The sequence below is a fragment of the Capsicum annuum genome, chromosome 8 (assembly GCF_002878395.1).
Source record: "Capsicum annuum cultivar UCD-10X-F1 chromosome 8, UCD10Xv1.1, whole genome shotgun sequence".
Lineage (NCBI taxonomy): Eukaryota > Viridiplantae > Streptophyta > Magnoliopsida > Solanales > Solanaceae > Capsicum > Capsicum annuum.
The window spans coordinates 82773432-82845520 of NC_061118.1; positions in this window are offsets into that span (position 1 = coordinate 82773432).

Sequence of the window (72089 nt, forward strand, 5' to 3'; positions counted from 1 at the left end):
GATTTAATATTGTATATAGAAGGGCACCTAAGGTCCCCTAAACCTAAATGGTTTGGCTATGGATATTGCTTGCAAGTAAGGGGTGGTATGACGATACCACCAATATTGGCCTTGGTTACTAAATGGTAAATGGGTTTTTGAACATTTTTTTAATTGGGCATTAATGGAGGGGAATTTACCTAATCCATAGAAGGTGGTGGTCCCAGGTGAAAAAAAATTGGAAACTCATATTAGCCAATATGAGGGGTCTTGATGACCATATGCGCGTGTTATATTTTATATTAGGGGATGTACAAGTCATCCAATGGTATATTACCTGGTGGTATGGGTATACACACTGGGGCCTTTTTAGCAGGGGGAGTTTAACCCATATGGCCCGTGGGTGTTTAGGACGTCAATGCTACACAACTCAGGTAAAGGATTAAAATGCATGCAAAACCCGATCCCTTTTACCGACACTTATATATGTATGGTTGTATGCACTTTGGATGGTTTTACTTGGTTTTGTGACTGGCATTATTTTATCCTTATCCTAATATTCATGCTAGCGGTCACTCCCTAACCCCGTCGACTAGCGGCTGTATACCCATGTGATGCAGTAACCGACCATTTTCTACTCCTATTTAGCATGTGAACTCGGCAGTAGCATTTAGAAAGACGTGGTGAGCTTCCATCCTTTTGGGAGACATCATTTCATGTTATGGATTTCCTTAGACACTTCTCTTTTATATTGGATATTGGTTTTTGCCATGGTTGGGGGCCTATCCCAACCAAATTTTATTACTGTTTTGGATAGAGGCTCTATGTAACACCCTGAGTCTGGTACCTCAGACGTTACACGGTGCTCATAATCCTGAAGGACAACAAGCTAACCCATGACTGATATCTGTAACTCAGCAATGGATAATAATACTAACATAAATGTGGAATCATAGATTGAAATGCCATAAGATTCAACACTGAAAATATGGTATGACAAAACCAAAACTAAACATAATTACCCAAAATACTGAAGTCTGAATATCTAGTCTGAAAGCCTTTAAACTCTTTGAATAAGGAGTTGATGAGACAATCCCCCAACTAACTCTATCTACTGAATACTGAATATGATGAATAAATGAAATAAGATAAAATCTTCGAATGATGAGGACTCACTTCTAGTCAGCATGCATAACGTCTGACCTGCTAAAGATGCTCTGGAGCTTGTATGTCTAAACCTATGGTATAAAACACCATAGCGCAAAAGAAAAGTATGGGTCAGTATGTGTTAATGTACTGGTACGAAAAGTGAGGTAAGGCTGAATGCAAGGGTTGATATGCAGGAACTAAAAACTAGCTGAGTAACATGAACATGACTGCATGAGAATACATGCATGAATACATAACTATAACTGAAATCATAAGGATTCTTAATACTAAGTTTTCTGATAACATGAATTACTGATGCTGATATAACTGAAACCTAAGTTGACTATTTCTGATAGCCCTAAAATTCTGATGGAACTAGCTGAGTTCCGTACAGAGCTGGGTGACTGTATCTGACAGTCCTAAAATCTGTAGAACTATTTAAGTTATATTCTAAAGACTGAGACTGAGAATGTGGGAGGTAGTCATCTAACTGACATGACCCAAATAAGATAATATAGATGATTTGGGGTCCGATTTGTAACCCCAATTTGAAGGGTGTCAATACCAAGCCACTGGTAAAGACAAGCTGTGAGTGACCCTCATTTGACAGTTTCCCCTAAGGAGAACGGTGTGACCCACATCTGACAATGTTAACCCAACTCATCAACCCTCAACTATCAGTGTTGATGTCTTAACCTATGTTGGCTATGTAGTTCTGGAATGCAAGAATTGCTTCAAAGGGTCACACCCTCTGCTGTCAGTGTGTGCCCTCATCCTTGGATTCATTTGGTAATGAATCCTACTCCCAACTGAATAGACACTGAACTAATTAAATTGAACTGAACTGGTCTGAGTTCACTGAGTTCCACTGATTGACAGAATACTACTGAGATTTGATAAATGGCTGAGATTACTGAGTACTGAGTAGGACTGAACAGATACTGAATTACTGAGTTTACTTGGGTAATGTGACGGACTGAATTCTACTGATCATGGCTTGATTGAGAGTATCTTGAATGCTGACACTGGATCTAGGAACCCAGCTAAATTGTCGGGTATTAAATACCCCCAGGACTCGATAGCATGAAACTGATAAGACATGATACTTCTTTGAACACATGACCATAGTCCATAATTCATAATACAATGATTGAGGGATCTTATGAAGCATTCAGAAGTCATAAGCTTACATATGAATAGGAATGCATACTAACATAACATAATTTACCAAATCCATACATATGAGCATTCTACCAAATCATTACAAGACATAGCTAAGGCATGGGAGTCATTTTGAACATGTAATTATAGCCTAAGTTCATCATTTAAATCAATAGAGGATCATAAAAGACAATTCTACTCACTTGGGCATTTTATCAAACACATGGGATGCATATACTTGGGCTTAGGCATGAACTTTAAACAATTACGTCATGGCTACATTAATCAACTCAATTTCATGAAATTCAATCCTCATGTTCAAATAAATTCATGACAATGATTAAAAATCTCAACTTGTAATTACACAAAAACATTTACATGGGTACATCCTTACCCACAACATTAAAATTATAATTCAACTTTTTAAAGAAGGATTCTTAAACTCCAAGGGTGGAAGGGACCCTTGGATGAAAGTTTCTTTCTTGAAGCTTAATGAACACTTTACATACCTTGAGTTCTTGATATGAAGTTAATCACCGAGGGTTTTTTTGTTCTTGAGAAATTGTGAAATAGTGAATGTATTTAGCCAAAAAGGGGCTAAATTTCATGTTATAAGGGCTGAAGGTCTGGTGAAAAAGACCTAATTACCCTTAAGGATGTGGTTATTTAATGAGTGAAAACTGGGCACTGATGCGTTGTCGATGTGGTGCGTCGATGGCATTGAGGCGATACTCGATGCATCGCACCGTGATCGCGCCGTGTCTAAACAATTTGATTCTGGCAACCAACAACAAACGAATGTGATAGGAGACCCAGCGTGCCAAGATCGTCCTGGTCCACTAATTTGGGATTCCAAACGTGGTATAAACTCAATCCTAAAAATCCAAAACTTGTCTGAAAATACCTATTGACCTTCCTGATCATAAATTAACAAAAGTATAGACCATTAAAGGACATTAATGTTCCGAAATTAGATTGCCAACTTTTGAAGGCTAAAAATAAAATAAGTCTGGAAACTTAGCTAGAATTTTTTATGCATGGGATCCCTTGACAAACTTAAAGGACTGAATTAAGCTAGGAATTTTGTGGGGTCTTATAATATCTCCCCCTTGGGAACATTCATCCTCAAATGATACTGATTGAGATAGGAGAAAAGATAAGTTGAAGTACATACTGAATCATGAACAACTGAAACATGATTACATGGCCGACATGACTGATAAGATGAATGTATCATATTTAACATACATATCTGATGCATGAGTAACTGATTCATAAATACATGACTGAGATTATTGATAAGATGAATATTATAGAAATACATATCTAATGCATGAATACATGACTGAATGTGAAATGGTATTTGATACCAAGTTTATAATAGGAATTTGAGCATAGAACTGAATATCAAGTTTGTAATTGAAATCTGAACATGAAACTAAATAAGCTTTAAGGAAAGCTATTTCCTTGAGCTGATTCTAATTTTCCAGAGAAGAAGTAAGGATACTTGGTCCGCATGTCTGCTTCTGCCTCCCAAGTAGATCCCTCAACACACTGATTCCGCCAAAGAACTTTGATTAGAGGGACTTCTTTGTTCCTCAGTCTACGGGTCTGATAGTCAAGGATTTCAACTGGAATTTCCTCGAAAGAGAGACTGTTCTGAATATCTATTCCCTCAACAGGGACTACAACTGTTGGGCCACCTATGCACTTCTTATGCAAGGAGACATGAAAGACTAGATGAACTGAAGCTAGATCTAAAGGTAACTCGAGCTCATAAGCTACTTTGCTGAAGCGACTGGGAATTTTAAAAGGACCGACATATCAGAGACTGAGCTTTTCCTTCTTTCTAAACCTCATCACTCCCTTGATGGGAGAGATTTTTAGATACACATAATCACCAATTTCTAACTCGAGATCCTTTCTATGCATATCTGCATATGATTTCTGTCAGCTCTGAGCTGTTTTGAGCCTTTCTCTGATCAATTGAACTTTCTCTAAGGCATCATATACCAAGTTAGGACCTACAATTGTGGCCTCACCAACTTCAAACCAACCAATTAGAGATCTATATCTCCTACCATAGAGAGCTTTAAATGGAGCCATCTGAATACTGGAATGATAGTTGTTGTTGTATAAAAACTCGATCATAGGCAAGTGATTATCCCCACAAGCCTAGAAATCAATTGCACATGCTCGCAGCATATCTTCTAAATTATGTATGGCACTTTCTTCTTGACCATCTATTTGAAGATGGAAGGTTGTACTGAGATGAACTTGAGTGCTAATTCCCTTTTGGAACACTTTCCAGAAATGAGAGGTAAACTGGGTACCTTTATCTTAGAAAATAGACCTTTATCTTAGAAACTAGACACTGGAAACCGTGCAATCTAACCAACTCCCTAATATAGAGTTTGGCATAATCCTCGGCTGAATATGAGGCATAGGCTGGAAGGGAATGAGCTAACTTGGTTATTTTAGCTACAATAACCTAAACTGAATCATGCTGACAACGAGTATGAGGTAAAACCATCACAAAGTCCATGTTCACTTCTTCCCACTTCTAGGTGGGAATACTGAACTCCTACATGGACCCACTAGGCTTATGATGCTCAGTCTTAACTTTCTAACATGTTGAGCACTTAGCCACAAACTCTGTAATCTCTCTTCATCCCACTCCACCAATAGATCTCCCACAAGTCATGATATATCTTAGTAGCCCCTGGATGAATCGAGTAACGTGTACCATGCGCTTCTATAAGAATTTTCTGTCTTAAGTCATCAATACTTGGTACACACAGACAACCCTGACAACCTAAAACACTATCTCCCCCTTGGGAGAAAACCGCTCCTTTCTGATCCCTGACTGACTCTTTCAACTTGATTAGACTGGGATCTCTATCATACTTTTCCTTAACTTCGAAAACTAGAGATGATTCAGAACTATTTTGAACCCATTTACTACCTTCTGCTGAATAGAATAAGTGGACACCTAGTTGGGCTAACTGGTGAAATTCCTGGTCTAATTTCTTATTACTGTCCTAAACGTGAGTAACACTACCCATAGGTAGTCTACTGAGAGCATCAGCCACTATATTATCCTTGCCCGAATAATAAAGGACACTCATGTCATAATTCTTTAAAAGATCTAACCACTTTCTCTGACGGAGGTTTAAATCTTTCTGAGAGAAGAATTAATGAAGACTTTTGTGATTTGTGAACACATCTACATGCACCCCGTATAAGTAGTGCCTCCAAATATTTAAGGCTAAAACTACTTCTGCTAACTCAAGATCATGAGTAGGATAGTTATTCTCATGGGGCTTAAGCTTTATGGAAGCATAGGCTGTGGACTTACCATGCTGTATAAGAACACAATCCAAACCTACTCTGGATGTGTCACAATACACGACATACCCATCTGGACCATCTGGAAGAGTCAAAACTGAAGCTGAGGTGAGTCGAGTCTTCAACTCTTGAAAAGTCTTCTCGCATGAATCTGACCATTGAAATTTGATTTTCTTCTGAGTCAATCAGGACATAAGGGATATAATAGAAGAAAATCCCTCAACAAACCATTTGTAATAGCCAGCCTAACCTAAGAAACTTTTGATATCTGATAGAGAGATGGGTCTGGGCCAGTTCTTACTACTTTGATTTTTTAAGGATCAACACTAATGCCATCATTGGAAATAATATAACCAAGGAATGCTACTGACCTAATCCAAAATTCCCACTTACTAAATTTGGTGAATAATAAATATTCCTGAGGGATGTAATACTATTCTGAGGTGGTCTACATGTTCACGTTCACTGTGGGTGTAGACAAGAATGTCATCTGTAAAGACTATGATGAATATGTCCAAGTACAACTTAAACAAACGATTCATCAAGCCCATGAAGGCTACTGGGGTGTTGGTACGACCAAAGGACATGACTAAGAATTTGATGTGACCATACCGAGTTTGGAAGTCTATTTTTGGAATGTCGCATTCTCTGACTCAGATCTGATGATAGCCTAATTTGAGGTCTATCTTAGAGAAATAGCCATCACCCTGAAGTTGATCAAACAAGTTATCGATTTTGGAAAGTGGATACTTTTTCTTGACTGTGACCTTATTGAGCTAATGGTAGTCTATGCACATTCTGAGAGAACCATCTTTCTTGCGCAAGAATAAGGCTGGTGCACCCCACAGGTACACATTGGGCCTAATGAAACCCTTATCTAGGAGATCCTTCAAATGTTATTTCAATTCTCTGAGTTTTACTGGTGCCATTCTATAGGACAGAATAAATATGGGCTGAGTATTAGGAAGAAGATCAATGCCGAAGTTTATTTCCCTTTCAGGAGGAATACCTAAAAGATCTTCGTAGAAGACATTAGAATATTCATTCACTACTGGGACTGATTTGATATTGGGAGTTTTGGAACTAGAGTCCTTAACTCAAACAAGATGATAGACACATCCCTTAGAAATTATTTTCCTCACCCTTGGGTAGGAAATAATCTGACCCTTGAAGGCTGAAGTACTGCCCTTCCATTCTAGGACAGGTTCATTCAGAAACTGAAAATGGACAACTCTATTTTTGTAGTCGACTATGGAATAGCAGGAATAAATCCAATTCATACCAAGAATAACATCAAAATCAGTCATCTCTAATTCGACTAAGTCTGCCAAAGTGACTTTTTGAGATACGATAATTGGATAGTTCCTGTATACCCATCATTCTATGATGGTTTTACCCATTGGGGTAGAGAATGAGAAGGGCTCTGCTAGAATTTTGAGACTGACTCCGAAATCAGCTGCTATATAAGGAGTAACAAAAGACAAAGTAGCTCCTAGATCTAGTAAAGCATAAACATATCTATGAATGATCTGTAACATAATAGTGACCACATCAGGAGAATTTTCCTAATCCTATCGGGACTAAAGAGCATATAGTATGTTTGAGCGTTGCCCACTTGTAGCACTGGAAGTGGCACCCTGCTGATTCGGGCGATTGGATTGAGCTGATAAAAAATTATGCTAACCTTGAAAAACTGAATGAGGCTGATCTTTGACTCTGTGGCCTGGCTTGCCATATTCAAAACAAATATCACTGCCAGCTCTGTAAATACCCTTGTGGTTCTTACCACAAGTTTTATAAAGAGGATGGGTGCAGGCACTACTAACACTGACCTGAGACTTAGAGCCTTGCGCCCTATCTTTTTTGCCATCTTTTAATTTTTGCACTGGAGCACTGGTTGATGAAAGAGCTGGAACAGATGACTTTGGGCGAAACTCAATATGATTTCCACCCTCTGACTTAGGCTGATTGAAATTGAAGGTACTTGTTCTAGCTCTCTTATTCTACTTTTCTCTCTCCTTAATCTTTTACTCTTCAATCGATTGAGCATGGATCATAAGCCTAGTTATGACCATCCTACTAATTAACATGTCGGTCCTGTACTCCTTGACTTTACTATCATTTAACCCAGAAACAAACTTACTCATCTTAGCCCTGCTATTTGCCACCATATAAGGAGCGTATCTAACTAGTTGAGTAAATATGAGAGAATACTGTTTCACTATCATGATGACCTTCCTGAGGTTGATAAACTCTAATACCTTAGCTTGTCTCAGCTCTAGGGGAAAGAATCTATTAAGGGGAGCAGTTTCAAACTCCTTCCACTCAATGGACCCTGCATCTATGGCCCTGATCGTTTTCCACTACTTGAACCATGTATGAGCCACATTCTGCAACTAATATACAGCTAGCTCAGCACTATCACTAGAAGTTACCCCCATGATATAAGTAACCTTCTACACCTAATCAAGGAATTCTTGAGGGTTTTCATCTGTCTTAGACCCAAAAAATAATGGAGAATTCATTTGGGTGAAGTCCTGAATCCTGGCTACAGTAGAATTTGCCATTGGATTGGATGGAATGGCTTCTAGATGTTTATTTTAAGAAGAAAATGAATTATCAAGATTAGTAAATTCATTTATAAACTTGGCATGAGAAATTTGTTCGTCTAGAGGATCTGGCTGGATGGGCTGACTGATTTTTGTTTCTCCTTTAGTTATTCCTTGTGGGAGGTATGTTCTCTAAATGAAAGGGACAAATAGATTAGACTGAGAGTTAAATTTGAGCTTATACTCACTGGAACGACATAAATACTGAAAGAAAGGAGACTGTTCCTAAAACATCTCATAGCCGCTTGTACATAAATGTGGTGCGCAACACACCCATGCACAAAACTCTACTAGATGTGGCTTATCAGAATTCCTAGGATACTTTTGAACGTTAGGCTCTAATACCAAGTTTATAACAGCCCAAGTATGGTACCTCAGATGCTACACGATACTTATAATCCCAAAGGAACACAAGCTAACCTATGACTGATATCTATAACTGAGCATTGAATAATAATACTAACATAAGTGCAAAAACATAGACTGAAAGGCCATAAGGTTCAATGCTAAAAATATGGAATGACAATACCAAAACCGAACATAAATACAGAAAATACTGAAGTTTGAATATCTAGTCTGAAAGCCTTAAACTTTCTGAATAAGGTGTTGATAGGACAATCCCTCATCTAACTCCATCCACTGAATACTCAATGTGATGAATAAATGAAACAAGATAACATCCTCGGATGATAAAGACTCACTACTAGTCTGTCTGTTGAACGTCTGACCTGCTAAGAATGCTCTGGAGCTTATACGTCTGAAACTATGGTATAAAACACCATAGCTCAAAAGAAAAGTATATATTAGTACGTATGAATGTACTGGTATGGACACTGAGGTAAAGCTTAATGCAAGGGTTCATATGCATGAACTAAAATCTGACTAAGTAACATGAACATGACTGCGTAAGAATACATGCATAAATACATAACTATAACTAAACTTATAAGGATTCTAAATACGGAGTTTTCTGAAAACATGAATTACGGATACTAATATAACTCAAAACTGAGTTGACTGTGTCTGACAGTCCTAATTCTGATGGAACTAGCTAAGTCCATACAGAGCTGGGTGACTGTATCTGAAAGTCCTAAATCTATAAAACTATCTGAATTTTATTTTAAAGACTGAGATTGTGAGTGTGGAAGGTAGCCATCTAACCAACATACCCCAAATAAGATAACATACTTGAGTTGGGGTCCAATCTATAACCCCAATTTAAAGGGTGTCAATACCGCACCACCGGTAAAGATAAGCTGTGAGTGACCGTCATCTGACAGTGTCCCCTAAGGAGAATGGTGAGACCCTCATCTGACAGTTTTAACCCACCTTATCAACCCTAAACTATCATTGTTGATGTATTAACCTATGCTGGCTACATAGTTCTAGAAAGCAAGGAGTGCTTCTAAAGGTCATACCCTTTGCTGTCAGTGTGTGCCCTCATCCTTGGATTCACTTGGTGCTTAATCTTACTCCCAACTAAATAGAAACTAAACTAAATTGGACTGAGTTCACTGAGTTCCGCTTATTGAAGGAATACTACTAAGATATGATAACTGACTGAGATTACTATATACTTAGTAGGACTGGACTGATACTGAATTTACTGAGTTTTCTTGAGTCACGCACCTGAATGAATTCTACTGATCATGGCTTGACCGAGAGTATCTTGAATACTAACACTGGCTCTAGGCACACATCTAAATTATCTAGTATTAAATACCCCCAGGACTAGATAGTATGAAACTGACAAGACATGACACTTCTTTGAACAAATGACCATAGTCCACAATTCAAAATACATTCTTTGAGAGATCTCATGAAGCATTCGCAAGTCATAAGCTTACACATGAACAGGAATTCATACTAACATAACATAATTTCACAAATCCATACTTATGAGCATTCCACCACATCATTACAATACATCGCTAAGGCATGGGAGTCATTTTGAACATGTAATTATAACCTAAATTCATCATTTGGATCAATAAAGGATCATAAAACACAATTCTACTCACTTGGGCATTTTATCAAACACATGGGATGTATATATTTGGGCTTAGACATGACAATTTTACAATTACATCATGGCTACATTAATCAACTCAATTTCATGAAATTCAACCCACATGTTCACATAAATTCATGACAATCATAAAAGATCTCAACTTGTAATCACACAAAAACATTAACATGGGTACATCCTAACCCACAACATGAAAATCATGACTAAAATTTTCAAAGGAGGATTCTTGAACTCCAAGGGCGGAAGGGACCCTTGGATGAACACTTTACATACCTTGGATGGAAATTTCTCGAAGCTTAATGGAGGTAAACTTGAGTTCTTGATTTGAAGCTAATCACCTAGGGTTTTATTGTTCTTGAGAAATTGTGAAATAGTGAATTAGCCAAAAAGGGACTAAATTTTGTCTTATGAGGGATGAAGGTTGGCGGATAAAGACCTAATTCCCTTTAAGGATGCAGTTGTTTAGTGAGTGAAAACTGGGTACTAATGCGGTTGTTGACGCGATGCATTAATGGCTCGATAAGATAGTCGACGCATCGTGCCATAATCATGCCGTGTCTAAGGAGTTTGACTCTGGCAACCTACAACAATATTAACCAATACGATAGGCAACGCAGCGCGCTAAGATCGCATTGGTCCACTGTTTTATGATTTTGAATGTTGCCTAAATGCAGTCCAAAAATTCTTAAACTTGTATGGAAATACCTATTGATGTTCCTTATCATGATTTAACAAAAGTATGTACCATTAAAGGACATTAAGGTTGCTAAATGAGATTGCCAACTTTTGAAGGATAAAAATAAACTAAGTCTGAAAACTTAGCTAGAATTTTCTATGCCTGGGGACTGAATTAAGTTAGGAATTTTGTAGGCTCTTACACTTTGTTGGACTTATGGGGGTTTGTATGGGTGGGATTGGTATTGGTGTCGGCCTTGGCATTGGAATAAGTCGGTGGGATGACATCATTGGATGATATTGTTGGTTGTTCCATCCTTCTACATTTTGGGATTGATTTTCATATTATATTTTGATATTCCCTTTGATTTATGGTTTATGGTTTATGGTTTGGTTTGGTATGGTTGAGTGGCTGATCCAATACGGTTGGAGTCACTTGGATTGGTCACAATTGTGACCCTATCACAGGATTTTAATGCGAACAATAACTCTATCTTGTTATATCTTCAAAATTTAGCCCTTCTAAGGCTGGACATAGGTGGTTGGGTTGGGTAATAGCGGGTGGTCCCTAGTCCTGGTTGGACATGGGATGCCTATTATGACAAAGCCCGGGGGCGGGTCGTGCCTCAACCTTTGCCCCCAATCCTCAAAACACCATACAAATCAAGAGAAGTTTCCTTATCCTAACAACTCAACACCTTATCTCGAATCAATATCAATCCCACTTCATTAAATTAATGAGATCTAATCAGCTCCCTCAAATAAGACCTAGACTCCACAAATGCCAATACATACCTATATGTTAAAATGTCAAGCCTAACAATTTGGTTATCTATAAAACAAACCTATAAGGCAAAAGGTCTCTCCTGTGTCAAAAGATGCGCCAAGCTACCCCTAATAGTTGACTTTTAGCTTTAGGAATCAACAAGCACATTAGCCTTGCTCGGATGATAAAGAATAGTCAAGTCATAATCCTTGAGTAACTCAAGACAATGGTGCTGTCTTAAATTAATATTGTGTTGGGTGAAGATGTATTGAAGGATACGATGATCCAAGAAAATCTAACAACAAATTTCATATAGATAGTGCCTCCTAACTTCAAAGCAAACACAACTGTGCATAACTCTAAATCATGTGTAGGGTAATTTCTCTCATATGGCTTCAACTAAGGATAAGCATAGGAAATCACCTTATCCTTCTACATCAACACAACACCCAAATAATCAGAAAACACGGTAAAACCCATGCCCTCCATAGGCAATGTCAAGATATGAGCTAAAGTTAATAAATCCTTGAGCTTTTGAAAGCTCTCCTCACAAGAATTGGTCCATTGAAAAGAAATTTTCTTCTGAGTCAACTTGGTAAATGGAGAAGTGATGGATGAAAAAACCTCAACAAAATACCGATAATAACCGGTAAAGTCAACAAAACTCCTAATCTTAATGGGTGAAGTAGGTCTATCCCAATCTCGAACCGTTGCAACCTTAGTTGGATACACCATAATATCTTCCTTAGTCACCATATTCCTAAGAATTAAATGGACTCCAACTAAAACACACACTTGGAGAACTTAGCATACAACCTCTCATCTGTTAATCTCTGAAGAACAATCCACAAATGAACCTCATGCTCAGCCTCACACTTTGAATATACCAAAATATCATCTACAAATATACTAACAAAGCAGTCAAGATATAATAGGAACACCCGATTCATTGATTCCATGAACGAGGATGGGGTACTGCTCTACCCAAAAGACATGACCGAGAAATCATAATTACAATATTGATTCTTCAAAGTTGTCTTTAGAATACCCAATGCTCTAATCCTCAACTGGTGGTTTCCAAACCTCAAATTAATCTTTAAAAACATTGTGACACCTTGACGTTGATCAAATAAATCATCAATATTAGGAAGGGGATACTTATTCTTAATTGTTAAATTATTCAATTGTTGATAGTCAATACCCATCTGCATAGACCCATCCTTTTTCTTCACAAACAAGATAGGTGTACCCCAAGGTGCTACACTAGGTCGGATAAATTCCTTTTATTATAATTCCTACACTTGATCCTTTAATTTATTTAACCCGGTTGGGGCCATCCTATAAAAAGGAATAGAAATAGGTTTCATGCTTATCTTAATATCAATAGAAAAATAAATATCACGATTTGAAGGTATAGCAAGAAAATTCGTATGGAATACATACAAAAACTCAGGGACAACATTAATTGAATCTAAGGATGGAGGTCAAGCAACACTATTATCTTGAATATAAGCCAAATAAGACAAACAACCCCTCTCAACCAATCTGCGATCCAAATAAATTGCACCCTTTAATGTTATACGTGGAATACCGACAAAGCTAAAGGCATGATCTTATGAATATAGTCTAGGATGCTATCTTAGGGATCAAACCAATCCATACCCAAAATAATATCGAAATAAACCATATGTAGCACAAATAAATCTACTCAAGTCTCACAGCTTAAGAGAGTCACAACACAAGATCGGTACACTTGATCAACCAGTAAGGAATCTTCTACTGGGTACATACGTGAATAGACATGGGAAGACGCTCATTAACAGAATCAAAACTCAAAGAATAATATACAGACAGATAGGAAAAGGTCATCCAGGATCAAATAAAATAGAAACGATCTAAAACAAACGGGGGTGATACCTATGATCATAATATCTAAAGCTTCTGTCTCAGGCCTGGTTGGTATATCATAACACTAACCATGACTACCCACTTGCTGAATAGCCCTACAAACACCATCGTAGGCTACACTACCTCTACCTATCGCACTTCTTATAGTATCCCTACCGCTCATAACTAAAATAAAAGTATCTATAATCATACGACAAGAATAGTCCTTAGCGAAATGGCCACCCTTGTGATACAAAAAACAAGCTCTATGGCCCGTCTCAATAAGAGAAGATACCACTTCTCTTAAATGGCAACCTTGAACATCAAAATCTGATAAACCACTACCTTAACACTATAAGGCCATTGTACTGGCCTACCCTAATATCCATGAAAACCTCTGTAGCTCTACCATGAGGGGTTTGACCTCTAAACTCACCAAAATGGCATACCTTCTTTATGCCTCCTTGAGATGCTCTTAGAGTTCCCTCGGTTATCTTAGCAAGATGCACTATACTCCAAAAATATTCTTAAAATACAACTATCTGAGATGTATCCAATAGAAGGTAAATATCCAAACCATTAAAAAACATTTGAATCTTCTAAGACTCGGTAGAAATAATACCATAAGAATATCTGGAGAAGGAATAAAAATGTGCCTCATACTCAACTATAGTCATGGTACCTTACACCAGGCACTCAAATATATCTAACATCCAATCCCTCAAACATTATGTCTTAAATCTCTTCAAAAAAGAATGATCAAATAGATCCCACATAATATCAGGAGAATAAAGAGGTTTACAACAAACAAACAATCTCCACCAATCTCTACCAGTATCTCTTGATTATTAAGTAGTATAAGAAACACCATGCAACTAAAGAGAATCCAATTTATGAAACTTATCATGGCAACCAATCAAGAACTCATTAGCATCCTCTTCCATAAATGACTAAATCTAGGAGGATCAAAATGAGTAAATCTCTTGAACCTATTTTGATTCTAAAAGAAATTACTGTACTTGCAATGAAAAGAGGCATAGTAAATCTTTTAGGCTAACATCCTATTTGAGGATGTAACATAGATAAAGGCTGGGCTCTCGATCCTAGGACTTCACACTCAAATATCAGTGTTGAATTAAGATAGGGCTTGGGGTTTGAGCAGTACCAAAAATATAAGTAGATGCAGCTGGAGGAACCACACTGTAAATTAGAGAATCACCTGGCATAACCATATAGAGAACACTCTAAGTGGGTCAACAACTACACCAACAACACAAAAAAGATTGGGGGAGATAAACTCTAAGGAACCAAAATTGAACCTTTACCCCCTACACGCTTAACTTGAGGCTTAAGGAGAGTCCCTTATGACTACTCCTAGATGGGGCTGATCCACGAGCCCATTCGCTTCCTTGAGTTTATCCATAACTCGAGGCTTGCCTCTGGGAAAAGGCTATACAACTCTACTCTCGGGGAACCTAGTCAACACTATTAGAGTGAAGGAGTGAAATATAACTTAGAACACAAGGTATGAAAGAAATTCATATGATAATAAAAAATAAAGAAAGTATCCTAAAGAGATCGTATAGCCTCTCAAAAATATATATAGATATCTGCATATTGATTTGTGAGACTCTATTAGACATCTCGTTCTAACACCATTGATACCAATGAAACTTTTTTCTCTCGAAGGTCATGATGGCACTTTTCCTTACAAACCTTAATGAGTAAGCCTATCACCCAAATTGATAAATAAAAAAGAAATGATAGGAATACCCCTAAGGTAAGGCTTCTAAAATAAAGTCGAACCACATAGAAATATAGATTGAAATATAAAACACCAAGCAGCCATTACTCTCTAAACCTAACGTCAATAATGTAAGAACATATCGAGTAGAACTTGAATCCAAATTAAATCCATAAGAATCAAAGTTTGTTTGAAGATGAAATTGAGGAAAATAAGTAAATATAGTATTAGGAACATTTTTTGATTCGAAGGGAGTGAAATTGTGATTTAAAATCAGCCTTATAGTCTTAGGGTTTTGAGAAATAAATCAAGAATTCAACTAAGAAATGGGTGAATTCTTACCTTATATACATAAGAGAATTAAGAAATAGATGTTAATATTGTTTTCCAAAGATTGATAAACTTCGCTTTTAATCTCTCACAATATTTTAGGATTTAGCTAATAAGAGGAAAGGTGAAAATGAGCTAATTCAAGACCTAAGGGTTCTATTTATACCCCTTTTAGGTTATCAAATGATGTAATCATAGCATGCAGGCTGCAATCACACTATTTATGCTATAACAAAATGATGTTATTACAATAAGAATTAGTTAGATAGAACTACCCTATGCACATGAGGTGCGATCACGGGCCCAATAGAAGACACTTGAATCTTGGAAAATTTCCAAGTTTCCTCCAAGGCCTTGGGATTCAATCAAAACTTGGTATAAATAAACAAAACCATGTTACCACAGTAAATTCAATTCTTCATACTAAGTGGAGATATTAAATTTTTGAAAAGGTATCATTTTCACAAAGTTGTCCCCCAAAACTCAAAATCATATTTGTAATGCCCTGGGTTTTTGGTCCTTAAATATTCTTGAAATTTTGTATTCATTGCCTTTACTACGATTTGGCCTATGAGTCGTAAGGTTTCTTGATAGGTCATTGGCCCAAGTCATAACTAAATCATATGTTTGTGGAAAGATTTTGCTCTTAGTACGAGTGGTTCACAAAGAGTCGTAAGGATTTGTTACTAGTCATTAGGTGTTAATCATATGGTGTCTACTATATTCCCCAATTTTGGTTCTGTGTTAACTACGATTGTACCCTAAGAGTCATAAGGTCTTACTAAGAGTAGCAGTGTATTGTGTCTTGGTGGTTCTACCTTGTCTGGAACACCTAGTGATGAGTAGTAAGGATTTTATACGAGCCATATGGTGACTCGTAATCACTAATGAGTAAATTTAAACTTTAACTAAAGTGTACTTTGAACTATTCCCTTTTTATATAATTATGACCCCAAGTTCATAAGGAAATTTAGAGAGGTTATTCCTCATTCATAATGTACTCAACAATTCATAAGATTATTTCGTCCTCTCAAGCTTCCATACTTAGGGTTCCAAAAGTTAGATGATCCAAGGGCACTAGAGTAAAATTCTCCCTATAAAACATGATGTTTCAGGTATGTCACTCCACCCTAAAACTTTATATATTTATTGAATAAAATTACATGGTTATATACGCGATTGAAAGTAAGGTTTTTGACATGATTGAGGGTTTTGACATAAATAGTCAATTAATTATTTTCCCATGGTTTTATTATGCATTACTCATGTCTTAACTATGTTTTTAACTTGTGGGTTCATGCTTATGGTGAATAAACTAAAGGATTGTGATTTACCAAACTTATGACTTTTGAAGTGGTTATGACCCAAACCTCATATTGTGAAGTTGTTTTTAGATATGAGAAATATGGTAATTTAACTATTCTGGAACTATTACATTATGATGTTAAATTGAACCTTATGGGTTAGTATTTTACAAAGATATTGCGTAATTAGACAAAGAGGGGTTGTGAAGTCCCCACGTTATAAAATTGTTTCGGTAAGTTAATTTTACCTTGCAAATATAGTTTGTATGATGATACCAACAATGTATGTCTAAAGGTGTATTGTGGTTCAACAAATATGATTGTGTTATAATTGTTTTAATTGGGCTTTAAAGAGGTTTGTGTAGATGAATAGTGAAAGTTAATGTACGAAAGACCAATACTGTAAATTGGGGTTGCTGATTCGGGGATCTATATGACTTGGTTATTCGAGTCTCCCTATTTTTATTATATGATTGGGATGTTTGAGTCCCTAATATCTCATTATATAATTTTGGTACTCGTGTCACCTAGATATGCAGGGAGGTTTGAGTTCCCTATAGTGCATATATTTACCCTTTAGTTTGTGCGGCCATACACATTAGGTCCCTACAGACTAGGAAGAGTTGTAAATATATAGCTCATGGGTTCCTTGTATTTTATGATTGTTGAGATATACAATCCATAATAAGGTCTTAAAATACACGTTAAGCCTCATTCTCTATTTTGACATGTGATATATATATATGTATACGCATTAAATAATATGCATGGAGTCTAGAATGACTTTGAATTAATGATCCTAATATTATGTTATACTGTATCCCTAAGTTACATTCTAGTGCTTCAATCTCTAACCATCTTCAAAAGTTGTATCCCTATAGAATGCTAGAATAGACCATACTTCTACTTCTCCTTCTTAGTGATTAAGTTTCGAGATTAGCTCATAAGTTGAGATTGATGTTCTGAGCTTTCATAGATCAAAAACTATATTTAATGTTTGGTATCTTAGGTTTGATAGTCTTTAGACTTGTTTGGTCTATAGTTGGGAGCATGTCCTGATACTTTATTGATATATAATTTTTGTTTGTGTCTAGAAGAGTTTGTTGGATTACTGTAGACTTGGGTGGTGTTAGCTGATTGTTTTGGCCAGTGGTTGGTTGTTATAACCATAGAAGTCTTAATCATTCTTGAATCTATATTGTTATATGTTTGGAATTCATCTGATATTAATGATCATATGTTTACTTGGATAGGTGCAGGGAGTGGTCTCTAGTCTATGTGAGACTTGAGATACCTATCACAATAAAGCCCAATTTGGGGTCATGAAAAAGATGGTATCAGATCCTATATCAGTGTCATTGTTGTCCAACTAAGTCATGTCAAGTAAAGTCTTATTTATGGTTGTGTGGCATGCCACACTTATAAGGGAGAGGCTACAAGATATTTTGGAATGTTTCTCTTTCTTGTCATTCTATTTTCAAGGTATGGATTCTAAGGTCTTGAATCTCTCTAATTCATATTTGTTAGCCTTTCAGATCATGCCTTAAAGAATATCTAAAAACCATGGAAACTCTTCTATACCATATGAGGATAATGTGGATGGAGCCCATCCAACTCCAAAAGTTCAAACCCAGACTAGGGTCACTAATTCTAATTTCCTTGATGGAAATCCACAAGTTGCTCCTATCCCTCCATAAGGCACCTAAGTCTAGCATGTCTAATGATGAGTTTTGATAGTCGATTTATTTTCTTACCCTGTTGGTGGCCTGTTAGACGGAGTAGGTTTTTTCTGTTTCCCCATCCTCCCAGGCTACTAGAGTTGGCCAATTCATATGATTGAATCAGTTTATTTTTACTAGATCTAAAGTTGAGGAAGATCCTCAATATTTAATTGATGATATAGAAAATATCTTTCATGTGATGCTTAAAATATCTTTCATGTGATGCTTGTTACTGAGTTAAAGGGTGCAGTGTTCACAGCTTATCAATTGAACAATTCATAATACCAGTGGTATGAAGAGTGGAAGCTATATAGGGGAAATAATATTAAGTTTTATTTGTAGGACAACTTCACTATTGCTTTTTTTAATTTCTTCTTTCCTTGGGAGTTAGGGTAGGCGAAGGCTTAGTAATTCATAAATCTGAGGAAAAGTAAGATGATAATTAAGGATTATCCCTTAAAATTCAACTAGTTATCTTGATATGCTCCAAAGTTTGTGTCTAGAATGAGGGCTAAGATGATAAAGTTCTCTTCTAAGTTATCTCAAGAATTTATTCTGGAGAGAAAGGTTACCTTGTTAAACAAGTACATGGATATTTCTCAGTATGTGGTTTATATGCAATAATTCAAAAAAGAGATGAAAAAGAAGGATGAAATTGAGAAAAGGTAGAATAAGAAGTTTTTCTACTCGAATCAGGGTGGCGATCAGCAGAAAAATTTCTCAAATGGAGGTAAAAGATCCAAGAAGAAGTGGGTAACTCTTCTTCCTACTATACGACTAGTTCTCCCTACTTTAAGTCGTGGGGTGATTATCGTATACAAACTGGTAATGGTTATATGTGGCCTCATCTTAGGTTAGTGGGGCTTAGTTAGGTCCACCATTTTCACCTTGAAGATTTTGTGGCCAAGTACATCATTGGATTAGTAAAGAATGGAGGAACAAGTTCTTTAGATGTGGTCTGAATGGTCATATATAGAGAGATTATCCTTTTAGGGTTTCTTTTGGAGAAAATAAGATTTTTGTTGCTACTGCATTAGCTCCTTCATAAAAGATGTTGCTTCTACTTCTGGTTCTATCACTGGTCAGAACCATCTCTATGCCCTCACTATCTATTAGGAGTCTAAGGAATAAGGAATCCCTTGAGGTCATTTTTGGTATATTGAAACTCTTTTCCTGTGATGTGTACTATTTACTTGATCCAGGGTCCACCCTTAATTATGTGACCACATTTGTGGCTGTATATTTTGGATTCAATCTTTAGTGCATTTTAGACCCCTTTTCTATTTCTACCTCAGTAGGTTACTCTATGGTTTCTAAAAGAGTAAATAGGGGTAATGTGGTATCTATTGTGATAGATATACTCGCATAGATTTGATAGAGTTAGACATGATTTAGTTTGATGTCATATTAGAGGTGGATTGGTTTTATTCATGCTATGCTTCTTTCGCTTGTCAAACCCAAAAGGTCATCTTTAATTTCCCTAATGAACCTATAATTGAATGGAAAGGTAGTACCCTAGTGCCAAAGGGAAGGTTTATATCATATCTTATAGAAAAAAATTAATTTTTAGGGGTGTATCAATTATTTGGTATGGGTTAAAGATTTTACCTCGAAGAGTCCTTCCTTATATTTCATATCTGTGGTAAACAAATTTCCTGAAGTATTACTGGATGATCTTTCTAGTGTTCTCCTAGTAAGGAGATTTATTTTGGGATTGATCTTGTTCCAGACACCCGACTTATCTCTATCCCTTCGTATAGAATTGCTCCAGCTAAGTTGAAGGAACTCAAGAAGTAGTTAAAGTATCTTTAAGACAAGGGTTTTACCATACTAGTGTGTCCCCATGGGGTGAACCAATTTTGTTCGTGTGTAATAAAGATGGTTCCTTTAAAATATGTATTGATTACCAGCAATTGATTAAGGTGGTGATAAAGAATAAGCACCCCCTTTCAAGTATAGATTATTTGTTTAACCAACTTCAAGGTGCTATCTTCTCCAGATTGACCTGCGGTCCAGGTACCACCAACTAAAGATTAGGGACATGGATATCCCTAAGACTGCTTTCCAAACCAGATACGGTCACTTTGAGTTTTTGGTGATTTCTTTTGGATTTAAAAAAGCTTCAATAGTATTTATGGATCATATGAATTAGGTTTTATGTTAGTTCATGGGTTTGTTCTTTATTGTCTTTATTGTTGATATTCTTTTGTACTCGAAGAGTGATTTGGATCTTGTTGATCACCTTTTCTATGTGTCGCTTACCCTGAAGGATCAACTTTTGTATGCAAAGTTCTCTAACTATGAGTTGTAGTAATATATTATGACTTATCTAAGGCATGATGTTTCTATTATGGGTATCATGGTGGATCCACAAAATGTTGTAGTGGTTAGGATGTTGCCTAGAACCATGACTCAAATCTGTATTCGGAGCTTTTTATATTTAGCTAGTTATTATAAAAGGTTTGTTGAGAGCTTCTCTTCTGTTGCTTCCCTTTTGACCAAGTTGAATCTAAAGAAGGTGAAGTTCCTATGGTCAGATGATTGTGAGGGTAGTTTTGAGAAGTTGATTAATAAGTTGACTTAGTCTCTCATCTTGACCTTTCTCGAGGGGTACTGATGGTTTTGTGGTCTATTATGATGCGTTCCAACTAGTACTTGGTTATGCATTAATGTCGGATGGCAAAGTAGTGGCTTACTCTTCTAGGTAGTTAAAAGCTCATGAGAAGAATTATTCGACTCATGACGTAGAGTTCTTAGCTGTGGTGTTTGCATTAAATATATGATGGTATTATTAGTATCGGGTTCATGTTGATATCTTTTCAGATCATAAGAGCCTATAGCATGCCTTCACTCACGAAGAGGTAAACCTCAAGCAAAGGAGGTGACTTGATCTGCCCAAGGATTATGACACGAGTCTTCACTATCATCTTGGTAAAGCTAGTGTGGTTTGTTATGCTCTTAGAATGTTATCTATGGGAAGATTATCTTATATGTACGAGGAGAGGTAGTAATTTGTAAAGGACATTGAACTTTTTGTTAACCTTAGAGTTCGTCCCTTGGAGTTTCAGAATGGTGGTATGTTTGTGCAAAAAGTAGTGCAGTCATCTCTTGGTTTGAAAGTAAAAAAAAAAAATTGTTGGATCCTATCTTGATGCAAATCAAGGATAATGTAGGCAAGAAGAATGTTATAGTTTCCAAGATTAGTGGTGATGGTATCTTGAGGTACCAAGGTCGATTATGTGTTCTCGATGTTTATGGGTTGTGAGGTAGCATTTTAGATGAGGTTCATGAGTTGTTTTATACGGTTCATCCTGGGTCAATGAAGATATATCATGACCTTAAGGAGATTTATTGGAGGAATAACATGAATCGGGATGTGGCCAATTTTGTGGTTAAGTGCATAGTATGTCACCAAGGTGTAATGCCCCAAATTTTTGGCCCTTCAAAATTTCTTGAGCGTCACTATCTTGGTTATGACTTAACCCTATGAGTCATATGGTGTTTTAATGAGTCATGTGACCCTATTTGTATGGTGTTTTAACAGGTCATGTGACCCTAGTTGTATGGTGTTAATTTTTTATATCAGGTATGATTTTAGGTAAAGTCGTAAAGGTTGGTGATGACTTGTTAGGAGAATTCTTAACCTAATTATATGAGGTTATGGATTGATTTTGCTCTGATATGAGTGGTTCAATAAGAACCGGAAGGATGCATTACGAGTTGCGAGATGAATTCATAGGATGTCCAAAATTCAACCCTGAGCTCTGTGTTTAGTATGACTTTACCTTACGAGCGGTATTGTCTAGTTTTGAGTGAGCTTGATGATTTGTAAGGTCGACAGTAGATAGGAAATATTTTTTTAACTTTTAAGTTGAGAGCATTCAGGATATTTCCCTTTTTGTCCAACTTAAAACCTACGTCATGTAACTTCCTTAGGGCATCATTAGCCATGATAATCACACCAAATACTCTCTAACACTCCCAAACCCTTGAGGTCAAGAACACTTAGGGTTTTCATCATGCACATCAATTGTGGCTTCAAGGGCGATCTCTCTCCGTAATTCTTGGAGTTTAAGGCATTTTACTCTTCCCTCATTGACACTTTTTTAAAAGTATATGATTTGAAAAAAATTCATCGAATATTGATTTTGGGTTTTAAATTATGGGTTGAGGTTTTTTAATATAATTTCTTTAAATGTTTCTTCCATGTTATCTATAAAACTGTTATGTTTAAAGTGATGGTTGGTAAATGCATTGGGGTGTATGGGAATAGTGGTTAGAAATAGGGATACAATGGAATCCCCAAAGTGATTTTTTTGGTATAAAAACTTGTAATAAACTCAACCTATTTGCATAATTGATTTTGGTTTATACATTATCACATGGGCGACTTCTTTCTTGAAACTAATGCATGATATAAATGGTTAAATGGATATGGATTGTTTTGAAAACCTCTAGGGGTACACAAAAATACCCCAAGTAAATTTTAATAATACATTCCATGGGGTACATGGGAATCCCTTAAGTGTTTGCTAATGACTTTAATTGCAAGTTGTAGTCGGTATGATGATACCACTTAAAAATTCCTTACTAGTTCACTCTTAGAATTGGTGGTTCGTTAGGTGTTAATTAGTTTAATTCGGCAATAATGGGGGTTGTGAAAGCAATTGAATCCAAAAGACGGACACAGGGAACTTACGTTTATCGAAATAAAGGTTTGTCTTAATGACCATGTGCTTGCGGGGTACCAGGGAATCCCCCATGCCTATATCATATAGTGTATCATGGTGAGCGAAGTGTGCAAAGGACACTTCCATAGAAGATATCCTCAATTTATGCGGCTAACATGCATTGGTCCTATTCTAGCCCGTGAGTGAACTTATGACTGTGAAGCTACACAATCCAGGTTAAATATTTCAAAGTTCATGCTAAACCTTTTTCCATGTCATATTATGTCAATATATATATATATATATATATGTATTTGCATAGGGTTATGTGCATTGGTTTGATTTAGTATTGGATTGATGAAATTACTTTATCCTTTTCTCTGAGTTACATTCTAGTGTTCACTCTGCTAACCATCTTTTCCCTGGACTGGTATATATATATATATCACATGATTTAGGAACTAGCCATACTCCCATGCCTTTTTCTTAGTGATATGGTGATTTAGGGACAACTTTTGAGTCATGTTGAAGTGGTGAGCTTCCCTACTTCAAAAGAACCCATTTTATGATATGGATTTCTCAATGTCATTATTATCCATTTTGTATTTATTTTGTCTATGGTCGGAGGCATATCCCAAATTGATATTCTTTGGTGTTGATTAGAGATTTTGTCAGATTACTGTGGGCATGTGTGATGTCAGTATCAGAGTCGGAATTGGTATTGGTATTTGCATTGGTATTGTTTGGTCCTTTGTTTATGATGGTTGTTTTTTGGATATAAACTTAATATAATGTCTTTAATTTGATATTATCTTATCTTATTATATGTTTGGAATTCATCTAACAGTCTCCAGTCTATGTCGGACTTGAGAAATCTTTCATGGCTATGCCCTAGTTTGGGTTGTGACAAGATTGTATCAGAGCACTAGGTTCATGGTCAGTTGGGTGTCCACAAAGCCATGTTGAGTAGAGTAAATTTTAAAGGTGTGTAGCATGCCATATTTATAAGGAAGATGCTACAAGAAATTTAGGAATATTTATCTTTCTTGTATTCAGTTTTCGAGATGTAGAATCTAAGGTCTTGAAATCTTCTCTAATTCATGTTTTTCACTTTTTACAGCATGATTCTGATATGATTTGAAGCTCATTGGAACTCCTTTGTCACACTTGAGGACAACATTGAAGGGATTCGCCCTGCTCATAGTGTTTAGATATGATCTAGGTGTCTAGTTCCTAATAGCCCTTCTAGAGTTCCATTGGTCCCATCTAGTCCATGTTGCATTCCTAAGGCATATGTGATAAATGTTGAGTTTTTTCAGTCTATTCATATGTTAGCTCAGTTGGTTTCTTCACAGACTAAGCGTGGTGTTTCTGTTACTCAATCTTCTAAGGCCACAAGGGTTGGCGAGTTTATGAAATTGATCCCTCATGTTTTCACTATGGTTAAGGTTGAGGAGGATCCATAAGGTTTTATTAATGATATGGTAAAGATATTTTTGGTTATTCATTCTTTTAATATAGAGAGTGTAGAATCAGAGCCTATTAGTTGAAGAATGTAGCTTACCAATGGTATGAGTAATTAGAGCGGTCTAGGGGAAATGATATTGACTCAACGTAGTAAAATGATTTCTCTAGTGCCTTTTTGGACTATATCTTTTTTTAGGAGTTGATGGAGGCAATATAGGAGGTGTTTGTATATCTAAATCAAGGAAAGATGTCAATCAAGAAGTATGCCTTGAAATTCTATCAGTTATCAAGGTATTCTCGTGAGTTGGTGTCTAGAATAAGGAAACTTACTTCTGGACTATCGCGTGAGTAAATCTAGATAGTAAGGTTGCTTTGTTAAATAGGGACATTAACACCTCCATGTTGGTTATGTCTATGCAGAATGTTGAAAAAGAGAAGAAGAATAACGTTAAGATAGGGTAGAGGCAGAGTAAGAAGTTTAGATTTTCTGATTAGGGTAGAGGTAAATAGTAGAGTGGCGTGGATGGTCGTAAGTGGTCAAAGAGAAAGTGGGGAAATTTTAGGTCCTACTCGACCGCTAGTGCTCCCTACCCAAAGCCTTCTAGCGACAGGCATTTTATGGGTGGCAACAGTTTTAAGGTACAGGGCGTCAATTCTCAGTCTAGTACGGCCCAATCAGCTGCATCATACCCTCCTTGTTGATTTTGTGGTCAATTTCATTAGGGTTTTTTTGTTGAGGGAAGGGACAAGTGCTTCAAGTATGGTTAGCCAAGGAAAATGCTTGGAAATGTCTTGTAAGTAATATGGCTTTTGGGTTAAAAAAGGTTTTTGTTGCCTCTTCATCAGCTCTTGCACCAACGAGTACCCCATCTAGCTCTAGCATAAGTAAGAACTATCTCTATTCTCCCACTTCTCATTAGAAGAATAGGGCATTGCCTAAGGTCGTTATTGGTATGTTGAAACACTATTTCTGTGATGCGTATTGTTTACTTGATCCGCAGTTCACTCTTTCTTATGTGACCCTATTTGTGGCTGTGTATTTTGGTTTTGGTCCCGATAGTATTTTTACCACTTTTCTAAGTCCACCCCAATAGGTTACACTTTGGTGGCTAGAAGAGTCTATAGGGGTTGTGTAATATCTATAGGTGGGAGACAAACTTTAGTGGATTTGATAGAGTTAGACATGGTAGATTTTGATGTCATATTCGGGATGGACTGGTTGCACTCATTCTATACCTCGTTAGATCTTTTGACCGATAAGGTCATATTAAAATTACCTAATTGATGTTTATTGAGTGGAAAGGTTGTTATTTTGTGCCTAAGGGCGGATTTATATCGTATATTAGAGCCCAAAGATGAATCTCTGAGGGGTGTCTTTATTATATTGTCTGGGTTAGAGATTTTAACTCAGAGAGTCCTTTTTTACATTCTGTCTCAGTGGTGAGTGAATTTCCTAAGATCTTCCCTGATGACCTTCCTAGTGTCCCTCTCGATAGGGAGATTGATTTTGGGATTGATCAGGTTCAAAACACTCATCCTATCTCCATGTCTTCTAATAGAATGGCTCCAGCTAAGTTGAAGGAGCTTAAAGGGCAGTTCAAGACCTCCTTGATAAGGGTTTTATCCACCCTAGTGTGTCTTTATGGGGTGCTCCTATTTCGTTCGTGTCCAAGAAGGATAGTTCCATTCGGATGTGTATCAATTACCAAAATTAAATAAGATGATTGTAAACAATAAGTACCCTTTTCCAAGGATAGATAATTTGTTTGATCAACTTCAGGGTGGTTAGAATTTTTCCAATATCAATATTTCGTCCTTGTATCATCAGTTAAAGATTAGTGAAGTGGATATTCCTAAGACTTCTTCCAATCCTGGTGTGGTCATTGTGAGTTCTTAGACATATCTTTTGGTTTGAGTAATGCCCCGATGACATTCATGGATTTAATCAATAAGGTATTCCACAATTTTTTGGATTTGTACATCATTATATTAAGAAATGATATTTTGGTGTACTCTAAGAGTCAGAAGGATCATACCAATCACCTCTGCATCGTGTTGTAGACCCTAAAAGATTAGTTGTTGTATGCCAAATTTTTGAACTATGAATTCTGGTTGAGCACTATTTTTTCCTAGGTCATTTCATTTGTACTGAAGGGATCATGGTGGACCCTTAGAAAGTTCAGTGGTGAAGAAGTGGCCTAGGCCAACGAGTCCAACTAATATTCAAAGCTTCTGGGGTTTAACCAGTTATTATAGGAGGTTTGTAAAAAGTTTCTTGACTATAGCTACCCCATTAACAAATTTAAACCAGAAGAAGGTGAAGTTCTTTTAGTCTGATGCCTATGAGGGTAGTTTAGAGAAGCTAAAAGGTTAGTTAACTCCAACTCCAGTTATGACCTTGCTCGAGGTAATTATAGATTTGCGGTAAATTACGATGCATCTCATCTGGGACTTGTTTGAGTTTTGATGAAGCATGGAAAGGTGATAGCTTATGCTCAATACAGTTGAAGGTGCATGAGAGAAAATATGCAACTGCTGACCTAGAGTTATGGGTTGTGGTGTTCGCATTAATGGTCTGACATTACTATTTGTATGGAGTGCAAGTGGGTATCTTTTCAGACTATAAGAGCCTTCACTATGTTTTCACCATGAAAGAGCTTAATCTCAAGTAGGGGAGATGGCTTGAGCTTCTAAAAAATTATGAAATCAGTGTCACCCAAGTAAAGCTAATATGGTTGCTAATGCTCATAGCAAGTTATCCATGGAGATTCTAGCTCATATGGATGAGGATAAGCTAGAATTAGTGAAAGATATTGCCCATTTAGCTAACTTTGGAGTTTTTCTCTTAGACTTTGAAGATGGTGGTGTGTTTTTGGAAAAGGTGGCGTAGTCATCTTTTGGTACTGAAAAAATGAAGAAATATCAATTGGATAGTGACTTAATTAAGATTAAGGGTGATATAGGTCAGCAAAGGGTAATGGCTTCTGAGATTAGTGGCGATGGTATCTTGATGTACCAAGGCAGACTATGTGTTCCCGATGCAGATGTATTGTGACGAAGGATTTTGGTTTAGTCTCATTGGTCATATTATACTATTCATTCTTCTATGATAAAGATGTATTATGATCTAAAGGAGATTTATTGGGGGAACAATATCAAGCAAAGTATGTCCAATTTTGTGGCTAAATATATGGTGTGTCAACAAGTAGAAGTTAAGCAATTGAGGCCCAATGAGTTGACTCAAGAGTTTTAGTTGCCTGTGTGGATGTAGGAAGCGATTAATGTAGATTTTGTTATTGGTCTTCCTCGGTTTCGAAATTAGTTTGATTCAATTTTTTTCATTGGGTATAAGATGACTAAGTCAGCTCGCTTCTTGCCAATGAGGATGAATTATTCTTGTGAGGATTATGCCAAGTTATTTCTTGGGGAGATCGTGATGTTACATCGTGCTACAGTCACTAACATTTCAAATCATCGTATTCAGTTCTCATCTCACTTTTTGTAATAGTTTCAGAGTGGTTTGGGATATAAGTTGAGCCTTAGTACTATATTTCACCCACAAACAAATAGGAAAATGGAAAGGACAGTTCAGGTCTTTGATGATATGCTTTGGTCTTACGTGATTGACTATGGTGGTAGTTGGGTTGATCATTTTTCTATCATAGAGTTTGTGTATAATAATAGTTATCACTCTAGAATTGGTATGGCTTCTTTTAAGGAGTTGTAGGGTAGGAGGTGTCGTTCTCCAATTGGGTTGTTTCAGGTTGGTAAAGTGTAAATGTTTGGCTCAAATTTGGTTTACCAGGCCATGTAGAAGGTGAAGGTGATCTGGGATAGGTTTAAGAATGCCCAAAGTAGCCAAAAATCCAATGCAGATTTAAGGCATAGGGAATCAAATTTTGAGGTTGGTGATTGGGTTTTCTTAAAGGTGTCTCCCATGAAAGGTATTCGGTTTTGTAAGATGGAAAAGATCAATCCTCGTTATGTTTGCTCGTACATGGTTTTGAATTTTGTTTGTAATGTTGCATATGAGTTAGAGTTGCCTCCGAGTTTAAATTCCATTGACCCGATGTTCCATGTATCAATGTTGAGGAAGTATGTGGGTGATCTATCACTGATTGTGCCAATCAAGTATATTGGTATCTTGGATTCCTTGTATTATGCTGAAGTCCACGTTGAAATTTTTGATCGGTAAGTTCGTCGGTTATGGATGAAGGATGTGGCTTCGTTAAAGGTTCTTTGGAGAAACCACAAGGTTGAGGAGGCCACTTGGAATGTCAAAGAGGACATGAAGTCTAAGTATTCATTTTTGTTCTCACTTTCATAGTTACAACTTGACCCTATGAGTTGTACGGTGTCTTTACAGGTCATGTGACCCTAGTCATAGGGTGATCGATATATGGTGTTGAGTTTCTGTCCTAGGTACGATTTGAGAGAGAGAGTCTTAAAGGCTGGTGACAAGTCATTAGGGATCTCATAACCAAGTCATGTAAGTTTGTGGCTTGATTCTTCTCTAACTATGAGTGGGTCACTAAGACCCATTAGGATATTTAACGAGTCGTAAGATAAAATAATAGAATGTCCAGTGTAAACCCAATAGAGTTCTATGTTTACTATGACTTTACCTTACTAAGCATAGGGTCTGATTATGAGTAAGGTTGTTTGGTTGTAAGGTTGACACTGTATGGGTTCTTGGTCTTTGTCTTGGTTTCAAATCGTGGTCATGAGCCACGAGTCGTAAGGACGGGTTATGAGTCAATGGTTGACTCGAAGTTGAAGGCAACATTTTCCTAACTTCTATGTTTAGGGCATTTTGGACATTTCCCCTCTAGCCCAACTTAAAATCCACATCTTATAACTTCCTTGGAGTATCATTAGACATCATAAATATATCAAATAGACTCTCAAGCACTCCCAAATCATCAACACAAAAACCACAGGGTTTTCATCAAGCACATCAAGTGGGGATTTCAAGGTTGATTTTACCCCTTACTTCTTGGTGTTTAAGGAATGTTACTTTTTCCTCATTTTTAATTTTATAAAAACATGTGATTTGAAATTTTGTTCATGTAATATTTAAGTTGGGTTTTAATGTATGGGTTGAGGGTTTTAAATATAAATTGTTTAGATGTTTCTGTCATGTTATCTATGAAATTATTAGGTTTAAATTGATGGTCAGTAAATGCATTGGGGTGCATGGGAATGGTGGATGGAAATAGGGGTACAATGGAATCCCTAAAGTTATTGTTTTTGTATAAAAGTTGGTAAAAAATAAACTCAACCCATTTTCATAATTTATATTGGTTTATACATTATCACATAGACTGCTTGTTTCTTGAAATTAATAATGATATAAACGGTTAAATGGTTAAGGATGGTTTTGTAAACCTTGAGGGATACACGGGAACCCCCCAAGTAAATTTTAATTATGAATTCTGTAGGGTACATAGGAGTCCCCTAAGTGGTGGCTAATGACATTGCTTATACGTTGTAGTCGGTATGATGATGCCACTTAAAAATGCCATAATAATTAAATCCTGTAATTGGTGGTTTGTTATGTGTCAAATGTTTTAATTGGGAAATAATAAGGGTTTTGAAATCTATCCATGAAGGTGTGAGTACAATGGATGGATAGAGCAAACTCTTTGCCGACATGAGTGTTTGACTTGATGGTCATGTGCTTGCAGGGTACAATGGAATCCCCCAAGCCTATATACATATATATGTATCATGGAGGGCGAAGGGTGAAAGGGAATTCCCGACCATCTATAATATCGTGCTACTAACACGCATTGGAGCCCGTTCAGGGGATAACACTTGACCCATATAGCCTATTGGTGGACTTATGATGGTAAAACTACACAATCTAGGTTAAAGACTTAACACTCATATATGTATTTATGTATGTATAAATATATGTATATCTATACATAAATATAAATACACGTACAATTTTATATATATATATATATCTGTATATATATATATATATATAGATGTATTTGCATATGGTTATTTGCATTATTTTATATTGGTTTTTGATTGATGACATTACTTCATCCTTATCCCTGAATTACATGCTAGTGTTCACCACTCTAGCTTTAATGTTGTATCCCGACGCGATGCAGGAACCAATAATACTCCCACTCCTCCTGCTCAGTGTCATGGTAATTCAGGGAAACCTTTCGAGTCCGCCTGAAGTGGTGAGCTTCCCTACTCCTGAAGACCCCATTTCACGCTATGGATTTCTCTATGTCATTATTATCCCTTTTAGTTTTGGTTTGTCTATGGCCGAGGGTATGTCCCAACAAGATATTATTTGATTTTTATTAGAGGCTTAGTCGGAGTACTGTAGGCACGAGCAGTGTCGCTATTGGTATTAGTATGGCATGGGTATTGGTTTGTCATTTGGTTGTGGATATTTGGTTTTAGATATAAACTTAATATAATGTTGTTAATTTTATATTCTCTTATCTTGTTATGCATTTAAAATTCATCCGACAAGAGGTATTAGGTATGGTCGGTGGGTTGGGTATTTAGGGGTGGTCTCCAATCTTTGTTAGACTTAAGATGCCCATCACAACTTGGCCCTAGTTTGGGTTATGACAAAGAAAAGATGGAACACATAAGGCCTGGTGGGTTGCCTCAAGAGATTGAGCTGTCGATGTGCAAATGTGAGATAATTAATATGGAAATTTTTTTATCGGACTTCCTAAAACACACTAGTTTTGACCCTTGGAAATTTATGAATTTCGAGCTCTCTGGACATCGTATGACTTTTACTTACTTTACGTATGATGCGGGTACTATTTAGGGGTCTTGGTTATATGCTATGCATTATTTTTTAGGTTGTTTACCCTCGAAGGAATGAGTGGGTATAACAAGAGTCGTACGATCATGATACGGGTAGTAAGGTCAAAATCATATGTTAATTAGTGTGTTATTGATCACTTTCTTCCTAGAATACGACTTAAGCAGGTACTAGTCATATAGTAGGGTATGATTCATGATAAGGAGTCATATGTTGGAAGGATTATGGTGTCAAACATTGTGATTAACATAAGGAGTTGTATATTGGCAATTGGGTGTTCTAAAATGTGTCTCCCATGAAGGAAATAATGTTGTTTGGTAAGAAGAGGAAGCTTAGTCCCCGGTATGTTGGTCCTTAATTTTTCTTGAAGAGGGTTGGTAATGTTTCCTATGATTTGGAGTTCCTTTCTAAGAGCTCCATCCATCCAGTTTTCCATGTCTATAAAATGAAAAAGTGTATGGGTGATCCTTCATCAATTTTTCCATTGAAAGGATTGGGTATCTCGGATTCCATGTCTTATAAGGTATTCTTGGTTGTGATCATGGATCTTCGAGTCTATTTGTTGCAGATGAAGGATGTGGCTTCGGTAAAGGTTCTCTGGATGCACCATAAGGTTGAAGAAGCTACTTGGGAAGAGGAAGAGGACATGAAGTCCAAGTATTAATATTTGTTCCCCATTTCGACAGTTCGTGCTTAATGTATATGTTGACCTTAATATCTTTGTTTTATGTTTTTATTTTCTAACTTTATTAAAGGGAAGCTTGATGGGTAATAATGTGCAAACTCGTATTTGTACTTGCCTGAACCAGCCATTCTAGGATGAATGATGCTAGTGGGGGAGAATTGAAACACCCTAGTTTTGACCATTGGAAATTTCTTGATTTGAGCTCTCTGGACATCATACAACTTGTACTTACTTGTCTTATGATATGGGTATAGTTTAGCGGTCTTGGTCGTATGTTACTCAATATGCTTTTGGACGGTTACCGTCCAAGGTTTGAATGGGCATTTTATGATTCGTATGTTCATGATACGGGTAGTAATGTTCAAATTGCATGTTAATAAGTGTGTTATTGATCACGTTCTGCCTAGGATATGATTTGAGCGGTTACTAGTCCATTTGTCACGACCCGAGACTATCCCTTAGTCGTAACGCGGTGCTTGGAAGCACAAATGATCCCAACTAACCTATGAATTGGTGTACTGCTTGAGAAACTAATTTAAATTGTATAAAAAATAAACTTCTTCTGTGGAAACATGATCATAATGAAATGTGAATAAGTATAATATTGCTAAAGCTTACATCATGATAAAACTGAAGAAAGAAACTTGACTTATAGGTAATGACTCTAACTGAATATGTATGAAACCTACACTATACTGGCTATAAATATATGGGACATGCCTCCAACTACCACTAATCAATACATATGAATAATATCAAGATAGTACATGGACTACAACTAACTGGAGTCCCCGAAATAGGAGAACTCATCACCTGCTGGCTAGAAGCTGCAAACTGTTTGATTATGATATGTGCGCTACAACTAGTAACTACATTTTTAGAAAATGTAGTACATAGACATATATGCAGATCAGTACTTCTGGAATGTACTAAGTAAGAGGGGGTTTATGCAATAAGTAAAACTGAATAGGTACATAACCTTAAAACATTCATGCTAAGTGCAAGTAGACTCACTAAGAGACTGAAATCACCTAAGTATTGAAGTATCTTAAAACATAAGTAACGCACATAATCTTATAAGTTGGTGAATCACAACACTTAGTTTCTATAATGTTTAGTTTTGTAGAATAAGTAGAGCTAGAGATGGAGTACGGCAAAGCATGAATATTGTAAGAAAATTTCATGTAAAGCTAAACATGTTGTAGGACTGAACTAAGGATTATGTATGGATACTGGGCATAAAAACATGAACATGTATAATAGAGAATGGAAGATAAGGTAAATTATGTACCAAAATGATCTGAGTAACTGAATAACGAAATAACTAAAATAATCTATAAAACTTATTTAATAAATACTGAAATCTATCTACTTGGTCAAGAAAACCTAACTGAGATACAATGATACTAGGTGAAATCATGAGAGCTATCAAGTAACTGACATAAATCATGGATATTACTATGGAGTCCAATGTTTTACCAATTTGGAGGAGGGTTATTCCACCCCTACCATTGGAGTTAGACCTGAACTAGAGTGATCACTAAACTAAGCCCATTTAGGTAAGAGGAAACACTATTTGGCTAGTCCTTAAGTCATACGATGGCACATAGTTTCTGGGATATAGGATGCGCTAATCTATACTTCCCTCTCGGTGCTAAATCCTACTTCCTACTCAACGAGAATAGTAGTATTTGTGGTCTAGCACAACAAGGTAATGTACTAACATAGATTAACTTAAACTTAAAAATAGTAGTAAAATCATGCTCCGACTAACTTGTAATTTGGAAAGTTTGAAATAGCAAGTAAACACATATTTATCGGGTGTTCATAACCCACCAGCACTGAATGATTACTAAAATATGATAACAACTCTTAAAACAAAGATCATAGTTCACGGACTCAAAACATTGGATTGTTCAATACATAAGTATAATACATGAATTTAAGCTTGGGCATGAATAATCCATAGGAGAATAACATGTTCTCATAAAAATAACAAAATTCAAGACAATAATATCATACCTATTTATAACTTGAGTAAGTACCACTATTATCGTCTTTAGTCCCCTGAATAACATGATAATGCTATGTTTTCAACACATGAAGATTTGGGAATGAACCCTAACTTAAAACATGTAAATTCAACTTGAAAATTTTACATGCAGGCACAAGGATGAAAGATTAACCTTGTTCCAAACCCCACATAAATTAATTGAATGGATTCTTGAAGAAATCTTTAAACAGGGGATTAAATCCTTTTGTTCTTGAGAGAAAAACTTTGAACTTTGTTCTTGGGGAAATAAAAGGTTTTTTAGTGAGTTAATTTTTAGGAATATAGGCAAATAATGCCCTTTTAAATGTCCTGAATTATGTTTTTAGATGACTTGGAAATAGTGAAGATGGGAGTCCAACCAATAAACACTAGAAACTTAGGTTTACCAGCATGAGGGGTAGGTCATGGTGACCTTATATGATACTATGAGGTACATGGGAATCCTTTAAATATAATGTACATATGTATCATGGAGGCTAAAGGGGACATAGGAATCCCTTATTCTTATGGATCTCCGATTCATACAGCTATATGCATCGAGGCCCTTTCAGGGGGTTACACTAGACCCATATATCCTATGGTTGGTTAAGGATATTTAAGCTTCAAATAGAAAGGTTAATGTTTTAAAATACATGCTAAACCTAATTCCCTTTCCTGGCACAGATATATAAATATATGTATGGTTTGCATTAATATTGATGGTGTACTTGGTTTTGTTAAATGGAATATATTCTTATTATACTGAGTTAATGATAATTTTCACCCTCTAACCCATATTCTAGTGGTGGTATCCCCACGCAATGAGGAATCATCCATTCTTCTATGCCTTCTTAGTGAGCGAACTTCGGGATCTGCTATTGAATTAAAGTGGTGTGCTTCTATCTTTTTAGAAGGCTCTCTTTCATGGATGTTGTTTCATACTTTGGTTTATTTATGGATATTTGTTTTGGATATGGCTGAGGGCATGTCCCAAATGGACATTGATATTCTTTAGGATTAGAGGCTTTTGTGGAACTACTATGGGTTTGTATGAGAGGGATCGGTATTCATGTCAGCCTTGGTATTGGTAGTGGTATTAGGGATGGTACCGCAGGACTAAATTTCTTATTATTCCATCTTCTTTTATTCTAATATTATATATATTTATTATGAAACTCATATGTTTATGGCATGGTTTAGTAATGGTTATTGGTTGGGTATCGGACGGTTGGACTCATTTGGGTAGTCACGGATATAGACATATCCCAGAGTCTTGGATTATGCAATAATGCCATCTTTTTATATATTGGGAATTCATCCAACTCAGGATATGCGTTGGTTGGTTGGGTTGGGTAATAGGGATATTCGCCAGTCCTAGTTGGACTTGGGATGCACATTACGACAAGGCCCTAGTTTGGGTCATGTCATTTTATTAAAGAAAATTGTGATTTACCTGGAATCTTTGTTTTCTATCTTTGTTAACGTTAATAGTGTGAGTTCTTTGTGTTAAATATTTCTAGAGTACAAGGCCCTGGTTTGGGTTATGTCATTTTATTAAAGAAAATTGTGATTTACCTTGAATCTTTGTTTTCTATCTTTGTTAACATTAATAGTGTGAGTTCCTTGTGTTAAATATTTCTAGAGTATGCCTTGTCCTATCATTTAAGGATGAATGATCTTATGGGCAAAGTATGTAACGCCTCAATTTTTTGGTGCCTGAATATTCCTGAAATTTTGCACTCACTACCTTTACTATGACTTGTCCTATAAGTCGTAGAGTTACTTGATGGGTTATTAGGATAAGTCATAATCAAATCATAAGCTTATGGATTGATTCTTCTATATATAGCAGTGGCTCACTAAGATCCATAAGAATTTGTTACGAGTCATTATGTGTTAATCATAGGGTGCCTAGTGTATGAAAAATTTGGGTTTTGTGTTGACTATGACTAGACCCTACGAGTCGTAGGTTCCCATCATGTCATTGAGTTGTAAGGTTAGTAGTGTATGGTTCCTTGGTGCTTCTGCCTTGGCTACGACCCCTTGTAATAAGTCATAAGGAGGCTATACAAGTCGTATGGTTACTCGTAGTCACTGAGGACTAAGTTTCAACTTTTAATTAAAGCGTACTTTGGACAATCCCCTCTTACATAATTAAGACCCCCATTCATAAGGTACTTTAGAGAGATTACTCTTCATTCATAACTTACTGAACACTTTAAAAGATTCTCTCTTTCTTTCGAGCCTCCATACTTAGGGTTTTAAGAGGTAGATCATCCAAGGATGGTTGAGTTATATTCTCTTCGTGAAATAAGATATTTCGGGCATATGACTCTACACTTAAACTTAATATCTCTATTGCATGAGAGTACATAGTTATTTATGTGATTGAAAGTAAGGGGTTTTACATAATTGAGGGTTTCTACATGAATGGAAAATCAATTGTATTCCCATGGTATTATTGTGCATTACTCATGTCATAAATATGGTTTTGAACTTTTGGGTGCATGGTTATGGTGAATAAACTAAGGGATTGTGATTTCCCAAACTTATGTCTTCTGATGAGGTTATGACCCAAACCCCATATTGTGAAGTTGTTTTTAGTTATGAGAAATATTGAAATTTAACTAGTTTTGAACTATTACATCATGATGTTGAATTGATCCTTGTGGGATGGTATTTTCAAAAGATATTGCATAATTGAATAAAAGGGGGTTGTGAATTCCCTAACTAATGAAATTTTTTGGCATATTGATGTTACCTTTGAAGTGTAGTTAGTATGAAGATACCAAAATGTATGCCTAAATTTGTATTGTGGTTCAATGAATGAGATTGTGTGATAATTTTTTGAACTGGGATTTAAAGAGGTTTATGTAGCTATATCGTGAAAGTGGAGGTCCAAGACACAAACACTAGAAACTATAATTGCCGATGCAGGGGTCTATATGATCGGGTAGTTCATGCCAACTTATTATTATTATTATAAAATTAGGAGGTTCTAGTCCCACATATGTCATTATTTGATTTGGTGCTTTTGTAACCTTAATATGCAGGGAGGTTCGAGTCCCCCATAGTGCATATGTTTACCAACTAGTTCATGCGGCCACATGCATTAGGGCCCTACCAGCTGTGGGAAAGATGGGCCCATATAGCCCGTGGGTTCCTTATATGTATGACTATTGAGCTACACAATCAAGACTATGGTTTTAAAATGTATATTAAGCCTTGTTCCCTATAACAGCAAGTGATATATATATATATATGGAAAAGTCATCGTTTCCACCTCAAACTATATTCAAAAATTCTAGGTCACACCTAAACTATGATAGTGACCTATTACACACCTAAACTATATAAAAAAGAAACTATTACTTCCTTAGAAGGTGATGTGGCAGAGAAGGTGTATTCACCTTCCTAAAGTGCATGAGAGAATGAAAAAAAATCTTAAAATAGCAGCTTCCATACACATGTCACTATTTCATTTGTCATTATATCATTAAGTACTCCTAATATTCTTGTTAATATATATGATTAGATTAATTATTTTTTTCAATTGAAAAAATGTTGATAAAATTAAATTTTATTTATTTTTTCAACTGAAAAATATTAATAAAATTAAATTTATTATTTATTTATTTTAATATGTGGGTCCCGCCTTCTTCAATTGCTTGTTCTTCACCTAAATGACCATTAAAACCCACCATTTATACCATTATCATCAAAATATAATCTTTACCACAACAATTTTAAGAATCCAACATAAATTTCATTATCGAAATCACAATACAAGCATTAGTATCACAAAAATCACAAACAACCCATATTTGTTATCGATACCATTTTTACTAGTGATTTTGTGTTGATTATCAGCTCCAATTGCTATGAACGGTATGAATTTTTTAGCTCTAGTTTGTGCATTGTATACTATTTTCTATTTAGAGAGTGAGAGCCAGTGATTTTAACTACCATTTTCAAATATTTTATTATATTATTTAATTTGATATCGGAAAGACGACTTGCTTAAAGATTTTCCTCTCTATTTTTCTCTGGTTCTTAATATGTATAAGGTAAAGGAGTGCTAAAGGTTGAAAGAATCGAGCCTTATCTTAACCTTCTTATCATCCAATAACAATTTTATCAATTAATCTGAGGCATGTTGAATAGACAGATAAAATTCAATATCCACTTTGTCAATATCACCATTCCTTAACTGTTTCTTCTTTACTTTGTTCTGAACAATTGGATATAGTTAGAGGTAGTAGTTTGTTGTTGCTACTGCTAACACAATAACCTATTTTTGTTAGCAAAGAAAAAAATTAAATCATTACTTCATTATGTGACGGTGGTTAGGTGGAGGTGATGATGGTGGACAACGGCAGTAACAACTAGGGAAAAAATTAGGAAATGGAGAAAACTGAGAGAGAAGTAAGTTAATATAGTTATTCAAAGATACAATGGTGATTTTTATTGTGATATTGTGATTTTGATGGCAATTTTAATAATGGATATTTAATTTTATGGCGGTTGTTTGTGATTTTTGTGATACTAATGGTGTATTGTGATTCCAATAATGAAATTTGTGGTGGATTCTTAAAATTATTATGGTGAAGATTTGAGATTGGTGAAAATGGTGTTAATGGTGGTGTTTTAATGGTGGTTTTGGTGAAGAAGAAGCAATGGGTGATTTGCACTTTTTTTTTAAAAAATGGTGTTAATGGTGGTGTTTTAATGGTGGTTTTGGTGAAGAAAAAGCAATGGGTGATGTACACTTTTTTTAAAAAAAAAATTGACATAATATCTGATGTGGTAACGATATGACGATGATGTGGCGCGAGTGTAAATCACTCTCTATCATGTGATTGGTTCTTATATTTTGGGGTGGAAATAGCTTCACTTTTTTATAGTTTAAGTGTGTAATAGGACACTATAATAGTTTAGGTGTGACCTAGACATTTTGTGTATAGTTTGAGGTGGAAACAATGGCTTTTTTTGATATATATATGTAAATGTATTGGATAATGTGCATGGAATCTCGAATGATTTTGAACTGTTGATCATGACATTATGTTATCTCGTATCCTTAAGTTACATGATAGAGCTCTAACTACTAACCATCTTTTGATATTATATCCCCACGCGATGTAGGAACTGGCCATACTTCTACTTATCCTGCTCAATGATTAAGATTCAGGATCAGCTCGTGAGTTGACATTGAAGTGGGGAGCTTTCGTACATTGAAAGATTACGTTTAATGTTTGGTCTCTTATGTTTTAGACTATATTTCCAGAAACTTTATTGATATACAATTTTGGTTCGTGTCTAGAAGTCTTTGTTGGATTACTATGGACTTTGGTGGTGTTGGCCAGTGTTGGTTGTTGATCATAGAGTATTAATTGTTCTTGAACCTATCTTGTTATATGACGGGAATACATCATACATTTAAAATGTTGTGGTTACTTGGATAAGTGCAAGGGATGTCTGCAGTCCATGTGGAACCTGATATACCCATCATGGCCAGATCCTGATTTGGGTCATGATAATAATATTCCAAACCGGCGATAGAAAAAAGATTTGAAAGCCATAAACTAGACCAAATATGTTACCACCCTAAAATTGATGTTCCAAATCCGCTGGTGCAGTCTGTGTTCCTATCCATGGCACAGATGAAAGATTACCACATAAGTCCATAAAAGGCTCTTAAAGAAACCAAAAAAAACAACATCTTATAAATGTCAATAAAATTCATCGGGAATCATTCTAATTACCTCCACACCCTAGAAATGCCTTAATGTAACAATAGGGAGGGGTAAAATAGTCAAATAATACAAAAACACATAATTCACATCTTTTATCAAATTTGATGTCGTTATAATTTTACATTGGTATATCAGCTGCAAGTATTGTACTTTTCCTTATATATCTTGTATGTATATGACCTTATATCAGTCACATATAGATATATTTTGGTCTTCCTTCTATATACTAGCTTCCATCATTTAAATTTATTGTATACCAGTCGTGTCTCAGTTTATATTGACCCATTTATCATAACCCAAAACCATAGGTCATGATGACACATGTCATATCCTATGTAACACCTCATTCTTTCGAAAAATGAAAAGACTATGCAAATTGAAGAAAAAATATTTCAACTTAATATGGTAAAAGCTCCTATTTGATATTAATGTGTAACGTCTCGTATTTTCCTTATACTAGTTCTGGTTATATTAAAACTTTATAGGGACCAAGTTTTTTAAGTTATTGATGGTTTAAAACAGAACTAAAGGAATATGATATCTTATACATTTCGACATATATTTGGCTAATCTCGAAAAAGGGGTTATGATTTTTTAAAATAGAACAAAAGAAGTTAACAACTTGACTTATTGATCATTCTTAACTACCAAATAGGTGAATCACCTACTAAGACTGGGCCAAGTAGGGGCATCATTTGAATTTTTTTGCCCAAAATTGATTGGAAGAAAAGGTGAAAAATGCCAAGTCATGGCCCAACAATATTAAGTCCACTAAGGCTAATTGTCCAAGTAGGTGGTTTATCTACTTGAAATTGATGGCCTAAAATAACCCAAGAAAGTCATCCAAAAGGAGGCCCCTTTAAAGTTGTAAGGGCTATCTCATTTGACTTATTTCAAACTAGTAATAAATCAGAAGTCTAGAATTTTCTCACTTGTTCTCTCTTAGTTGCATATAGCATTCATTAAATACCTTTAGAATTCTTGAATATTATCCTCCTATTTAATCTATGCTTTTGTAGTGTTTAAGCTATTGAAGATGTTCTAGTCATGGGAAATAAAAATTTTCTACAAAGGTAAATCTACATCCAATTTAATCCCTTTTACGCATGAATTAGTAAGTGTACTATGTGCTAGTTTTAGTAACCTTTCCCAGACAATCTAAAACTTTAAGAATTCTTACAAAGTGGTATTTCTTTCTATCAAGGTAAGGTACAAAAAAATTGTTTGTCTCTTTTGCTTGGATTTAATTGTAAATTTAGTGCGTATTAATGAGTTAGAGATTGTTCTTTTTACATGATGTGGTCTTGGGGATGACATTTTCGTGTTTTATGGATGTGGGGACAACCATTGAGGGATGTCCCTCTTTATCTTCAATTATGAGCTTACATGAGCATTTTAAGTGTAGTGTTAATTGAAAATCACAAGATAGTTATTGTAAGACATGCACTAGCATTTCCAATGACTCATTGTGATGTTTAGGGACTTTCCAATAGAAATTACTTGTCACATGCCCTCATGGCTAATTTTGGTATGTTTGGTTCCTAAAAAAGGTACATTACATCATATAAGTTCTGAAGTATCTCATTGAAGTTACATTTGGCTTCTATGTCATTGTTACTATACCTAGAATATTATTGGCATGTCCATACTACTAATCGATAGTTCCAAAGATCAATAATGGTATGACTACAAAAATAAAAAATCTTTAATATTAATGAAACAACGTAAAACAACTTTTTTATATTGGTGGGTGGTAGTTTATGCCTAACATGGGTCTATCCCAATTCATGTATTTTGTAGTGGTAGCTCAAGGGTTATAATTCCTTGCATGGGATGATCCAAATTTATATATATGGTGGTAGCTCAAGGACTAAAGGTTATCATTGGCTGATCCTAATTCTTATTTTTATGGGTGTCATCTATGGTGCTTAAGCCTAGCCTGGATGTATGTCATTTGGTATATAATAAGAATATTATCCCAAGAATTAAAATACCTAGCATGCGTCATCATTTCTTAATACTGATTAGCTAGTAATTAGTATCACATGCCTTACAGAATTTATAAATAAAAGAAGAGCAAAGTATATAAAATTCCACAAGTATAAAAAAGGTGGTCTCTTATATTTATCTACATATTTGTACCTAATTTTTTTGCGCTCTCGTTTTACATATGGTTAATTTATGCCTTAAATATTTAGTACATCTTTTGTTGATGTCCCTTATAGAGGATACTATATTTCAAGTTGTATGTACAAGTACTCTAACTAATAGATCCTTGTAGTTGGAGAACGGGGTACTCAACTACACTGGGTGACCTCCAGGTTTATTAGGGGCATTGTAGGGTCTTCAGAATATATTTTAGTATTACATTATAGGTAAGAATTTAGCGAGGTCGTATCCCTACCCAAGCTAATTTGTCTATCTTTTAGAGTCTTTGTATACAATTGTTAGAGTCAAGCATGGTTTTGTCTAATTTTCTAGTAATTAAGGCCTCATCGACCAAGACATGTATATCTATTATATGCCTATCTATGTTGGTATTTATCTTGGTTTCTTAACTATACTTGTCAAAGCTTTATAATTACAATTTCATATATATTAAACACAAGGTAAATGTCAATCATAGTTGTTGATGATATCAATCAAAGCCAATACATGAAGAATCAAGCTTTGATCACGTTGAGGGCACAGGAACATACATGGAGGAACTGATCTGAGCACACCATCGAGCAAACCCACATGTGGAAAGTTGCTTGGGGGCTTGCCTTTGAGGCGTACCCAATACTCCAAGTTGAACCATGGCTTTGGAGCTTGAAGAAGGCTCTTTTGGAGTGTTGGGACTCATTAAGGCAATTTTAGTCATTACACCTATTGATTCCAAACACACCATGGCCACCCCTCTATTAAGGGTGTTGTGGTCATTTTATCTTTCATTTGTAAATGTTTATGTCTTACTATCTATCCATTTCATTAATGCATTGCTTGAGTTTTGATTTTTGTGTTTGTGTTCATGTCTTCATCCCCCTTCTTTTAGGCTAGTTTTCATATTTCATAGGTAGGTCTTCATGACCCATCTTAGCAACATGATGAGAATAATAAAATCAAAATGTAATACCCATTACTATTTCCCCGACCCATAACATGCTTTACATGGATGATTTACTACTTATCCTAGACTGAAGAAAGTTAATCCATAACCTACCTCAAAAAATCAATATCCAAGCATATACCCTTGAATATAGAGCCTTTTCTTCATGAAATGTTATAAAACAAATTAAATCTATCAAAAATGAAATCTACACATCAAAAGAGAACAAATGGTATCAATAAATCTATATTAAATCCGGGCCAAAAAATATTTTGCAAATCTATTTGACATAAAAAAGGGTAAATCAGAAATTTTAATTTTAAATCATGTTCCCCATATCAAAGGGAGTCTAAATATGGACACACATTTAAAAATGAGTTAAAGTCAAATGTTAAGTTTAAGAATAACAAACTTTATACTTTATCAGGTGGAAACCACAAAATCCAAGTTTTGAAGAAATGTTTGAAGATGAAATCAATAAGAATCATAAAAATAGGTGCTCAAAGATTACCCATGAAAAATTGAGGATATCTCTTTTGAAATTGCCTAAAACTAAGTTCTCGATGTCTAATAATGGTGTAAATAGGGTTTTGAACAAGAAAAGGATTGAATTTTTTTGAGGATCATTTACTTTTAGAAATTGCAGGCACTTAATTGCTATCACAACTTTCCCCAAATTAAACCTTTGAGATCATTGGCAGTCCATTATGATCACGATAATTCACCAACCCTGACCCGTATATCTAGCCCTTAATAGATGTGGTCTCCCAATCATATTAACGATGACCAAGACTTTATATCCTATCACAATAATCATCACTCAACCATGATCTTGATGAACAACTAAATCTATTTTCATGAAGTGATGCTTGGACCAAAAATACTAAGAAAAAAATATTATTTACACTATTAATAACAAAACCAACAGATATCTAAGGTTGAGAATTATTTTAACGGAACCACTAGATTCAATTGAAACCACAAAAAATTAAACCAAATATATGAATCAATTATTTTTTATGTTCCAAACACAGTACAACTGTCACATTTATGAAAAGAGGTCATTTACAAAAAATTAGCCCCCGACATCCCTTATAATCTTATATAACCAGTTTTTGCTTAAAGGTAATAATGCAATAAAAAATATCAAGCCCCAAACTACCTATACTGCTAATTCAAAATTTAAATTTTGTATGTAATGGAACTGATCAAAACACCCTTCAATGCTTAGATCACAAAATTAGCCACTTCAAATGCCTTCTATGGGTTACAAATTCTCTTAAATCACTCCCAAGTGCATGAGGGAACATGATAGCCAACCTCAAACCTCACAAATAAAATAAAACACCAATGGGGTAAAAAGTTGTAAATATAGAAAAAGTGAAATTCACAACTAGAATTGTTACATTATCTTCACTAAAATATAAGTTTGTCTATGAACTAAAAAGAAAATAAAGTAAATAATGTAGAAAAAAGTAGGTGGTATCTATATTATATATCAGACTCGAACAACCAAGTATCTTCCTCTATAAGTCAATGTATCCACTGGGCCTTTTGATGTGCCATGGTTTCATGGCATTTTTCATGATAAAGTAAGGAAATTGTTCAAGTATTTATGTCCTATTTTTAGATTTTATAAGCTTTTGTATTATTTTTTTAAAAAATAGAGTTTGTAGCCAAGAATGAGAAAAATGGATGAAGAGTAGCTAGAAGGCTACCTATGAGCCAACCTACGACTAGTGAGTAGTACCTATGTATTATTGGTGTCCACGTGCATTGAGTTTCTATAGATTCTCTGGATAGCTGAGTTAATCTGATTTCCATGTGCCTACTTATGAGTCGTAGGTACAAACTACAACCCGCTACCTACCTCGTTGATAGGAAACTTCTGTGAAGTTGGAAGATTTTTCTATGTTTTCCAAGACCAAAGGCACAATTTTTAAGTTGTACCTACGATTCAACGTACGAATCATGGGTAGATGCTGACATTAGCTTCCTACACTATTTAGGATATGTTTTTTTTTCTATCTATTAATACCTTTTGGATGATTTACTATCATTTTACCCACTTTGTAATCTTTTTTACATTATTTTGAGTTTGAGATACATTATTGATCTTGGAATTGTTGAACTAAGTTCTTAAGGTTTACAAGAAATTTGAGATTTTGGGCTTTTATTCATATTATTAGTAAGTTCATCATAACTCTTTCATCTATGGTATCTATGCTTGTTTTTACAACCATGAGTAGCTATACCATATAATTAGGGTTGTGGAAACCATGATAGATTAATAAAATAGATTTAGTAAAAGTTTATTCTAAATTGGTGTTCTGGTATGTATTATGGTTTCCTTCGCTTTAATTGTTTTCTTAAAGGTTTAGAACATTATAAACTTTCCTGTATTTTAATTTTTGATCAAGAGAGAGGTAAAGATTAGAAAAAAAAATCATACTAATAATTTTTGAAGCTATCAACCTTCATCTAATAAACTTGAGATCGAGAGGAAAGAGTTAATTAGTGATCTAGAACAAGGGTTATTAATCTAACACTTTGAGACGAGAGGATATGTGTGAAATAAACCACGATCAATAGATGGTTAGGTGATACATAACTTGTTAGATATTTCATATAAGGAACCAAGTAAGTTTAAAGCACGAACAGTCTGTGGTTTTAAGACGTTGGTGATTGTCTCATATTAATAACAACCCTAATTGCCCAACATTGTTACTGTTACTTTTATATTCATAAAACCCCCCATCTTAATTTCTAAATTTTCTAATTACTCAGCAATCTCGTGATAGATTTTTGACCTATTCCTTATGGGATCAGCCCTAACTTTTTTGGACTCTATATTTGACAAGCAACCTCTTAATACTTTTGTGTAGGTGTAATGTAATGCCCCTAGTTTTTCTTGACTTGATTTCACCTAGAAAAAGGTTTGAGAGGCTAGAAAATTGAAATTTTTTCTAAGTATGAAGAAGGACTTAGTCACATTTTAAGCTCCTAATCTTGTGTGATGTTTAATTTGATTTTCCCAACCTAGAGGCATAAATTTTTGAGTGATTCATGTTTCAGAGAGTGAAGGGGATGTCTCAGAGAAGTTTTAGAATTTTTGGACATTGTTAGAGTGGTGTTGGTATTTTGAAAAGAATGGCCCGAAGAGAAGTCGACACCACCCGTCAATTATAGCATTGATGAAATAGTGGACCGACGTGATCTCGACGCGTTACGTCGGTAACACGTTAGTGCCCAGTTTGCGATTTTTTTTTAAAACAACCGGCCTTAGGGAGGGTAACTTAGTCTTTTTCCCTCGTCATAACTCTTCATAACACTAATACTATGAGTATTGAGGGCTCATAACATCATAAAACTACTTTTCTTTTCAAAACCCTAACTCCTTTCCCAAAGATCAAGAACTGACCATTAAAGCCAAGAATTTCAAGAACTAAGGTGTGTTTCGGGTTCCTATCCCGCTACTAGACAAGATAAGGTATGTGGGGTTTTCCAAAAACTAAATAGGATGGTTTAAACACTTTGAATATGATTTAATATTTAGAATTCATAAATTTACAAAGGGGTTTTTGGAATTTATATTTTTATTATGTATTATGGACTCTTAAATGGAATTATTGTTTTGGTCTTGAGGCCTCCCCCCAAATTTATTTGAAATTTTACATATGTATGTATGAAATTGATGTGAATATTTAATTGAGAGCATGACTATTTACGCTCCCTCTCATGTTGCAACACTTTTTGATTTTAGAATGTTATGAGTTGAAGAATGTTATTCATAAGCATCGTATCAATGTTCTTAACTAGTGTTGAATGATTGAAGGTTGATGTTCAAATTGATGAGAGAGAGGTTTTGCATGTTGATAAATGTTGAATAAATATATAATGAAAGAATTGCATGATTTTCCAAAAATACATGACCACAACATGTTTGTGAAATGATTGAAAAGAATGACTTTTAGCATAGTTTGATAAATGTATTGAAGAATAAATCTTATTTAATTTTTGGAAGTATGGTGGTCTGACCTTTATGTTTTGAAAGAGAAAACTGTGATAAGATTTTTGGCTCAGAATCATGACTTTTAAGTCTTGGTATAACGATACCAAATTCAAATAATGCCATAGAAGATTTAGAACAGGTTAAAGATATAGATTTTTGCTTCAAATTTTAGAATTTAATTTTAGAAAGATACATAGTTAGAACATATTAAAAATTGGACTTAAGAGATGTTAGGTGGTTACTCGAAGAAGGCATGAGCCATAAAACTAATTGCCCAAAATCGTGTTTTGCCGATATAGGTATATTATTATTGTACACTAGCGACGACCCTGTGACGTAACGGACTTAGATACTCCAACCCTTGCGGCAAACTTGGGTTAGGGGCTTAGCCGCCGAATTATGGGTGGATCCCATATAGCACATGGGATAGCAGATATGAAGGGTTTTCCACCTAGCTAAGAAAAAACATAAATTATAGGAATGCATTGACAAGAAGGTTGTATGATTATCAAAGAATACCCATGTGTTTTAAACTATATCCTGCATGATGTTTTCATGACTCGAACTCAACTATTTTATATAAATAAATGTATTATTTTTTATTTCTCTGAGTACCAGTGCAATTGTATTGACCCTCTACCTTTAAGGTTCTTAGGCTCAATCTAGAGGTCCTGCTAAGCCATAGACTTGTTTCGAAAGAAGAGAAGTGTGTTCAATTGGTGAGATTTCTTTATTTTGGAAAGCCTCTTTATTTTCAGTCAGTTATGATTTAATTTAGTTTAGGTCCACTGGGATCCTTGTCCGAGATTTAGACAAGTTATCGATATCTTATTTAATAGAGATTTCGAAGACTGAGAAAGATGTTGGATGTTACAAAACTTATTTTTTGTATTCTCGAATAGATTTCAGATTTATGACCATAATTCCATTTATTATAATTCCGCATCTTTTATTTATTATTTGAGTATTGTACATGATTACCATATGTAGAAGGGCGCTCGAGTCTCCACGATTTAGGATGCTCATCACGAAAGAAGGGCCTCAGCTCGGGTCATGACAAACTTGGTATCAAAGCACGGTTCATGGTCCCAGGGTGTTTGCAAAATTGCATAGGGTAGAGTCGTATTTATGGGTTTGTATCACACCACTCTTATAGACAAGAGGCTAATAGGCATTTAGGAATGTTTCCTTTCTTTGTGGTTTAGTTCATGTCGTAGAGTCTGAATGCCCTCTAATCAATGGTCTCTTATATTTAATAAAGTCATCATGCCGACACGTCAGTCCAATGATTAGAATGGCCAAATTGAATATGTCCTTCCTACCCATGGGATGAGGACCTATAATAGGGCTCATACTCTTAATTTTATTGCTGCTCCGGGAGTTCATCCTATCCAAAACAGCCCACCCTAGGTACCTAGGGCTCCCTGGACTAGGAAAGATCACACCCAACATCTCCAGAGAGAGATATCAAATGCTGAGTTTAGAAAGTCAATGCATATGATTGCACAGTTGGTAGCCTCACAAGGTCGACAGTTGTAAGATGTTAAGTCTACATCTATCATATTTGAGGCTACACAGGTGGGTCAGTTTATGAGGATGAACCCACCTAATTTTCTTGGTAAAAAGGTTGAAGAGGATCCACAAGAGTTCATAGATGAGATGGAGAAAATTTTTAGAGCGATGCATGTAAATGAAGTAGAATGGGTTGAAGTAGTGGATTATCAACTGAAGAAGAGAGAAAATCAGTGGTACAATGAATGGGAGGAATTGAGGGGTGAGAATGATGAGCCCTCTGTGTGCGAAAAATTTGTGAAAGCCTTTCTGGATGATTCTTTTCTCAGGAGATGAGGGGGTCCAAGGCTGAAGAGTTCATAAACTTGAAATAGGAAAAGATGAGTGTCAAAGAGTACACTTTAAAGTTCAATCAACTATCTCGTTATGCTATGGAGTTTACAGGAAATATGAAGGTCCATCTGAGAAAGTTTGCATCTGCCTTTCGAGTGACTTGGTGTTAGAGTGCAAAGGGGAAATATTGAATCGAGATATGGATTTCTCCATATTATCTATTCACATACAGCAGGTCAAGAAACATAAAAAGAGGGTTTTTAAAGCAAGGGAGAAAGATAGGCAGGCCAAGAGAGCCAGACCAAAACTTTAGTCAACACTAAGACGGTAATTGGGGTAATTGGTGGCTGAAGAAAAAGTTCAAGAATAATGCTCAACACATAGGCAGTGTTCCCACGTCCAGACCTCCAGTGGATCGATGGTTTCAGAATTTCCAGTCTAGCTATAGGCCGAAAGTGTAGGGTACTCAGTCGCAGAAGAGTGTAGCTCATACTCTTTGGTCGTACCCACGTTTTGGGAAGAGTCATTCGGGGCCATGTCAACCTGGTAATCTTGTTTGCTACTCTTATGGCCAGCCAGGCCATATAAAATGGGATTGCTCAATAGCGAGAGAAAATGTTTGGGGTATGAAGTCTCAACTAAATTTCTTTACTCCGCCACTACCTTTAAAAGGTGTTGTTTCATCTACCGGGAGTGGTCACAACTATTTTTATGCTTTTTCATATTTCCAAGAGGTAGAGGCCTCACCAGATGTAGTCATAGGTATATTACAAATCTTCTCCTGTGATGTATATGTGTTACTTGGTCCCAGGTCTACCTTGTCTTATGTGACCCCATATGTTGCAGTCGATTTTGGCTTTGAGCCTAAAATTATTACAGAAACTTTCTCTATTTCTACTCCTGTAGGTGATTTTGTTATGGTTAGGAGGGTATATAATAATTGTATTATATTTATTTATAGTCGGGGTACTGTGGCTGACCTAGTAGAGCTTGATATGGTTGATTTTAATTCTATCTTAGGAATGGACTGGATCTATTTGATTTATGCCATACTAGATCATAAAATGTGAAAGGTTACTTTCTTTTCTCTGAATGAACTAGTGATAGAATAGGAGGATCATTCTTTAGCACCTAGAGAGAAATTCATCGCTTACCTCAGAGCCGGCAAACTTATATCTAATGGTTATTTGTATCATCTTATTTGGGTAAAAGATTCTAATATTGAGAGTCCTTCTCTTCATGCTGTACCTATGGTTAATGAGTTCCAAAAAGTCTTTCTCGATGATCTCCCAGGGATACCACCTGATAGGGAGATAGTTTTTAGTACTAATTTGTTACTCAATACCCATACTATTTCTATTCTACCCTGTAGAATGGCTTCTGCTGAGTTGAAGGAGTTGAAAGAACAACTAGCAGATCTTCTTGAAAAAGGCTTTATCTATCCTAGTGTTTCTCCCTAGGTTACACCTGTACTCTTTGTGCATAAGAAAGATGGTTCCCTCTACATGTGTATAGACTACCGTCAGTTAAATATGGTCACTATAAAAAATAAGTACCCTTTTCCTAGAATTGATGATCTTTTTGACCAGCTTTAGGGTGCTAGGCGTTTTTCAAAAATAGTCCTTTGTTCGGGGTATCATCAATTGATGGTTAGGGAGGATGAAATTCCCAAAACAGCTATCTGAACCTGATATGGAAACTATGAGTTCTTAGTCTTGTCCTTCGGATTAACTGACACCCCTGCAACTTTCATGGATCTAATTAATAGGGTGTTCTGTTAGTTTTTAGATCTGTTTGTCATAAGTTTCATTGATGACATTCTAATTTATTAAAGGAATAAGGAGGATCATGTCAATCACCTCCGAATTATCCTTCAAACCCTCAAAGATCATAAGTTGTACACAAAATTTTCCAAGTGTGATTTAGCTTAATGCTATTTCTTTCTTGGGGCATATTGTATCTAGTGAGGGAATTAAGGTTGATTCCCAAAAGATTGAGGCAGTAAGAAAATTGCCTAGACCCATGACTCCAATCGACATCTAGAGCTTGTAAGGTTTGGCGGGGTATTACAAAAGGTTCGTAGAGAGTTTTTCTTCCATAGCTGCTCCGCTTACCAGGTTGACTCAGAAAAAAAGGTGAAATTTGTGTGGTCTTACTCTTCTAAGAATAACGTTGAATAATTAAAGAACAAGTTGAATACTACACTTGATTTGACCCTTCCTGAGGGCACAGAGGGTTTTGTTATGTACTGTGATACGTCCCGAGTGGGACATGGATGTGTACTTATGCAGTATGGTAAGGTGGTAGCTTATGCATCTAGGTAGTTGAAGGTACACGAGCAAAACTACCCCACCCATTACTTAGATCTAGCGGCTATGGTGGTTGCACTTAAAATCTGGCCACATTATCTATACGGGGTGCATGTTAATATTTTCATGGACCACAAAAGTTTACAATATGTTTTCTCGCAGAAAAAATTAGATCTCAGGCAAAGGCGTTGGTTGGAACTGTTGAAGGATTATGACATGAGTCTGCATTATCATCTGGGCAAAGTGAATGTGGTGGATGACGCCCTCAACAAATTATCTATGGGCAGTCTTTCTCATGTTGAGAAAGGAAAAAGAGAAATGGTGAAGGATATTCTCCGGCTTACAAATCTAGGGGTGTGACTTTTGGATTCCAAAGATGGAGGGGTAGTTATGTATGAAATAGCTAAATCTTCCCTATGTGCAAAAGTTAAGGAGAAGCAGGCTGAGGATTCCATTTTGATGCAGATTAAGAAATATATGGGTCAACAGAAGGTGATGTCCTTTGAAATTAGTTGTGATGGGATTTTGAGATATCAGGGTAGGCTATGTGTGTTAGATGTGGATGGATTGTGAAAAAGATTTCTTGATTAGGCTCACACTTCAAGGTACATTGTTCATCCAAGATCTACTAAGATGTACCATGACCTTAAAACCATATATTGGCAGAATAATATGAAGAGTGATTTGGCTAACTTTGTTTCCAAGTGTTTGAATTGATAAAAAGTTAAAGTGGAATATTTGAGGATAGGTGGTACTTCCCAAGAGATAGCTTTGCCTTTATGGAAGTGGGATATGGTCAACATGGATTTCATCATGAGGATTTCTAGGTACCGAAACCAATATTATTCTATTTGCGCAATCGTAGATCGGCTGACTATGTTAGCTCACTTATTGCCTGTTAGGATTAACTATTTCGGAGATAGTCCGTTTGAATGGAGCATCTGTATCCATTATATCCGATCAAGGTACACAATTTTCTTTGCAGTATTGGAGATCTTTTCAGAGGGGTTTAGGTACCCAAGTGAACCTAAGTACTGCATTCCACCCTCAGATGGATGGGCAAGCTGAACGCACCATTCAGACCCTTGAGGATATGTTGAGGGCTTGTGTAATTGACTCCAAAGGTAGTTGGGTAGATAACTTGCCATTGATAGAGTTCGTATATAATAATAGCTACTATGCCAGTTTTAAGATGGAATCTTTGAAGCTACTTAGGACTCAGAGAATGTTATGCATGGAAGATACCCAAATATTTTTGATGCGGTGAATGCCGAAATAGAAGGTACAATCTTTGACTTATTCTTTTTACCTTCTATTGGCTGAGATAAATCATGCTTACCTGTGTCTCACGTCATCATTCAGGAACGAATGATTCCAAGGGAGGATAATGTAACACCCCTAGTTTTTTCTCAACTTGATTTCACCTAGAAATAGGTTTGGGAGGCTACCAACTTGAAATTTTTCTATGTGTGAAGAAGGACTTAGTCACATTTTAAGATCCTAATCTTGTGTGATTTTTAATTTTATTTTCCCAACCTAGAAGTATAAATTTTTGAGTTGATTTATGTTTAGAAGAGTGACGAGGATGTCTCGAAGAAGTTTAGAAAGTTTTGAACATCGTTAGAGTGGTGGGATTTTGAAAACAATGGCCCAAAGCAAAGTCGACATGCCGCATCGATGATAGCATCGATGAAATAGTGGATCGATGTAATCTTGATGCATCGCATCAGGTAACGCATCGATGCCTAGTTCGTGAATATTTTTTAAATAAACCTGCCTTCGCAAGGGTAACTTAGTCTTTTTTACAAAGAAGTATGTCAAAGTAAAATAAAAGGTATGCTAGTCTAAGACACCTAATCTCAATTGCGTAACTCTTGGTTTGTTGGCTTAATTTTGAATTTGTGTAATTACTAGGTCAAGAGTCTAAATGGATCCTACTTGAATCTAGCATGGAGTAGGTGTGAGTGACATTTTCTTGTTATTCCACATGTAGAGTGATGTCTAGAACTTTCTCAGTGTGTTTACCAAGCGAAATAAAGTTTGTTGAATTTAGGAGATGATGTAGGTACTTTATTGACAGCTATGTTTTAGACCTCTTTTCCCTACCCTTACCAATATTTCTAGTTACCCATGTTGAGCCTATAGCCTATTTTCATTGGCAGCCTCACATGTAACCTGTACCCCTTCTTTGTTTGACCCTAATTTGATCAAAATATCATAGGTGCTTTAGTGAAAAATTAGTTGAGTAAAGAGTTCAAAAACATGTAGGATAAAGGTGATGATAGTGAAGCCCAAAAATATAGCTATTAGTGTAAGAATTAAGGTACAAGGATGCCGAAAGTTAATAAAGAATGTTCAAGAAAAATGAATAATGTGATGAAAAAGTAGACTCCCGTCCACAATGTATATGAATCAGCTTAATGATATTGGTCGAAAACAAAAAAAAGGGAGAAAATAGATGAGGTAAATAATTGGTTGTTAATTGATTGTTTTTAACATTCATGTGATTTATTAAAGTGCTTAGAGAGAATAGCCACTATTTTTTAATCAAATAGTTCCTACCTATCCCTTAGCTTACATTACAACCTTTAAAGACCTATTTGATCCTTAGTCTTGACATTTGACTATTAGTGGAGTACTACACTAGGGGCAAGCCTATGGTTGATCATATATCATGTGTGAATTCTTTACGAGAGTGAGCGAAATTTGTTCTCCGTGTAGCCATTCTTATTATATATTTCAAGATTATGGGTGAATATGGGAACTCATCTTATGGTGAGGGTGCATGTGGAGGATAGTTATGTGACTTGTATGACTGCTTGGTTGAATAATATGCATAAGTAAGTCAACGTGTTGGAGTCTACTTTTGAGGCTAAGGAGTTTGAAAATTGCAATCCTGTATTTTCATATGTGACATGACATGCTTTAGATGAAAATCTATGAGTCATGAGTAGATTGTGTGAGCCCAACAAAAGTTTCTTGCTTAGATTTTGGTGTGAATCCATGTTGTGTTATGATGACTGCCTGGGGTTGTTCGAGGATGAAAAAAATTGTAAGTATGGGGTGGTGATCTTGGGTGTATTTATACATCGAAGTGTCAATATTTACCTATATTTGTACTTGTTCTATTAGCTAAAACTTGTATATTGTATTGTCTAAGAGTTAAAATTGTATTCTCGATCTAATGGACATGATTAGTGTCGCAGGGCTTGATCATGGTGCAACTATATATGCTTTGATACATTAACATGGATCTACTAGATCATGGAAGCATTTGGAGTTACTGAGTATGAAGACACTCGAAAAATGTTCAGAAAGCATAGAACAAAGTACGGAAGCAAGAAAATATACAAGGAGCTGGTAAGAAAGAAAAAGACAAGGTTTCAAGTCATAGCCGTTAGCCTCCCCATTAGACTACGGGGCACATTGATGAATTAAAATCAATTGGCAAATTCCATTGAAGTTCTGGAATATCCTAGTTCCATAGACCTTAGTATCCACGAGAACCTCCATGGCAGGAGGTTGGTAAATTTAAGATGGCAATTTCCAGTATGCATCTACGATACTGGCATGTCACAGACCTTAGTCTCCACGATAAAGACACTATGAAACAATGAAGGTTTATTTTAGAGCATCATTCCCTACTATAAAAGAGACACTTAATACAATTCAAGATCATCTATGGTATAAAAATAGCAAGGGCAAAAACACTTATGAGAGTTTTCTTAGGGTTCTTACATTTTTCATCTTTCAACATTGACTTTGGTATGATTAATTATATTTCTTTGATGTTAATATTGAACATAAATTGACAAACACCTTTGTTCTAGGGTTGAGACCGAACACATGATTATTTTTTGATATTCTTAGAGTGGTTAACGTTGATTCATCACATGGTTTGTTCTTATTCTTTTTTTTTTACTATTTTAATGAATGGCCCTCATTATAATGCATCCATAATCTTTTTGTGAGCCGAGAAGGGGACTCATTAAGATAGATTGAAGAGACTAAGGAGCAAGTTCTTATTCCTTTACCGAACAAAGGATTTGAAGTAATGTTTAGGATAGGAATATTACTAGAAGCCTTGTATGGCTCAAATGTAGGAAGATAACTTAATGCATCAATGATACGAGAGAATCTATGAAAGATGAAATCTACCTAAGGAAGAAAACAAAAACAATGCAAGAAGTGAAGATAGGTAAATTGACACAGTAAACTATAAGAAATTAAGAACTAATGTGTGTATTAAACTCAAAAACCTTTAAAACTAATAGATTCAAATACCAATTGCTTATATGGACCATGAGGGATTCAATACCCTCAAAACCCCCGTTTCTAAGAAAACAGTCAATACAAAATTCACCAATACTCTTTCAAAAGAAATACTGATTCAATATCAAAAACAAGCTAAGGAAGAAAATGTCCTAGGGTTACTTAGTTAATGTCTTAAGCTAAGCTATTACAATGGGCACAAAGGTGGCACATAAACCAAGTAGAATTAAATGGGAACAAGCCCAACATAAAAAGTACAATATGTATTGGTGGGATGGCCCATGTGTGACCAAAGGACCAATATGCATTTGTGGGACGGCCCATGTGTGTCATTTTTCGCCTTCACAATCATTCTTCATTACTTGGAATCCTTTGGTAGGCATCAACGCAAGTCCAAAGCAATCTTCCAAAAATGGAATTGCTCTATTGTATGCTTAAAATAGTTTCCTCATGCATGCTCTTGTCCCCTCAATGGGACAAAAACCAGATTCTTCATATATTGTCTTAAGATGATGTCACCAAAATCTATGATGGCCATTTGATTTGTATCATCCTATTTTTCTTGAAAATGATTCGACCTCGAATCCAAACCTTGCAAAACCAAAAAAAGGACAAACAAGCACAACATTATCATGGCATAAGTGTTAGGGTTAGTACAATAAATAACATCATCATGCCAAGGTGGTACACAGTTGAAATACAAGCATGAATCCTTTTTTTAGTCATAAAAAGCTAAGTAAAAATGTCACAAATGGAATGGCTATGAAAATCAGCAAGAGATAACGAAACAACAAAGGTCATAATGGCATCAACAATCTACAAAGGAAAGAATACCTTCCTCTTATGACCAATAAGACACAAATGTTTCATCATCTCTTTAGTAGTTAGCAACAAGAGTGGTGGCACCATTGTTTCATTCATCCACATATGTTTTATGGGGTCAAGGACATGAGTAATCCTTGTAGCATTGTTATTCAACCAGGTAGACCATTTAAGATACTTCCTACCTCAAAATAAGGAAAGTACAAGACTAGGATGGACATTATCATAAGCAAAGAGGTAGTATAGAAACGAATATAACATAGAAGTCTCCTTTGAGGTGCTATTATCTAAAAGGATGATATTGGCCTCAAGAGTTTTAGCACACAAGGCTCCAAAGGATTGAGAAAAATCATTTAGGCACACCATAAATTTCCTTTTTAAGCAATTCATGCCAACATAAAATGTCGATTCAACATGATTATGAACAACATCATATGCATAAAGGTATTGGAGAAAGATACTAAGGACATTATTCTCATCAGTGATGTATTCAGAAGTAGGAACACACAAAGAGAGAAAGTGAAATTAAAAGCACATATAACCTCTCATTTTTTAAATAACACCCCAAGGGAAGAAATTTCATCAATGGAATCATGCTCTTAGGGAGGATAGAGAATCTACTATGAAATAAACCATTCCAAGACAAGTAGTTCACCCAAGAATTTTGTTTCCCTCTATTAATAAAGATAAGCATGTTCGTAAGAGTCCCACAAGATACTTCAAATTTTCCAACCCCATAAAGGTGACAAGAAGTCTTTAACATCCTTGGACTCTTCCACAAACAAGAATTCAACTTGCTATCCACAAGTTGTGGTCCATACAATTTAAGCTCAATTATGTCAAATATGGATGCAAGTACATAAGCAATACCCAAAAGAGGCAATGACACAATTGCCCTAGGGTCCTCAATAATGAAACCACATTTGAGAAAGGGGTCATTCATCACAAGAAGGTCTCAAAGAAAGGTATTACATCAATGGAATTCATCTAAAGTGTATTCATGAAAGAAATCTCTCCTTGAACTACAAGTAGTGAACACTCAAGGGTGAACTCTCTTTGAGATTTTCATTACACCCTTTCTTTAGTGAACACTTATCTTTGTTGGAATTACCTCCCATGCACAAATTTGGTCTATCAAGTGGATTGTAAATCTCCAAGTAAGACTTTCTATCATAGGGAAGGAGACCAACATCCACAATCAACCTTTTCTTGTCATCATCACCAAGTACCAAGTTGGATATGTAGAAACTTTCACATCCCAATAGGTCACCGGGGTCAAATAGGAGAAATACCTAAGTATAAGGTTCAAGGCTATACTCTCTTTCCCCCATGGTGCCATTCTAAAAATTAGGCATACCCTCTATACTACCATACTACAATTAGTAATATTATAAGCAAAAAGAGGGTAGAGAAAGGTGTCACACAAGTCAACTTCAACTATGGTGTCGTCATACATCTACTCACTAATAGTCTCAAAATAATTTTCATGAGTATGCTCAACAAAGGAAACATTTAAGGAAGAATCAAATGAAATTGCTAAATGAACACAACCTTCTCTTTAAAAGGAGTAATCCTCAATTAGACACAAACCACCATTAATATCAAAGGGATCATAACTCAAGTTTTCATAGGGGTCAATCAATTCATACCTATATTTATCAAGAAAGGATGGGGTGTCATGCAAAGGATCACAATTAAAATCATTTTCAAAAGAACAATCACTAATTGGATTTCTTAAACATTCAAGAAAGTCAAAGTCATCATAACCCAATTGATCATTCATTTCCAAAAGTAAGAGATCACTATCAAGAATGGGATGGTTATCATAATTTTCACTTAGTCCTATATTCTTAATAGATTTCAAGAAATAGGGTAACATGTGAATTTTAGGTGTACCACCTTCCCCTTAAAACACTTCACTAGGTGTTATGCAAGGAGCGATCTCACTATTTTCACACAAGACATCTTGCTTTGAGAAATATTCGCTATTCAATGGTAAGGAGTTTAAGCACACAATTTCACCCTCACAAAGACATATGTTATTATCCACAAAATTTTCATTTTCATGAGTTCTATGAGCAAAACTATTAATAATGCTTTCATCACACAATATGCTCAAAGAATTATCTCTATTCTCATGATCAACTCTTTCAACATCATTACTAACTTGAGACTCATCAAGCACACCATACACATGTCGAAGTAGTGGACTACATTCATGAATAATTGATCATTATTCAAACCTTCACTAGTTGTTGGTAACTCACATGGTAACATAGAGTCACCTTGGTTCTCATAAGGGTCAATTAGTGTGTGACTACTCTCATCACTTGGCAATGGCACCTCATTAAAGTTAAAACTTCTAGAACTAGGTGGACACAAATTGATCTCACGAGAAGAATCAATTCGTTCATCTATAGTATTAACTAGTACATGCTTACTTACAACAAGAATTTGATCTCCATACAATATAGCAATACCAAGAATATCACAAAGCGAAGACTCATGCAATTATCCTCTAAGAAAACCACAAAATACATCATCTTGGCTACTACTAGCAACATCATAACATTCTAAGTCTATAAGAGTGTAGGAGATAACATTGATACCTTGTAGTCTATATGACATATGGTCTTCACATTGGTATGTATCATGGGAACTCACTTGCTCCTTTGGGAAGATCTTATCACAAGGGAGTTTTTCAAGTCTTCTCCCTTGAATAATCTCTTCATCACTCTTCCCAAAATCTGATCCAAGAAGCTAGAATGAATTAAAAATGAGAAAAGTACACAAAGAAAGAAAAAGACAAAAAAAATAGATTCAAAAACTAATTCACAACTAAGTAGATGATTATTGTTGTTAATTATCATAGAATCAATAAAAGAAACCTAAGAATCAAAGAAAAGAAACTAAGAATCTAAATTTGAGCTTAAGACAATTGGACGGGTTAAGTTGACATGGCTGCCTCAAAGTAGCGATTGAGGTTGGTTGATGATTTGGAGGTTACTTGTCATTTGCTTCAACCTGGTATTTCATTTGCTTTTTCTGTTGGATGTGTTTAGGCTATTTTTGGATGAAAAATACAATGAATTGGAACACTATAATTGATCTTTCAAGATCAAGAAAGTTTGAATTTTCTTGTGGTTCCCTCTTTTGTACTTTCCATTGTCTCTTCCATAAGAATATTCCCTTTTGATGTTTTTTGATTCTTTCTTTCTTTGAAACACTCGGAGTATACTTTGGAATATTTTTTGGACTAAAGAAGTACTACACCTTCTCTCACCTCCTTTTTAGATCAAACAATCACTTTTTGAATGTTCTTTTTCAATAATATTTGAACATTATGAAGAACATTAAAAATTAACCTTTAAGCAAATGACGTAAGAATTTGATGAAATTCGAACACCCAAGCTCACATCAACCTCCCAAACAAAGATATAATGATTTGATGCCCAAAATATCAACAACAATCTTCCAAATTCTAGAACCCACCTTCAAGTTTCTTTAACTCAAGCTCAACAATGGCGGATGACTCAAATCAACTCCAATTTAGCTCAAATTCGAACCCTAGACTCCTATATTTTTAGAGAACACAAATCTAACACTAGAAACAAAAAACACAAAATCAAAAATTTAAATTTTGACCTTGGATTAAAAACAGGAATAGAACTTTTTTTGGGAATTTTGATTTTGACGCTCTTTTTTCTTGATTTTTAAGATAACAAACACAAAATTGACTTTGTAGGAACAAAATCAAGCTCAACTTTGATACAAAATGATATGAGAGAATCTATGAAAGATGAAATCTACATAAAGAAGCAAATGAAAACAATGCAAGAATTGAAGATAGGTAAATTGACATAAGAAACTATAAGGAATTAAGAACTAATGAGTGTATCAAACTCAAAACCATTAAAAACTAATAGATTCAAACTCCAATTTTTTATATGGACAAAGAGAGATTCAATACCCTCAAAACCCCCATTTATAAGAAAACATTCAATACAAGTTTCACCAACACTCTATCAAGAGCAATATTCATTCAATATCAGAAACAATCTAAGGAAGAAGATGACCTAGGGTTATCTATTTAAAGTCTTAAGCTAAGCTATTACAATTGTCCCAAAGGTGTCCCATAAACCAAGTGGAATAAAATGGGAACAAGCCCTACACACAAAGTCTAATATACATTAGTGAGATGGCCCATGTGTGATAGAAGGACCAATATACATTCGTGGGATGGCACATGTGTGTCATTTTTGGCCTTCACAATCATTCTTCATCACTTGGAAACCTTCGGTAGGCATCAATACAAGTGCCACGCAATCTTCCAAATATGGAATTGCTCTATTGTATGCTCAAAATGGTTTCCCAATGCATGCTCCTATGCCCTCAATGTGACTAAAACTGGATTCTTCATGTGTTGGTCTCGAATCATATCACCAAAAGGTATGATGGTCATTTAGCTTATATCAATCTAAATGGATTATTGCATCCCCACTCAACGATGTAGTTGCAATGTCCTTTTAGGTAGATGGACAGATGCTTGAAAGACAATGATCATAATCTAAACTCTGCAAATCTGCCACCCAATAATAAACAGAACCACGATAAGGATAGAGATTTATAGGATTGTTAATAACCTTAAAATTCTCCCTCGTATTGTTTATAAGCTTATTTACATTGCCATTGACACACTTTGCTAGTAATTTATTAGTTAATTATTACCTAAATTACTATAACCACTTTGATACTCTGAAATAATTCAATATCATATTAATGGAACTAAAATTAAGTAAATTGCTAATCAAGTAGTCTTGGGGGCTTTGATATCTGATTCTTTTGAGTCACTGTATAACACGTTTGTTTACTTGCACTTGTGTGTGCGATAGACCATGCCATCTACCATTAGAGGGAATTTAGTCAGCGACATCGAATAGATATAAGTATCTTAAAAGATCAAAAGGATGGCGTACTGGCCTACAATCTCCCAAAACATGACTTCCCTAATAACCTCCATAAAGAGAGAGCACTTTAAAGTTATTTTGCTATAGTTATCCTTTTTTCAACCAGCTCTCTCACTTTATCTCCAAAAAACCAAAACATAACATCAACCACCAACTAGCCTTCAACTGAACTGAAAAAGGCTGATGCTTGAAAATCCAAACCACGACACAATGATACAATTTTGATACCCATAAAAATTAATCAAAGGTTTATCCAAGATAAAATGCAACCATGGCATGAGTCATACAACTAACTCCAAATGTAAATATAACCTTCTCTTATCATTCCACACTTGTCATCCACTCCAAACAAGGAGAAAAATCACTTGAGTCCTGTTCATCCATTCTCATCATGGAGAACTCGAATAACTAAAAATGATCAGCTAATAGTCCATGTGGCAAACATTAGTAAAAGCCAATAAGGTACTATCAGGTCACACAAATAGAGATAATCAAGGAATGCAATGTCTGCCCATGCTATAACTAGTCCAGATTGTTATCAAAACTGAAATCTAGAAGTTCAAGGCACAACTACTCACCCCAAAAGATCCATTCTAGGTTGACCTATCAACTAAGAATGAAACCAACTTGATCCCAACTCAAGTATACCACTGCCACTGTGTATACCTTCCAAACTTCTCAAAGATAACTAAAGACCCGAGGTCAAAGCTAAAAGAACCCAAAATCGGGTACATGGTATATCATATGAACACCCATAAACTATAGTCCATTCGAAGTCAAGAAGACCGAATAGGTTACGAAAGATTAGGCTCAACCAGCTTATGGATAAAATTCAAAACTAAGACAAATCTAAAACAAAGGTGGCATTGAACCTCTACACTCCAATCTGAAATCTCAATATTAAGGTTGAATCACTAGATCTCAACTACCCAAACCAAATTTGAAGATGGGTAGGTATTCATACTCCAAATCTATCATAACTTCCAAATTTCCATTCCAAGGCATCTAATAAAAAATTAAGCCAAGAAATCCAACCCTAGGGTCAAATACTCACATCGACCATATTTTCTAAATCAGTTACATCGTTACTAGATCATACCATGTTGAAGTCAAAACATAGTTGAAGAACAAAATCATAATAGAGGATAAATCATTAGCCAAAAACAAAGGAAATAAACACCATATTTGTTGGTGAGCATGAACTATCAAAAAATACTCAAGAACTCCCCAAGGATTCAAACCACACTAGTAATTGCAAAACTCTAGCAACTCAGAGAAATGCAACATTACCCAAAATCTAATCATTCCAATATTCCATCTAAGCAACAAAGACTCAACTGCCATCTAAAAAAGCAGTCAAAGAAAAGATCACCTATATCCAACTGTCTTGACTTCACAAACACAAGAGCCACATCAAGGGATAAAAAAACATCCAACTACATACTAGGACCAATAGAAAACCACTACTAGGGGACAATCCTAACAAATCTAAAAGAAGAATCAAAGACCTCTCAACTTCAATATCAAACCACTATACAAGGATAAAATGACCACAAGGAATGAGCAGGCCCCAATATGTCAATCTAAAAAATAGGCTATATTGAAAAAGAAAGCCAATGTAAAAAATTTTGCTACTGAGGAGGCAAGTCTAAGAATCCCAAATTCAAGAATGGGCAATATGACCAAATTGTTTACTCTAGAACTATAACAGAACCAAAAAAGTTCAACTTACCTTCAATATTATAATAAATTCCCAATCAATCTAGAAGATCTAACCAAGGAGAAAAAAACTAGTCCCTATCTATCTATAGGAAAAAAATATCAACTCGGTCTATAGCTGCCCGAAAAAATGAATAAAAAACGCAAGGAATAAAATTCTAACTAGGTAACACTAGAAAAAATATCTACCCTATGAGGATCAATAACAATAAGAAATAATAGCAATAAAACCATAATAAAAATATCGATGTAATGAATAGGCGGTATAAATATAAACTTTAATAGCAGCTACCAATCAAGGGCCACAAAAGGGTAACATGCAAAGGTAAACGGGACTCGAATCCAAATGCTAAATCCATAGAGAGAAAATATAAGTACAAATATACTCTATCCATTACTAAAAAAAAATAAACTACGGGGGTAGCAATATAATCATGGATTCAATAACAAGGCACACAACAACCAATATGAGCTAACCAAGGAAAATAATCCTTAATGGGTATGAAGACAGCAATATACACAATGAAGAAGGTAAATAAAAGGACATAAAATTGCACCTTTTATGGTGATATCCACAATTACATGCTAGATGGGCCTAAGGGGGAATAAATCTCAATGGGTCCAAACTCATACCAACTGACTAAATCATCAATTGAGACAACAAGTGCACTGTCTCAAACAAAATAGGGTCACAACACTATTATGATGCCCCAAAAAAATTTTCCGTTAAGATCTTAGACAAAAATATATTGAATTTTGTTCTTTATCATGATTAATAATTTTTTTGTGAGGAATTTCTGGATATGCAACCCCTCATCACGTAGAGCATTGAATAAGATTTCCAACGATATGTGGATCATCCAAAACGGACACTCGAGCGATGAGTTATGATCATTTCAATCTAACCGTGAATAGTGGTGAACAGTAAATATGCAGTAAAAAAATACTAAGGCCAGGTGAATTTTAGGGTCAAATTTAAATAGGCATAACTCCTTTTATATAATGATCTAGGTAAGCTACTAGATATCAAGAGAGATCTCTCAAAGTCCTCTTTCCAATGAAATTGGTTTCATCCAATTTGGCCATCAGAGAAAAAAGTTATGGTCGATCTGCTTCAGCCTATCAAAATAGTCCATCGAAGGACAGATTTGACTTTATTTGATTTTTAATGGTATTTTGGTCATTCCCACTCCAATCTATCCAGGTAAACCATGGATTTAAGTCTATTAACAGCATTCAATAGCTCATTTTTTTCCAAAATTTCCTACGGCTCAAACCCCAACCCTACTACTCTAAATTTCATCCTTCTATATCTCTTGATTAAACTGTAGAAATTTCAAATTGATTTGGGATTTGAGTTGATCATGTTAAGGTCTTCGAGAAGCAGCCTTTATTTTCGTGAATAAAGTTCCGGAGTTATAAGTTCATATTCATCTTCCATTTTTAGGTATGTGGGGCTTTGAACAAGATTATCCTTTCGATCTTGTGCCTGGTATTTTTGTTGAATTACATTGACATGAGATTTTACATGTTTTACCATGAATTGGAAATATGGTTTTATATATTATATTATTATCCATTAGCTATGGGATTATGTCATCCGACATGTATGTGATGTTGAGATGGAATTATGTCCAAAAAGTGTTTAATTATGAGAGTATGATGATTTAATTTGGTAAGCCTTGATTTATACTATCATTCTACTATTTCCTTATTATGAATTTATAATTGATATTGGAAATTCTATATCTCTACTATAGGTTAATGTCTCAAGTACCTTTAAATGAGAGTTGGATGGCAAATTGAGAAATGTTGATATTGAAGTTACAATGAGTCTTGGTATTATCCAAATGGTTTTGATGAGTTAAATTACTGAAAATATTTTGTATTAAGTCTTCATATCCTTGTACAAATGTCGAGTCGGTTATGGTTCAATGCATTGATACTTTGTTGATGTTGAGGAAGATTAAAATGTTTTGAGCTAAAATGTGTTGAGTTAGGAATCCACAAATTGATATGATTTGATAAATGAGAAAAAGATTTGATTTGGTCTTTATTATAGACCCTTGTGATGTTGTAGTGGATTTCCTAATGCGTTCTGAGCTTGTCGGGGAGTAGTACTTAGCACCGAGAGGGAAATTTGGTATTTCTCCAAATCTATATGCCACCGTAGGGTTGTTTGATGATGATATTACTGGACAGAGAGCCCGATTGTGATTATTGCAGTTTTAAGGTCATACTCCTTGGAAAAGAGTATGATGCTCCCGTCAATGGGGGTTTCAAATATTTGTATTCCACGTAGCTCACATGGGGTTGTCATTTATAGGTAACTCCCCTATCCATAAGAGTCATGTTTATTGAAATACCGAGTTACTTCAAGTTTTGGTGTGGTAAGTCAAGTTGCCTATGATGATCTATAATGATTTATGAGGTTTTTCTCCTACATTTCCTATCTAAGATATTATGAGTAGCATGATTCAATGTCACTCAAGATAGGTGTGTCATTATGGTCCATATGTACATTTTTACGAATTTTATGATATTATTTATATTTTGCATGCGCGCCCACATACTCAGTACGTATCTTGTACTGACCCACATATTTCTCTATGGGCTACATTATTACCATGATATAGGCTCAGGTACTCAACTGCAGTTGCGACAGTGATATTTGAGTGTCACATCTACGTTCCTTCACTGGTGAGTCCTCATGGCTCAAGGACCAAGTTTTTGGTTTTTATCTATTGAGTTAGTTGGGGGTTTGTCCCAATGGCTCGTTGATTTTACTATATAAAGGCTATGTCAGACTAGTGTATTTTTGGGTTGGTTTATGTATAAACATTCCATATATGTACAGTCTAATAATATTCCATGCCATGTGCGATGTGATATGATGTTTACTTATATATATCCTTAGCGTAGCATGTATGTTGTTGTGTTGGAACCCAAGGGTAGTGTTTTTGCTTAAAGGGTTAGACTGAGGCTACGTGTAGCCTTGGGCACTGTGTGGCATCGCGGGATGCTATTTCAGGGCATTACAAACTTGGTATTAGAGCCTAAGGTTGTGATGAGTCCTAGGGAGTCTGACAAGCTGCATTACGTAAAGTCTTGAGCATCGGTGTGTAGCGCGCCACACCTATGATCAAGAGGCTCTGGGGCGTTCTAGAAAAAGTTATTTCTTTCTTTCTACAAGAGTCTATCATGCTTATAACTATTTCCTTCTGCTGTTAATTCATGCATTCTTATGAAAGAAATGCCTCCACGTCAAGCTCGCATAAGCAACAACAAACCTCAACCCGTTGATCAGTTACATGAGATGGTATCCCATGCTGAATTTTGGGCAGCTTTTCAGATACTAGCCCAGGTAGTTACAGCCAATACTTAGGCGAACTCTCCACCTCCGCAAAAAAATAATTCGACAGTAGCACGAATTCGTGACTTTATGCTGATGAATCCGTCAAAGTTTTATAGGTCGAGAGCAGGTGAGAACCCGCAAATGTATGTTGATGAAAAGAAAAAAATTACATAGATTTTAAACATGACCGAGGAAGAAAGTGTGGAGCTGGCTTCTTATTGGTTGAAGGATGTTGCTTATGAATGGGTTCAGATGTGGAATAAGGGTAGAGAGGAAGATACCACTCTGGTGACTTGACACTTGTTCCAAGATGCTTTCTTGGATAGATTCTTTCCTCTTGAGTTATGAGAAACTAAGATAGATAAGTTTACGAATTTGAGACAAGGTTCCATGATGGTTAAGGAGTATTGTCTTAAGTTTAATCAACTATCGAAGTATGTTCCCAATATGATAGATGACTCAAGGACTAGTATAAGCAAGTTTCTCACTGGGGTGTCGAGTTATTTGGTGAAAGAATGTTGATCTTCTATGATCAACAGGGAGATTGATATTCCTAGGTTAATGAATCATGCCCAATAGATTGAGTCAGACAAGATAAAGGAAAGAGAAAGAGTAAGAGGGATTAAGAGAGTTAGATCGGAGCAACAGGGGTCTGGTCAAACTAGATTCTCCAGAGGGAGTCGCCCTCAATTTCAGAGACGTCCATTTATACCTGTTCCTTCCTCAGCTAGTGATCCCATATATTGGGGCAAGCAGGAGCTCAAAAATAGGTCGGTACCTTCCAGGTCTCAAGGTAGTGTAAGCAACCGGCCTCATCCTTCTTCATGTGCTAAGTGTTGTAAAGACCATTTTGGGGAGTATTATATGGGGCAGCAGGGCTATTTTGGTTGTGGAAATTTGGGCCACATACTCAGAGACTGACCGTATACCAGACAGCGGAGTCGTGATACCCGTCCCCAAATTCATGCTACTAGTGCCCCGCCTCCTGCAGTCCGTCCACTTCCTTCTCAGGGTGCTTTATCTAGTACTGCTGGCAGTCAACGCCAGAATTATTTCTATGCTATACCACCTCGTCAGGAGCAGGAGGAATCTCCCAATGTTGTCACTAGTATGCTCCATGTTTTCAATTTTGATGTTTATGTATTGATGGACCCTGATTTGAATTTTTCTTATGTGACACCTCTAATTGCTGTAAATTTTGAAACGATCCTGAACTAATTTCTGAGCCTATTTTGGTTTCTACTCTGGTAGGAGAGTCTATCATTGCTAAGCGGGTGTATAAGAAATGTCCTATTACTGTCTTTCATCGGGTTATGTATGCTGATTTGATTGAGCTAGATATGGTTGACTTTGATATCATTTTGGGTATGAATTGGATTCACTCATGTTATGCATTTATTGATTGTCATGCTCGTGTGGTCAAGTTTCAGTTTCCTGATGAACCTATCCTCGAATAGTTTGGGAGTTCTGTGATTCCTAAGGGTCATTTCATATCCTATCTCACAGCTAGGAAGTTGATTTCCAAGGGTTGCATCCACCATTTGGTTTGGGTTAAAGACACTATGTCTTAAATCCCGACCATTAGTCAAGTAATGTTGTTAATGAGTTTCTTGATATCTTTCCGAAAGATCTCCCTAGAGTACCTCTTGATAGAGAGATAGAGTTCAGGATTGACCTTCTTCCCGATACTCATCCTATTTCCATTCCTCCGTATCGCATGGCTCCCACGAAACTTAAAGAGTTGAAGGAGTAATTGAAATATCTTTTAGAGAAAAGCTTTATCAGACCTAGTGTGTCCCTATGGGGTGCACCTGTCCTGTTTATGTGTAAGAAAGATGGTTCTTTATGGATGTGTATTAATTATTGGTAGCTTAATAGGGTTACTATCAAGAATAAATATCCTCTTCCTCGAATTGATGATTTATTTGATCAATTCCAAGGTGCGAGCTACTTTTTGAAGATAGACCTCAAATTCGATTTTCACCAACTTAAGGTTAGGGAATATGATATCCCCAAGATAGCCTTTCGAACTAGTTATGGTCATTTTGAATTTCTTATGATGTCTTTTGGGTTAACTAATGCTCTAGCGGCTTTCATAGATCTTATGAACTGTGTATTCCGTCCATATTTAGATTTATTTGTAATAGTATTCCTTGATGATATTCTTATTTACTCTCGAAGTAAGGGTGATCATGCGGATCATCTTTGAATCGTGTTGGAAACTCTTCAAACTCATCGGTTGTATGCTAAGTTTAGTAAGTGTGAGTTCTGGCTAAACTCTGTAGCCTTCTTGGGCCATGTTGTTTCTTCTGAAGGTATTAGAGTTGATCCTCAAAAGATAGAGGCTATAAAGAGTTGGCCTAGCCCTATTTCTCCTTCTGATATCCAAAGTTTCTTGGGTCTAGCTGGTAATTATCGTCATTTTGTTGAAGTTTTTTCATCTACTGCATCTACTATAACCCATTTGACCCAAAATAAAGTGAAGGTCTTGTGGTCCAAATCTTGCAAGAAGAGTTTTCAGGAGTTGAAGACTTGACTCACTTCAGCCCCTGTGTTGACTTTGTCTGACGGTATTGATGGTTTTGTGGTGAATTACAATGCTTCCAGAGTTGGTTTGGGTTATGTATTGAAGCAAAAGGGAAATGTTATAGCTTATGCTTCTAGGCAGCTAAAGCCTTACGAGAAGAATTATCCTACCCATGACCTTGAATTAGCTGTCGTGGTTTTTGCTTTGAAAATCTGGAGACATTATTTGTATCGTGTCCATGTCGACGTCTTCACGGACTATAAGAGCTTGCAGTATGTATTCACCCAAAAGGAGTTGAATCTTAGGCAGAGACGATGGTTAGAACTGTTTAAAAATTACGATATGAGCATGCTATATCATCCGAGGAAGGCTAATGTAGTAGCAGATGCCCTTAGTCGGAATTCCATGGGTAGCATAGCACATGTGGAGATTGGTAAGAGGGAGTTGGCCCGTGAGGTACTTCATTTGGCTAGATTGGGGGTTAAATTATTTGATGATGCTGAGGGTAGTATAGGAGTGCAAAGCGGCTCTGAATCCTCTTTTGTTTCGGTTGTGAAGGAGAAGCAAGATAGGGATCCTACCTTGGTCAGGTTAAAAGAGTCAGTCAAAGACCAAAAGGTGGAGCTTTTCTCCCAAGGGGAAGATGGCGTTTTAAGACTCTGAGAAAGATTATGTGTTCCTGATGTTAATAACTTGAAGCAGAGGATTATGGCGGAAGCGCATGGTACGCTATACTCCATCCATCCCGGTGCTACTAAGATGTACCATGATTTGCGGGAAATCTATTAGTGGAATGGTATGAAGAGGAACATAGCAAAATTGTGGCGAAGTATTCCATATGTCAACAGGTTAAAATAGAGCATCAAAGGCCCAGTGGCGTGATGCAAGAGTTTAGCATTCCTACTTAGAAGTAGGAAGAAGTGAATATGGACTTCATAGTTGGTTTGCCTCCTTCTCGTCGCCATCATGATTTGATTTGGGTTGTCGTAGATCAGCTGACGAAATCAGCTCATTTCTTGCCTGTGCCTTGATCGTATACAGCTGAAGATTATGCTAGAATATATATTCGGGAACTCATCAGACTTCATGGAATCCCTTTGGCTATTATTTCTGACAGAGGTACTCAGTTTACCTCTCAGTTTTGGAAATCTTTCCAGAAGGGTCTCAGTACCCAAATTCATTTAAGTTCTACTTTACATCTGCAAACAGATGGTCAGGGCGAGCAGATCATACATACTTTAGAAGATATGTTGAGGGCTTGTGTGCTTGATTTTAAAGGTAGTTGGTATGAGCACTTACCATTAATCGAGTTTTCTTACAATAACAATTTTTATGCTACTATTGGAATGGCCCCATTTGAAGCTTTGTATGGTAGAAAGTGTAGATCACCCATTGGTTAGTTTGAAGTTGGTGAGGCTTCCGCGACTGGACCGGATACAGTGTTTGAGTCCGTGGAGAAGGTTAAGTTAATTCAGGAAAGGTTTAAAACCGCCCAAAGTCATCAAAAATCATATGCAGATGTAAGGAGGAAAGACCTTGAATTTGATGTTGGTGATTTAGTGTACTTGAAAGTTTTACCCATGAAAGGGGTGAAGATATTTGGGAAGAAAGGGAAACTAAGTCCCAGTTACATTGGTCCCAATAAGATTGTGGATCACATTGGGAAGGTAGCGTATAAGGTTGAATTGCCCGTGGAGTTATCTAACGTCCATCCAGTTTTCCATGTTTCTATGCTTAAGAAGTCTATTGGTAATTCTGTTGTGATTGATCCTTCTGAAAGCTCGGATATTCAAGATAGTTTATCATATGAAGAGATTCAAATTGAGATTTTTGACTTTCAAGTTCGTAGGCTAAGAAACAAGGAAGCTCCTTTGGTTAAAGTGCTTTAGTAAAATTAATTCTTGGAGAGTGTTACTTGGAAAGCTGAAGTGGATATGCGCGCCAAATATCCGTATCTCTTTCCTACGAATCCTGAGCATGTCAAAGGTATCGTTGTCTTTTTATTTAATCCTTATTGCTATGTTTATCTTGGCTTATGTGTTTTCTACGATATCCAAAAAAATCTAGAATGGAGTAATGCTTGGGCAAGATTATTTTTCTCTATATACTCATTTTCATAGTATTTTTGACCTACATATTAACATTCGAGGATGAATGTTTCCAATGGGGAGATGATGTGATGCCTCGGAAAAATTTTCCATTAAGATCTCGAACGACAATATGTTGAATTTTGTCCTTTATCGTGATTAATAATTTTTCTGTGTTGAATTTCTTTATATGTGACCTTTCATCGCGTATAGCATCAAATAATCCTTCCAACGATATGTAGATCATCAAAAAAAGACACTCGAGCGATGAGTTATGATCATTCTGATCTAACCGTGAATAGTGATGAACAGTAAATATACAGTAAAAAAATACTGAGGCCAGGCGAATTTTAGCATCAACTTCAAATGATCATAACTCCTTGTACATAATGATCTGGGTATGCTACTGTATATCAACAAAAATCTCTAAAAGTTCTCTTTCCAATGAAATTGGTTTCATCCAATTTCGCCATCATAGTAAAAGGTTATGGTCGATCTACTTCAGCCTATCAAAATAGTCCACCAAAGGACGAATTTTACATTATTTGATTTTTAAGGGTATTTTGGTCATTCCCACTCCAATCAATCCGGGTAAACCATGGATTTAAGTCCATTAAGAGCATTCAATAGCTCATTTTTCTCCAAAATTTCCTAAGGATCAAACCCCAACCCTACTACTCTAAATTTCATCCTTTTATGTCTCTTAATTGAACCGTAGAAATTTCAAATTGATTTGGGATTCGAGTTGATCATGTTAAGGGCTTCGAGAAGCAGCCTTTATTTTCGTGAATAATGTTCCAGAGTCGGAAGTTCATATTCATCTTCCATTTTTAGGTATGTGGGGCTTTGAATAAGATTATCCTTTCAATCTTGTGCCTGGTATTTTTGTTGAATTACATTGACATAAGATTTTACATGTTTTACCATGAATTGGAAATATGGTTTTATATCTTATATTATTGT